Source organism: Artemia franciscana, unplaced genomic scaffold (genome assembly GCF_032884065.1).
Source record: "Artemia franciscana unplaced genomic scaffold, ASM3288406v1 PGA_scaffold_1213, whole genome shotgun sequence".
In the NCBI taxonomy this organism is placed as follows: domain Eukaryota; kingdom Metazoa; phylum Arthropoda; class Branchiopoda; order Anostraca; family Artemiidae; genus Artemia; species Artemia franciscana.
The window spans coordinates 100,930-173,018 of record NW_027062624.1 but is presented as its reverse complement, the minus strand read 5'-3'; the positions used below and the strand labels follow the sequence as shown (position 1 = coordinate 173,018).

General features: G+C 34.5%; 1 protein-coding gene across 1 annotated transcript; it reads right to left on the bottom strand.

Annotated features, from left to right (window-relative positions):
• Positions 1 to 27,519: 27,519 nt before the first annotated feature.
• On the bottom strand, positions 27,520 to 68,362 carry LOC136041279 (facilitated trehalose transporter Tret1-like). The gene is made up of 7 exons (XM_065725888.1): positions 68,245 to 68,362; positions 50,176 to 50,308; positions 46,835 to 47,049; positions 44,477 to 44,724; positions 41,005 to 41,185; positions 30,248 to 30,439; positions 27,520 to 28,919 (listed from the first exon to the last, which is right to left on the bottom strand). The coding sequence occupies exons 1-7, from the start codon at positions 68,290 to 68,292 to the stop codon at positions 28,479 to 28,481; spliced, it is 1,458 nt and encodes a 485-aa protein (XP_065581960.1). The 5' UTR covers positions 68,293 to 68,362; the 3' UTR covers positions 27,520 to 28,478.
• Between the last annotated feature and the right edge of the window lie 3,727 nt (positions 68,363 to 72,089).

Below are 72,089 nucleotides of genomic sequence, written 5' to 3'. Positions count from 1 at the left end.
TTCAATTTACATTTATATCTAATATTTATAATGTATTATAAATATTTAAATACCAAATGAAAGAGATTAATCTTTCATTTAAAATTTCTTTTCAATTTCTTAATTTTGTCTTAATTTTTAGATGTAATGTTAGCTCTAGATTGATTAGTATTTTTACTAAGATGTCAAATTTTCATACAAGACATATTGTAAATTCCCACAAGAGTTTCAGGAGAGACATAGGTCCAAGTTATTTAAAGCAACTACTTCTGCTCCTATAACTGCTGCTGCTTTTACTGCTGTTATCATTACAAACTCATTCGAGCGTTAAACCGTCAAGAGCTGAAGAACTGACGTGGCACTAATAGTCCATCCTACCATTTCTAAGGCTTCTGGTGTTATCACTCCAAAGTCCCCCCAACATGTTTTAAGTTAAGCTATATCCCCATATCAGCCCGATGTAGGATGTTCAGCTTTTCTCTTTTGACTTTATAGTTCATCCTGGTCTTGGTCCTTCCGGAGGGATTACCGAAGTGTTTCAAATTCTCGAATCTATGATTATTTCGAATCAGCTATCTGTGGGTAGGAGTGGTGTTTTCGTGTATGTCTGACCGGATTTCCAGGCGAAGGTAAGTGCATGACCATGCACACATGTCTTGACAAGGAACTAGGCCATATATATGTGAACACAACGTAAGAAAACCACGAGTATGACTATCAAACAGTTCGTGATAATGAACTGTAGTAAGGAGCGACCCGGCTCAATAGTAAACGAAACTCAAAAAAATGGAATTTTGATACCAATAGTTAAATGAAAAGAATTGCATTTTAATGCTGATTTTAAATATATAAGTTTCATCAAGATTAGTTTTACCCATCAAAAGTTACGAGCCTGAGAAAATTTGCCTCATTTTTGAAAATAGGGGAAACACCCCCTAAATGTCATACGTTTTTTTGGTTGGGGGAAGGGGAGAATTGAGGGGGGAGGTCATCCGGGAGAATCTTTCAATGGAGGAACTTCTCATAGGGGAAGAGACTTTCAATGGAGGGGGTGCAGGATTGTCTAGCATTATTTAAGAAAACAATGATCAAATAAATATGAAAAGTTTTTTCTACTGAAAGTGAGGAGTAGCATTAAAACTGAAAACGAACAGAAACTATTACGCATATGAGGGGTTTACCTCCTCGTAATACACCGCTCTTTACGCTAAAGTATTTTTAGTAATTTCAACTATTTATTCTACAGCCTTTGTGATTCAGGGGTCATTCTGAAAGAATTGGGACAAAATTTAAGGTTTAGTGTAAAGAGCGAGGTATCGAAGAGGGGTGAGCTTTTACGCAATAAAAACATACGAATATAGAAGTTCGCTACGTAAGTTAATTCGTAAGTTACGTATATTTTTACTTATGAAAACGTTCGTAAAAGATTAAAAGTTATCGTTGCCTTTTTAAGTAATCAAAAAATTGGAGGGCAACTAGGCCTCCTCCCTTGCTCCTTTCAGTCAGAAAGATGAATATGATTTTAGTAAATAGTTGGTTCTATTTGGGATGTCTCTTGGGTGATAGCTGTCCGGTTGAATCAGATGTGTTTTTCGGGCATTCTTCGGCGGTTGATAAATCATGATAGGTGTTTTCCAGTCTTTGATCATGACGTTCGTCGGCCTTTGTCAAGAGTATGCCAAATTCTGTAATAGAAAATTTCCATGTAGAATCATGTTGTCAACATATAAAATGATACTAGTGACACGATAACATGAAGCATTATTGTAACATAAAATTGCATAATAATAGCATATAATTGCATAACAGTAATATTATTTTAAAAATTCAAAGGGAAATTGAATGTAGAATTTCTTAAAAGAAATTTTAAGTTCTAATAATTTTTCAGGTACATTCGAAGTAACGTGAGGTATATGAGGTTCTATAGTAATTAAGAATATTTTTTGTTATTACACTATTACTATATTATTATGATTACATGTAAATATAAAACACTGAACTAAAGAGGGTGGTTAAATATAAGATTACATAGAGGTCTTAATTTATGCTGGATCATACTTTAATCAAAAAAAAATTTTGAACTTCCAATGCTTGATTAGTCGAAAAATGCTTGATTAGATATCTTGGGGGACTTTTATTGTTCTAGTCTTTACATCACAAATTTCCCCAATCTTCAACCTGGTAAGGTTGGGATAACTTAAAGTTCTTTTTTAATGGCATTATATTTCTTTTTCAATGTTTGTTAGTTATAAGCAAGTTAGTTAGTTAATTGGCGGTTACCTGATTGACACTGGTTTCTTCTAGAATTGCGTATGACGTGTTTATTAAGGGGATTGATTTTCCTTTTTCACAGCCAACCAAGTTTTCTTTTATTTTAATCAGTCCTTCTTTGTCTATAAATTAGAAAAATTATATAAAGGGTGTGGAAAATATCTTACTGAAATATTGTTTTAGGATCGTCAATGTCATAATTTTCCGTTATTCTCAAAATTGGTCCATTATTGGCCAGTAACTTACACTCTGATTTTAAAAGATAAGGGGTTATAAATGTTAATTGGAAGTCCTTGTCGCCTATTTCGGGACCATTTTCAATGCACATTAAATATTTCTTTAGGACAGCGGGTATTTGGAGGCTATGTATGGAGTAATGAATATCCCTTTTTCTTAGAATTTTCCGTATTTGCTTCCTGCATTGATCTTTTAGACTTAGTTTATTTGAGGCTGTGTGAATTATCTTGTAAGTCAATTGCTTACGGTAGCACAGCGGGCTAGCTATGTCCTGCAATTTTTCATACACAATAACGTCTTTATTTGGAAAAATTTTTGAACCAAAATTTTCATCATTTATGTAGAATTTAATTGTTACATTTTTTAATTCTATATACTGCTCATCATAAATATAATGGGTTGCATTGTTTACAATCATTTGGTCAAAATCTGCACTGTACCATAAATAATTTTCGTAAATTCCCAATAATATATTTTCATCTTCAACTATTTTGTAATCTAAATCTAATAGCAACTCCAGAAACTTCAAGGGCCAAACTATTTTTAAACCTGGGTCTTGTTCTTTGTGCCAAAAGTTTTCGCGTATCAAAGATGTTATTAAAGGATGCTTAGCGGGGGGTATTGCTCGGAGGTGTTCCTTCGGCTGCGAAGGTACACCTTCGGGCTGCGAAGGTGTATAAAGCATTTTCGTGCCTATAATTGTAATTTTTGCTCATTATATCTTGTGAAAAGGAGCCATATAATAGAATGTTCATTCCGTGTATGATGAAATCGTCTTTAAAAATAACGGGAACTTGCAATAGAGAACTTAAGGTATTATATTGTAAGTTATTGCATTAGTGCATAAGTTGCATTAGTTATTGCGGATTCAAAGATTATTTCACGTAATTCATAGTCTATTACAGAGAGGTTTGGTAAACTTTGGGTTTTATTTGAAATCCAAAATTCTGGTCTTGTAAATATCAGGTCTTGGTTGGGTCTTAAAGCATCGGTACTACTTAAGGTTCTTCGTCGCGCCATTTTTCCCCGGTTAGTACTAGTTACGCATATAAGCAGGCTAGTTAGCTAATCAGTAATTACCTTTTCAGCCTGGGGTCCTTCTGGTGTTTCGTCTAAAAAATTGTAGTTTTTCTTTATTGTTTGAATTTTTTTATTTTAATTTTTTTTATACGCGTCTTTTTTTCTTCTACTAATTTTTTTCGCTTCAAGAAAATGTTATTTCCTCTTACGGCATATTCTTGAGACATTGGGTCAAACATAAATTTGGCATAATTTCGGATTTCATCTAAGGGGTGATGTACTCCTTCGTACTTGATACAATTTTTATTCTCTTCGATTTTATAACAAATTTTAGGTGGTCTTCATTTATCAATTAAAAGTAGATCGGTTTGATTGGGGCACTTACAAAACCAATAGCTTATATTAAATCTTTGTTGTAATTTTCTTATTAATAGTTGAAGGCTTGTCAAATTCTTTCCTTTATTACTTTTATTCGAATATTTTAGTTTTACTTCTCCTCTCGCGGGTTGGTATTTAGGAGTATTTGCTAATTTTAAACCAAATCTGTATGTATGAGGTACAAATTTTGTTAAATCGTAGTTAAGGTACCATGTTTCAGCGTACACCTCTTTACCCTTCTCGTCTTGAACTGAGATCGCGGCCGTGTATATAATATTTTCTTTAGCGTGGATAATTGAAATAAATTCCGTATCTATAATTTCTTTGGACATATTTTGGTAGTAAATGGGGTGATCAATTCAATTTAGAAGGGTTTAACAACTTGGAAAAATCGTAAATGTTGAATAACAATCAGAGAAATACAGATTAAAAGGCTTTTAGTTGGTATAATATGGGCTGAAGCAATGAAGAAATAGTAATTGGGAGATTGGACAGACACAGCCTATGAACTGAGACGAAGTTCGTATGCAGTATCTGCACCAACTACCGACTATGGGCTTTTGGGGAATTTGGATTATAATTTAATTTCACTTGTTCTAAATAAATATAAATATAACAATTTAAATTGCTTATATAAGTAAACATAAGGGAGAGTTTATATAAGTGAAGAAACTAGAGGTCAAGAATTAGGAACAGTGTCACCAACCGATAAGATAAAACAATTGGTAGGCGACACAATTCCAAACTCTAGTCGCAAATTTTTATGGACACTTAAAATTTAATTTCACTTCTTCACTTTATCACTGGTTGTAACAATGAAGAAGTAGCTTTCAAGGAGTCCTCCCAAGTTGTATGCGGAAAAGCAAGCTGAAACACGCTAAGCCTTTCCACCACAACCCGCAAGGGCGCCCGTTTTCCTTATTCCAGGTTGCGTGTATAGTAAACTGCTTGTAATCTCGATTGCAATTTTAGTTTCTATCTAAATCTTCTGTCATGTATGCGTAAGCTATAGCAATATTAATAAGCTTTCTAATTAACGTTTCGTTATTGTTAAATTATTATTATAGTAGGATATGTAAACAAAGCGACGGATTATATTATTGGAGAAATTACAGTTCAAGAATTAGGAAGAGTCTCGCCTACTTATTGATAATCTTTAAGATTAAGGAATTATTTTGCGGTTAAGAAAAAATGTTAATGAAGCGGTTACACTCTTGTGATTATTCTTGTTAAAAATATGATTCGGAACTTACTTAGAATAATGAGAACGTTTTGACAAGATAGGCCAATTTTTCACTTGGAGTCTTTCAGACTTCCTGAAAAGTACTTTCTTTTAAGGATGTTTTATTATGGAGTGGTTCCTTGGCGAGGAGCAAAAAAAAATTAAATCATTTTTTTAATCATAAGTTGATTTTATCAATAAATAACTATTTTTATTATACCCTAGGATAATAGTTTGCCTATTAACAGTCTATTAATGAAATTCTGGTTTTTTGACAACTCGGCCTGACCTTGTTGTTACTTTCTCTTCAGTAGACTCGGTTTTTTCTTTGGATTCGCTAGCGATATTAAATCAAACTTTTTATATTGTTTTTTAAGAAATTTATTGACCTTTAATTTGTTCCTTTTTAGCCTGGGCAGTTGCACTCTGTGGTCTCATTCCTTCCACGTCTTTGAGCTTATCTGCGCCTGATTCACTGTCGGTATCTGAGGAACTAGTGGTTGCAGATTTAGTATCTGGTTCTCTTGAAGTAGAAGTTTGAGATCTAGGTGTAGTTTCAGCCTGACCTTCGTAAATTTCTTCTCCTCGCGAAGTAGAGTGTTTACTGATTGATTCACCTTGTTGGTTTCTTGTCTTGGGAGAATTGAAGGATTCTTGGGAGCTTTGGGAGGATTCAAATGTCTTCTTGGGGTGCCTCCATTGCTTGAAAGCCATATCTTCCGGGGGGTGGGGAACTGATTGTATTAAAGTTTCCTTCCAAGATACCCAGTCCTTTGGTTTTACTTTTGAAACGGTTATATCGTGATACTGGTGTTCATCAGTAACTGGATTAGTATTAAGTGTACTTTGTCTAGTTTTAATTGGGTAATTAATAAGAACCATGGCTTCTCGCAATGTTTGTCGTTGTGGCTGGTTGACCTTTTCTGACTCTATGTCACCAGGGGTCTGTATAGCCGTGTTTAATTCATCGTGTAACGAGAAAGGTCTGTCTATTGGTATGACAGGATGTACCAAATCGTCGGGGAAACGTTTTGCAGGAAAAGGTGTTGAAATTCGATCCGAGAAAAATTGTGTTTGTGGAGAAATCGTATAGTCCAATGCTTCTGACTCCTTACTTGAAGATGAGTCGCTTTTCTTCCGTCCCCGCGTGACGGGGGTATTTTTTAGGGGGGCAACCATATTTGTCATTGTTAGAAATTCATTAAATTTCTCCTCGTAACTACTATTCTCAAAATATCCTTGTTTGAAATTAAAAGGTTTAAGCTCATTTTGTCTAGAGCGAGGTCGCTCATATTCGTCTTCCGAGGCATTCGATGTTGAAGGTCGAGGGGTCCATGTTTCTGTTAATTTTGCCCTTTTTATACGACTAATATGCGTTTTATAGGTTTTACCCGTTTTTGGTTTTAATAGTTTGAAAGTAACTTCATTATCATACTTTTTAATTATTCTGTAAGGGCCAGTGTATCGATTAGAAAGCTTTTTACCTTCCGATTTGGTTTCATTTTTTAAGTAAACACAATCTCCTACTTGAAAATTGAGTTCACCTTTAACATTTAGAATACTTTTGGCCTCTTGTTGTCCTTTTGATTTCTCTATTTCTTGTTTTACAAGTTTATAAGTTTTTCTCATTCTATTGATAAACTCTTGTTTATTATCTTCAGAGTCATTATAGTATTGTCTTGACTCAATAATTTCATTATACGGGATTCTAAAGTCTCGTCCGAATAATATATAAAATGGGTTATCACGTATAACCTGAGAATAAGCTGTATTAATGACGTTAATTAAATAAGGTAAGGTTTCGTGCCAATCCCTGCGATTCTCCTTCGTATAAATGCTTAAAATATTAGAGAATAGTTTGTGTCTGTTCTCAATTTTTCTATTGGCCTGGTGATAGGGGGATGCTACCAATTTATTTACTTGAAGAAAAGACATTAAATCCTTTGTTACTTTTGATAAGAAATTAGGAACGTTATCGCTTAATACCGTATTGGGAATATCGAAATTAAGAAATACTTTAGCAAGGGCTTTTGAGGTCGTGTAAGCACTTTGGTTTTTTAAAGGTTTAGCAAAAGTGAAACCAGAAAAATGATCTATTATTGAAAGTACGCAGGTATGTCCCTTGTTGGACGTGGGTAGTCCTCCGCTAGTACCATATAAATCAAAAGAAACTATGTCAAATGGAAACCTGGTCGTAGGAGTCCTTCCAATAGTTGGATTAGGGTAAATTTGGGGATTTTTTCTTAAATTACATGTTTCACAAGTATTGACATAATTCTTCAACTTTGTTAAGGCTGAAGTGACAAAGAAGTATTGTTTTAATCTATGGAAAGTCATATCTAATCCTAAATGTCCTCCCACGTCAGAATGAAAAAATTCAAAAGCGGGTTTTTCCAAAATTTGGGGTAAAACTGGTATAATGGAAGTTTGTTTTCTGTTAATGCTATCTGTGATTATTCTAAATAATATTCCTTCATCCAAATCGTAATAATAATTACCAATTTCTTTTTTGAAAGATTTCATTTCATCAGGTAACTCTTTATCATATAAAAAATATTCTATTAGAGCAGCACAAGTATTGTCTTTCTTTTGATATATTTTTATATTACTTAAGGATAGTGGGCTATCTTTGTGTTTTTCCTCAACCGAATTATTAGTTTTCATTTTTAAACTTTTATTTTTTGGAGCAATTTTTGCTTTTATCGTGTTAACTTCTTCGTTTTCATTTTCTACTGGGGTGTTATCTGGAAATCTACTAAGGAAGTCGCATGGGGCGTTTTTTTTCCCTTAAGATATTCAAATTCATAATCCAAGTATTGGATTTTCAAAATCCATCTCGTGAGGATTCCCGTCGGCCTTTTGAAAGTTTGTAAGTATTGCAGGCTATTGTGGTCCGAACGCAGTTTAAATTTTATACCTACCAAATAGTGACTGAATTTGTCCAAATGGTGGATAATCGATAATAATTCAAGCTGTGTAGCAGAATAATTACTCTCTCCGGATGTCAGGGTACGAGAAGCGTACGCTATTACTCTTTCCTCCCCATTTATTATTTGAGAGAGGATCACTCCAATTCCCTTGGTTGAGGCATCCGTTGTAACAACGAATTGCCCTGTTTGGAATTCGGGTAATGATAAAATAGGTTCTGAAGTTAGAGCCTTTTTTAAATGATCTAATGAATCCTGAGCTATTGTAGACCAAAAAATTTTTTGTGGGTTGCCTCTCGTGAGGTCCGTTAGAGGTTTTTCTACTTGTGCGTAATTTCTTATAAATTTTCGGAAATAACTCATTAATCCTAAGATTCCTCGTAATTGTTTAATTGTTTGGGGGGGCTTTATATGTTAACAGATTTAATTTTTTCAGGGTCTGGAAAAATTTGGCCTTGCGTTACAACTACTCATAAAAATTTTAACTTGGTTTGAAAAAGATTTTATTTTTTCAGGTGTACATTTTAATTTACCTTCTCTGAATTTCTCAAATACTTTTCCTAGGGTTACTAAATGGTCTTCCGTATCCTTGTCCATAGCTATGACGTCGTCAACAAAATGAATTATGTTATTTAGACCTCTTAATAAATGAAGGAGGGGTCTACATAATGCAATTGAACTAGTTTTTAATCCAAACGGTACTCTTAAATATTCATAAGAGCCACATTTCGCTGTTGAAAACGCTGTTTTAAAAACATCGGCTTCTGCTGTTTTTACTTGATGATAATCTTGTGTTAAATCTAGGGAATTAAATATTTTATTTTTATTTGATATGGAATCTAGAAATTCGTCTATTCTAGGTAGGGGAAATTTTTCACTAACTACCTGTTTATTTAGGGCTCTATAATCTACTACAAGTCTAAGGTCATTATTTTTCTTAGGAACGAGTATATCGGGGGCAGAATAAGGGCTAATGCTTGGTCTTATGATTTCATTTTTTTCGAGTTTGTGTATTTTGTTTATTAGCCATTCCTTATGTTTATAAGGAATACGGTAGGGTTGTTTCGAAACTGGCAGCCCCGTAGTTTGTATTACGTGTTCATAAAATGGGATAAGTCCTATGTCATCTTCAGATGTCGAGAAAACATCTTTATATTGCCATAATAAGTCGCATAATTTTGGTTTCAACGGAATATCCGATATGTGATTTAGTTCGAATTTTTCAAGAAACTGAATCCTTGTCAGGGGGTATTCTTTGTCAACCTCAATGTTTATATTACTAACTAAGTTTTTTCTGACTTTTTCCAATTATTTATGTCGGTTTCCGACACCACCTGTATTTCTACTAAGCATGTTCCCTTGCTTAGGGTAATCGTGTCACTCGCGTGAGTGTTCGTTACCCAAATGTAACCTTCACCCTTTTCATAATTTATAATCTGTTCCTCACAGGTTATATATTTTGGGATATCCTCCGACGGCAAGGCTACCCAAATTTCATTTTTATCATTTATTGGTTCTAACATTTGTGATATTTGCACCCTCTGCATTGATTTAGGGGGATCTTAATTTTTCGTACTGCAAATCCATAATAGTTTTCGTTATTATTTTCTTCCATTGAATTTATAATATTCTCCTCTGGTTTTTTCCCGGGAGTTTTTATATTTTCTAGTTTTTTCCACAAATAAGAAGTTTCTTGCATTTGCTTATTCCTATACTCTTTCATGTTGCCTATGTTCCCCCTTACCTTGTTTGCTTGTATGTTATTTATTATTGATTTGGTTTCCGTCGGGTAGCTAAACTTTGAATTAGCTACATCTAGTAATATTTTATTTGCTTTTAAAAAACTAGCGCCTATGATGGCTTGGTATGGGCAATTCTTACAAATTATAAATCGAGTATAGAAATTTCTGTTATCTTTCCGTAAGGCTAGATACACAGTTCTCCTTACTTCTAGATTATGTCCGGTTACGCTTGATAAATTGGGACAGATGTTGCTCATTCTTCGTTTAATATAATTGGGTAATTTGTTAAATACGGAAGTATTTATCACATTTACTGTTGCCCCTGAATCTATAAGGACTGAGAAATAAATATTTCCTGCATTAAAATTTTCAAATATCGGTAACATATTATTATTATTTGCACTTTAAAATGGTATTATCACTGGTGGGGACCTATAAATTATTTTGCCACCAAATTTTGGTCCTACAAATTTTGGAGGCTTGCATCGTTTCCCTGGGATTCCCAGATGTTAGATGTAGAACTTTCATTTGTTCTATTTTGATTTCCTAGATTATTATTTGAGGTGGAGCTGTTATATGGCTGCCGTCGGCTGATATAATTACCTCTATTATTTCTGTTCTAACTATTACTAGGTCGATTTGTCCTACCACGATACCCTCTGCGATACTGATACGTATTGCGTTGTAAATTCTGATTTTGGGTGTGGTAATTACCTCTTGTTACAAAGGTGTTCCCTCGATTGCCTCTAGGGGTGTACCCACTGTAGTTTTTCCCCCTGGACAAACGGTTACTCGCTCTCCTAAATTTAGGGCGATAATTATTGTTTGCAAAACAATTTCTCGCAATATGTCCTAGCCGGTTACAGGTGTAGCACCTTAGTGGTTCATTATTAGTTTGTGTTCCCAATTGATTATTTGGGGCAAAACGTACTTGTCTTGGAGGTGTGGTGGTTCGAAATTGACTTCGAATAGGTTTCGGCGATGATTCTCGGGAAACAAATCACGGAGAGGAATCTCTTGACTTTACAGGGGCTTTGTTTTCTACAGCATTTATTGACAGTTTTTGATGCTGCAGGACAATCGAATCAATTTCTACGGCTCTTTCTATTTCCTGAACTGCTAGTTCTAGGTTATCAATATTTTTAGCTATTAGTAGTCGATATAATTTTGGGTCGAGTCCCTGTCTAAATGCATTTAGTATTGTTTTTTCATATAATTCCCATTATCCTGGACCGTATCGCGCTTCTGTTGCGATTCTAATTTTATGCAAGTTCTCACGAACGTTTTAGGTCTGTTCGAATGTAACTAGGCCATGTTTCAGTTTATTCAATGAACTTGTGTCAATAAATCTTTTCTGGAAGGCCTGTTTCAATAATTCTATTGAGTTAATTGTTGAGGTTGCTTCTGTGCCTATTGTATTTTCGATTTGTTTTAGAAACGTTAGCGCCTGTCCTTTCAGTCTTAAAAGTATTATACTTTTTAATACTTTTAGGTCAATTTTTGTCATTTCCACGAATTGTCCTAAATGGATGTTGAATTGATCAACGTCCGTATCTCCTTCATATTCTGGTAATGATTTTGCAATTTCTACCGAAGTTGCAATTATTTGTTGTGCTTTTAATATTTCATCTTGTTCCTGGTCCATATTTATTTTATTCTTTTTTTAAGAATGCGGTATAAAACAATCTCCAATTTGTTTTTTTAATTTTATGCCTGTTTTATTTTGATTCTTAAAGGTTCTGATTATTTTTGAATGGGGTATACCTATATATAAAAAAAATGCAAAAATAGAAATAAAATTGCACCGCACTTAAAAATTTAAAAATCGAAATAAAATTGCACTGCACTTAAAAATCAAAAAAAATAATACGTAAATAATCATACTTGTCCATGTTAGTAAGCATTCAATATGCAGGTATTTTCAGTTCCTTTTACTGTTTTCTATTTCCGACCGCGCCAAATGTTACGGGGGAGGGGGGGTTAGTAGCAATAAATGGGCTTGGTGGGGACTTTAGCATAAGGGGGGATTTTTACCATGAGGTGCTTGGGACTTTTCTAAGTCTTAAGGGCTTAATGTGGATATGAGATATGGGAGCTAAATTACTAACAGAATAAAAAGGCTTTTTATATAATCCCCAGTAACCTGGGAGACAGAACCATCTCGGTGATGTTCGAGATCTCCTGAAACAATATAGATTCCCTTGGGACCGTACCTGAACACTAGAGGAACTGTACCTGATGCCCTAGTACATAGACAGAAGATGATTAAGGACAATAAGGTTTATTTACTTACAAGATACAACTTTTGACAAACAATTCCAATAACTTATGAAAAGGTGCACATGAACACTGGAACTTGACTATTCTATAACTGTCCTGACACTGACTACCAACTGCCTGCGTTCAGCTGATATGCCCAACGCGATTTCTAAAACAAGAACTCCACGGACAGGCTTGGTGACCTGGGCGGTTGACCTCCGGTAAAAATGTTGCAATACTGCTGGTAGTCTCCAATCATGTGACTCGTCCCGCACCCAGAAGTTATTTTTTTAGCAAGGATTTCCCTTCTGGTTTTGAGTAAAAACACCCAGAGTCCAAATAAACCAGTTAGTTGGTTCTAAAAAGAACATTTTAACTTGTGTCTAAATGCACGTAGTCCACAAAGTATTGAATAACTGCTAAATTCTATGAGATTTTATTTTAAATCTTTTTTTAATTTGAAATTTACTAATGGGGTATGACTGAGAAATTTAGTCCTGAGCTTGAGAGTTTCTTGAAGTATGGATGAGAGATTTGGTCTTGTATTTGAAAATTTTATAGAGGGGGGGGGGCTGGTCTATATGTTTCAGAGGGGACAGTTCCCCCTCCCCGCCCTATTGAAAATTAACCCCTGCATAAAGCAATGGGTATCTTACGATGTGTATGTGACGGGTATCTTTATACCTGAAAACTTTATTCCTGACGGGTTTATTCATACCTGAAAACTACTATTTTCTAGTAATTTTTTTTTGGTTGTTGCAAGATCATTGGTGTAGGTCAAAATCAAATTTTTATCAATGTTGCCACGCTGAACCGTGATAACAGAAGAGGCAGACTAACTTTATAAATTTGGAAAATACTTTTTTTTTGGTAAAAATTCAAACATTCACGACTTAATGATTCTCAAAGACAGCTACCCGTTCTTAAACAGTATGGCCTCATACATTTTTTAGCTAATATTTCATCCATACTTCTTTCGTTTTTTAAATTTAGTGCCTGCAACTACCAAAAAAAGAACTGCAGACGTCGGTTATTTCCATTATAATTGCATTCCCAGTTTTTCCTAATTTTGTAAGATATAAATAGTCGTGTAAGCTACCACTTACCCAATTAAAAATTAACCAAAAATTAAAAATTGTTCGAAGAAAGAAGTGGAAACACTGCTTTTGATATTATTTTTATTTTTGGTTATGTTGTTGTTGAAATTACTACTACTACTACTACTAATAACTCACTGCAGCACCAAGCCGCCTGAGGCCAACACAGCTACGCACGCTCCTCCTCCAACCTAATCTATTTAAAGCATCCCTCTTTACACCCTCCCAGGAAGTTCCCATTTCCTTTAAATCCTTATTTATGACATCCTCCCAACCCAGACAAGGACGACCTGCTTTCCGTGTAGCCCCAGACGGTTGGCCAAAAAGGACAATCTTCGGTAATCTGTCATCCTTCATCCGTAGAACGTGGCCTAGCCATCTCAACCTTTCTTTCATTATAGCCCCAGAAAGCGGGATTGAACCACACTTTTCGTACAACCTACTGTTTGAAATACGGTCAGTCAGCCGGGTACCCAGAACAATCCGTAGGCAATTTCTCTGGAAAACATCTAGTAAATTTTCATCTGCTTTTCGGAGTGTCCATGCTTCAGAGCCATATTTGACCACTGTCATCACTGTAGCTTCCAATATTCTAATCTTGGTTTGTAGGCTTATCTTTCTATTCTTCCAAACTTTTTTTAACTGTGAAAAAACACCCTGAGCTTTAGATATTCTACTTTTAACATCTTCACTGCTCCCACCATCTTTACTAATAATACTACCAAGGTAACTGAAGCTCCCAACCTGATCAATCTTTTCGTTACCTAAGGTCACCTGTTCATCTTCACTTATTCCTAACCTTAGTGACTTAGTCTTCTTGAAATTATGATTTCATGATCTCGTTGAAATTATGACAAATAAAAACACACTGCATGAAATATAAGTTTTTTCAGTGAAGAGCAAAGTAAAGATTTAATAGTTCGACTATTAAATCGACGGATGGACTATTAAGCTTCACCCTCTAATCTTTTTGAACACTTAAAAAGAGAACTGGGACTTCTAGGACCATTGGTTCGATACAGTCACCCTAGGAAAAAACACGCACCTGTGATCCTTCTTCTCACAAAAAATGTAAAATTAATTTTCAATGCGTTTTGTGATTCGAGGCTTAACAGGATATTAATGATAGGAATATTTATTTGGTCTTCTTTATTAATTGATTTTTCAAGATGACTATCTATAATCAATGGATAACCTTATCAACTATCAAAATGTTATGTCTTCTGATCTTATGGTTGTACTGGATGCAGGTGATATAATTAATATAGGAGATATTTAGGGGACCTGATAAGTGTAAGGCATATGGATCAACTATCCATAAAAATTTTCTCAAAAATTAAGCCAGTATGTTACAAAGATAGGTACAGATATTGACTGCTACTGTTTTGTCAAATACAGGAAAATCTCATTAATGCAAATTTAAACCTGACGGATGTCACATATACGTGAAAGAATGCAACTACAGAGTATACTGTCCGCTTTTTTTCCGTCCCACCTAAAACAAAACAAAACAAAAAATTCTCAAGATAAAAAATCTTCGATCTCATAACATTCCGTTAAAGGCCCTTAATTCGTCACCCCAAAAAAGTAAATTCTTGCTTAACTCTATACATAAGGCAGCCCTTATCTAAGGCTGTATCCAGGGTTTGGGGGGTTTGAAAATCCCCTCTCCTTCCCCCCCCCCCCCAAAAAAAAGAAAATGTTTGTCCGACTAGTAAAACTTTAACAGAAGAGAATATAATTTTTAATGCGCCTTTTAAACTATTTTTTATCCGTCCCGAAAACATATTTATGAACCCCCCCCCCCCAAAAAAAAAAAAAAATTCCGGACATGGCTCTACCCCAATCTTCTTATATGGGTAGCTGGATATCTAAGAAATTGACAGATTCAGCAAAATCACTGAAAATATTTACCTCAATAAAAATTCCAAGAACAGTTAAACCATCCTTATTTCCCAGGGCTTCATCTAGATTTCGATATTTTCTGTTCCAGTGCACCAAGTGCAATTCTGCAGCGTAGCTAGGATGAAAAAACAACATGATTTTTGCAGGCCTTAAGGAAAAAATGGCTCGATAACAGTTTTTCAAAACAGTACCATCTAGGGATCCATAATTAGTAGGTTAAAGGGTAAGAAAGTTGAAAGATAAATAAAAGATAATTTGAAGGATAGAAAGCTAAAAACAATTGTTTATCAATCCTTGGAGCTCTAACTAATAATTTAATTAAACATTTGATTGATGACATATCTGAGAATTTTCGCAATTGATATTTTATTAATATAATATACGCAGTTCATTCCCGATTCAATCATTCTACTAATATTTTTCTCTTTACTTGCAGAAAACGACAGGAAAATATAAAGAGAGGGAGGGAGGGCAAGTTCAAAATATTTGCCTTTTGTAAAAATAAAACTTGCGCATTATTTTAAACTATGGTTCGTAGGTGCTATACTGTTTGGAGCTCTAAAAAAGGGAGTAAACTCTATTCTTCCCCAAAAACTTGTCGATTTTTTTTAATTAAGTCTTCGTTTTTTTCAAAAAAGTAAAAATAGTAATAATTGCATTGTTGCCTTAAGATTGAATATTTAGTGGATTTTGGGAAGAATTATATAAAAAAAACTAGTTTTTTAAACTGAAAGTAAGGAGCGACATTAAAACTTAAAACAAACAGAAATTACTCCGTATATGAAATGGGTTGTCCCCTCCAAAATCCCTCGCTCTTTACGCAAAAGCTTTTAATTGTTTTAAAAAGCAGAATTGTGGCAAAGAGTCAAACTTTAGCGTAAATAGGGAGGGATTGCGGAGGGGACAACCCATTTCATATACAGAGTAATTTCTGTTCATTTTAAGTTTTAATGTCACTCCTTACTTTCAGTTTAAAAAACTAGTTTTTTTATATAATTTCAGAACGTTTTTGAATTAATGCATGTTTGATTTTGGCTCTCCACACATAAATTATTAAAATGAAATTTACATATTAATTCCTTTTTTGGCTAAATGGTTTTCTCTTAGTTTTCATCAGACGATTTTGAGAAATAGGGGATGGGGAAGGAGGCCTAGTTGCCATGAAATTTTTCGGTTACATAAAAAGGCAACTATAAATTTTAATTTTTAATGAATGTTTTTATTAGTAAAAAATATAAGTAACTTTAGAATTAACTTACGAAAAAAACTTTTATATTCATTAATTTTTATTACGTATATGAAGGGGTTTGTACCCTCGTTAATACCTCGTTCTTTACACTAAATCGTAAGTTATGTCCTAATTCTTTAAGAATGACCCCTGAATCAGAAAGGCCGTAGAATAAATAGTTGAAATTACTTAAAATACTATAGGATAAAGAGCGAGGTATTATTTTCCTCCTAAATACCTCGCTCTTTATGCTAAAGTATTTTTAGAACCCCTAAAATGCGTAATAGTCTCTGTCCGTTTTAAGTTTCAATGCTGCTCTTTACTTTCAATTGAAAAAAGTTTCCATGTTTATTTTTTCATTTTTTTTTATAGTAATTTTAGAAAATCCTGCGCCCTTTTCATTGTATTTCTGTTCCCCCATGACATATTTCTCCAAGGAAAGATCCTCCCACATAGGCCCCTCTTCCCAACACCAGCCCCAAAACCAAAAAAAAATCCCCTGAAAACGACTGTACACTTCCCAATAACCATTACTATATGTAAACACTGGTCGAAGTTTGTAACTTGCAGCCCCTCCCCCAGCAACTCTGGGGGAGTAAGTCATTCCCAAAGACATAGTTATTATGGTTTTTGACTATATGGAACAAAATGGCTATCTCAAAATTTTGATCTGGTGACTTTGGATAAAAATGAGCATGGGAGGGGGCCTAGGTGCCCTCCAATTTTTTTGGTCACTTAAAAAGGGCACTAGAACTTTTCATTTCCGTTGGAATGAGCCCTCTTGCGGCATTCTAGGACCACTTGGTCGATACGATGACCCCTGGAGAAAAAAAAAACAAACAAACAAATAAACACGCACCCGTGATTTGTCTTCTGGCAAAAAATACGAAATTCCACATTTTTGTAGATAGAAACTTGAAAGTTTCGCTAAATGGTTCTCTGATACGCCGAATGCGTTGGTGTGATTTTCGTTAAGTTTCTGTGACTTTTAAGGGTTGTTTTCCCCTATTTTCTTAAATAAGGCAAATTTTTTCAGGCTCGTAACTTTTGATGACAAAGACCAAATTTGATGATACTTATATATTTAAAATCAGCATGAAAATTTCATTCTTTTGATGTATATTTAAGCATCAAAATTCCGTTTTTTAGAGTTTCGTTTACTATTGAGCCGGGTCGCTCCTTACTACAGTTCGTTACCACGAACTGTTTGATAAACGTGAGAGCTAAACGGGTCTGATGATTGAGACTATTCGCTAATCTAAGAGTGAAGGTTTTATCCATCCATCCTCTCTCACACCTTAAACAACACGCCTCTTCTCATGGCACTTCATGTGTAGTATATCTTAGTCTCAAAATTATCATCATGCTAAGTAATTATATTCCTCCAGAATCAAGCTAATGCCTGCCATTTCTACACTCAGTCTTATTCTCTTTCTTCCATAATGGTTTAATTAAAGTAATCCTGATATCGCAAACATATTTTCATTTTTTCAAACTCATACTCACCATCGTCAGTAATCTATATTCAACTTTGAAATCAACATAAATCAAAAGCTCACTTACCTGCTGTAGCATTTGAAACCTTATTATTTTTCGAAAGATTTTGTACTGTCTCTAACTCTTCCTCTCAAAATAAATTTTCTTTCATTTCCAAATTGTTAAAACAATTTAATTCTTTACTGTATCATTTTCTACAGGTTTATCACAGTTTAAGTGAATCTTACAAAGCTCTAGGCATCTCTCTTAAGCATATTATTATTATTATTATTACTAATTAAACCCCGACTTCCACCTTTGGATGGGACAAAACTAGGCTGACTACTTCTTTTCAATTTCTTACAACATTAAGTGTTACTATCAAGCGATCTCTCTTCAGATTCTGGATCCCAAGCAGTTTTATGCACGGTCTGTATTTCACATCTGCCTAATTCTCCTTTTGATTTCTTTTCTATTTTCCGAACTCTTCTTTTATTCTAGTAATATCAATCAGTCAGAAATTCCATATAAAAACCCTGTGTCTTTTCTGTCGAACTCGAACTACTCTTGCTACTAGTCCTAACTGTGTTTCTGAGTTTCTTCCCTAAAACCTATAAAGACAATATGAGGTATCAGGACGAAAAAGTGTGGGGCACAAACTGTAAAGGGGCTTTTCCTCCTTAACGCCCGCTCTTTACGCTAAAGTCTGACTCTTTCTCTTAACTCTACATTTTAAAAGAGTAAAAAACTCTAGCTTAAAGAGCGGGATGTTGAGGAGGAAAAGCCCCTTTCATATACGGAGTAAGTTCTTTTCGTTTTAAGTTTTAATGTCGCTACTTACTTTCATGTAAAAAAAATCATTTTTTTTTTTGTTTAATTTCTCGACGTTTATGAATTCATGCATGTTTTGATCTTGGCCTTCCGCACATATATAATTAAAACGAAATTTGCATATTAATTTTTTGGCTAAATGGCTTTTTCATATTTTTAATCAGAAGATTTTGAGAATAACACCGTAGACTAGAGAAGACGTAACATCCAGCCAGCGGGTACAACCACAACATACCCACGAAGACACCATGGATGATAACCTAATTCAATATGGAAACCTAATGTCAGCAAAGTCACAGACCTAGATGAAGATTTAGAACAGAACATACTAAATCCTAGCTTTTTTAACTTAGGAATCAACTACAAAGTAAGGTCTTAAATACTACCTCAGTCGATTGAATTAAAGACAATAAAGATAACGCTTAAAATACAGAAGAGAGCGGGAACGGGACGGAAGAGCCGTAGTATCGGCCGTATTTTTGTACTTAAACTGCTGGGAATAGGTGATTCCGGGTCCCGTGCTTCCCATTTTGTAAAAGCGTAAAAATAAGACAGTCTTTACAATTGCTAAATTTTTAAGCAACAAAAACACTTAAAGGTGATAAATTAGAAAATGACATTATATTTGTTCAATCAGTAAATAGGGCAATACACGAAAATTGTGATTGGTGTGAAATTAATATTCTAAAATAATAAGTGATGAACAATTAAAAGTGCCAAATAGTGAATTAATAAGTTAAATTAAATAAAAGTGCCGGTGGTAATCTTTTTATTTAATGTTATATATTTTTCACTTTATTGTTAAAATGCCTGGGACCAATTGACAATTAAATATAACAGTTAAAATTGTTTATAATTCAAATAAAAACAAAAACAATTGGAACCAGGTATTCATGTGTAATAACAGTTAATGTCAAGTGCTGTAGTTATGTAATTTTTTTAGTGCTAGGTGCAGGACATATATATATATATATATATATATATATATATATATATATATATATATATATATATATATATATATATATATATATATATATATATATATATATATATATATATATATATATATATATATATAAGGTGAAGGAAAATATTTCTTAAATCATCATTATAAGGATATGAAATTATAATAAAATTTTTTGTAGACAATAAGGATTAAATGCAATGTTTAAAGAAAGGGATTAGACTGATTGATGGGGACATCAATCTACAACGGGAAAGGGGATATGTAACATATAGACCAGCCCCCCCCCCTCTATAAAATTCTTAAATACAGGACAAAATCTCTCATCCATACTCTTCTAGAAACTCTCAAGTTCAGGACTAAATTTCTCAGTCATACCCCTTTAGTAAATTTCAAATTAAAAAAAGATTTAAAATAAAATATCATAGAATTTAGCAGTTATTCAATACTTTGTGGACTGAGTGCATTTAAACACAAGTTAAAATGTTCCTTTTAGAACCAACTAACTGGTTTATTTGACCTCTGGGTTTTTTTTACTCAAAACCAGAAGGGAAATCCTTGCTACGAAAATAACTTCTGGGTACGGTACGAGCCACATGATTGGAGACTACCAGCAGTATTGCAACATTTTTAGTGGAGGTCAACCGCCCAGGTCACCAAGCCTGTCCGCGGAGTTCTTGTTTTAGAAATCGTGTTGGGTATATCAGCTCAACGCAAGCAGTTGGTAGTCAGTTTCAGGATAGTTTTAGAATAGTCAAGTTCCAGTGTTCATGTGCACCTTTTCATAAGTTATTGGAATTGTTTGTCAAAAGTTGTATCTTGTAAGTAAATAAACCTTATTGTACTTAATCATCTTCTGTCTATGCACTCGGGCATCAGGTACAGTTCCTCTAGTCTTTAGGTACGGTCCCAAGGGAATCTATATTGTTTTAGGAGACCTCGAACATCACCAAGATGGTTCTGTCTCCCAGGTTACTGGGGATTATATACAAAGCCTTTTTATTCTGTTAGTAATTTAGCTCCCATATCTCATATCCACATTAAGCCCCTAAGACTTAGAAAAGTCCCAAGCACCTCATGGTAAAAATCCCCCCCCTTATATTAAAGTCCCCACCAAGCCCATTTATTGCTACTAAAACCCCCCCGTAACACCCTCCAGACCTAAGTTTGCTCCCACAGGCATCAGTTTCCTCTTCCCAGCTGAAATTTAGTTTCTGCACAAAATCATGTCAAAACTAAGATAAGTCTGAATAATTCAAATATCCAGAGAAATAGGTCTGTTTTCTTTTGTATATCTTTGCATTGATGGTAATATTTGGATCATTCTTCGGATTTCACTGTTATTTTCAATTGATTTGGGAGAGTTAGCTCAAATCCCTCCCCCCGGGATTTTGACTAAATAACGCGACTGGTTTTATAACACTAGGGTGATATGACAGTTTTTTACTTTGATATTTTTGGTACCTGTTCTCTGCTTCAGTGTTGGTTCAAGCTTGTAATTATTTCTGGCACCTTTGCGGACATTTTGAAAGTTATTAACTATTGTGATAAGAATTTAGTGGCCCTACCAAAGTTCGTAATATACAAACCAGATGAATTTCCTACAATTTTTGGTGATGCAAGCGCTACGCTATCCCGAAAGGTAAGCGATTTATGCCTCGAATTCAAGAGCTTTCTGTCTACAGCTAAAGCGCGGAGCCTATGCTGTCCCTTGATGGGTGGAGCCCAGGCCATCTTATGTCGTTGTTCTCAAAATACTAATATCTCTCAATAACCCCAATGCTGGTAAGCGGTTTTTAGACAGCGTTTGTCCCAACTCAGCGGAAATAAGTAATCTAAGAAAGTTGAAACAGGACTGGAAACTGTACGTCAAATCGAAATCATCTGCTGAGACAATTGTTGAGAAAATACAAAATGGCAAAGAAAAGAAGAACGAGGAAAATAAACAGCCAGTGAAAAAATTATGCAAATATTTCGGTCAAAACCTCCGCCTGACCGTCCTCAGTGCAGAATAAACTGATAAAAAAAAAACAAAAAAAAACAAACAAACCTTAAAACAATGTGGTTAGACAGTTTGGTCTTAGAAATTATTTATCTTGAGAAAATGAAAGCCAGTAAGCCTGAAGTTGTTGCCAGGCTCAAAGAGAAACTGTTTATTGTCGTCCTGAAGCAGGCCCCACCTAACATGACTCGTACTGATGTAGAATCCATTGATCCAGGTGCATCAAGACAATAGAAATCGATAACTTCGAGGGTTCCAAAATGTTTCAGCTGTATTTTGAGTCCGGGAAGGATCTTGAGGATTTTCTCGCGGTATCAGTTTGGCTCTGAGAAGGTTAGCTCATATGAGAAGCTGCCTGAGGAAGTTTAAAGCTCTCTTGAAAAGGTGTTTTTCCTGCCAAGGAGTTGGTCAAATACCTTCCGATTACGCACTGAGGCCTATTTGTGGTTGTTGTGGTGCTTCTGGCCACACCTCAACCAAGGACAATAGGTACACGAAAAATATGTTCTACATTTTGTGAAAAAGAAAGGCCATACATGCATTAAAAGACCATTACACCATACATAGTGTAAGGTTCCCTCCTAATGAGGTAATAAAATGTGCTAGGCCCCTATCAAAATGAGTTTAAATTCCACCCACTCAAAATGCGATGAAGTAATGAACCAAGGATCCTCAATCTCTTATGTAACTGTCTCATGGAATTTAAATGAAAATTTGCTAAATCAGTCTGTGTTTTTAAAGGACTTTTTATCTAAATATGATATATTGTGTATTCATGCGCATTTTGCAACTACTTTGAGCCTGAGCGTTTTGGAACTATCAACCAGCAAGTTATTTTTTATCAATTACAATCCAGAATTTTGTTGGGCTGAACATTTATCTGCCCGCAAACTATCGTGAGAAACGATCTGACAACGATCGCCCAAGTTCTATTTTCGGTCTGTTCAATGATGATTCTGTTCAATGTCTGTTCAATGTAGTTGCACCGAAGAGTGATAGTTTTACTTACATCCATCATTCGGGTAGTATATCTAACTTAGGTCATGTTTATCATACGTCATCTGTAATTGTTGCGGGAGATTCAAGTTTTACGTCAGATCATTTTCCTTTGGCTCTCAGATCGATGATTGTGGCCCTTCTTCTAACCAGCTTCTGAAAAATCAATCTGTATTTATGCTAATGATTGGGACATAGCGTCCCCAGATGTTTTACCGAATGCGTGCAATGATGTTCTCGCGAATATTTGTATACCGTTTGATTTGTTGATGCGGAGTTCAAGAAAGAATATGCTTGATTCTCGGAATTAGGCGGAACATTTATTGTAGTGAACTTACTGATGCCCAAGCTCTTGCAGAACAATTGGCAGTACCTATTACGCGAGTAAAAATTAGAACTGAAGAGCCAAGTTGCTCAAGTAATTATAATTTGCGAAACGCTTGCTTTTCTGCTAAATTTTGGCTTTCAGTTTGGATTGAAGCGGATAAACTGCGCGATGGGTGGCTGCGAAAACTGTATATATATGCAAACATGAGTTTGCAAAGCAGCTTTCTCTACATTGGAGTTCAATTATTTCGTCTTTTTCAGAAGACGTTTGGTCTAAACCAAATAGGTTGTGGTCAAGTCTTGTAAAAGATATGCCAAGTCAAATACCTTCTCGTATATGACTTTCCACATGGATAGAGCATATAATAAAGAATTATATAAGACCATTATTTAAAGCATATAATAATTAATTATATAAAGAATATAATAAAGAATTATATAATATAATAAAGAATTTTGCTCCAGATCCACGCCTGCAAAATAGTTGTAAAGTGAAACTCCGAGATTTTTTTGAGAATAGTTTAGTCCGGTACTGATTATTACAAAGAGCCTGATTATTTCTGCAATTGGTAATCTGGAGAAAAACAAAGTCTAGAAAAAAAAGATTTGATGGGATTTCTGCACAGCATTTGTCGTCGTGTGGTGAACACTTAGTCCTACTTTACCAAATGATTTTTAATCTGGGATTTGTCCCTGATTCTTTTTCAATTCGATGTTTGACTCTTATTCCCAAGATAAACAAACCTCCTTTCGAGTGTTCATATTTTCCCCCAATAGTAATTGCAACTTTATTTTGTAAAATTATTGAGAATTTTATAGCAGATGAGCTGTGAACTAAATATACAGTTTAGGCCCACCAGTTTGGTTTTCTAGTCTCTCCTTGAGTGTGGTCATGCCCTTTCGGCTATGGTATCTGCTTATGCAGAAAAACACGGTAAAAATATAGCTTTAGCTGCCCATGATGTAAGACGCGCATTTGATTCATTTCTGCACGAGGAGATTATATTTGACTTGGGTTTGCCCGCTGTTGACCCACTGTATCCTAACCCCGCTGGCTGATATGTATGAATATCTGAAAGCGGAACTTAGGCTAACTCTACTAGCTAATGAGTGTACTAATATCTTATATGATTTTGCTGTTCCTCTGCGTGGAAATCCCCTTGTTCGAGTAAAGTAGGGGGTAAGACAAGGTGGTATCTCGTCACAAACAGCATTTAATTACAGTATTGTAAGGCCACAATCAATTTCACTTATGACTTTGTTGTGCATGGTATTGATTTGTCTTTGATTGGTTATGCATATGATATACTGAACCTGATCCAGTCTCCGTATAGACTAGAAACTAATTTTATCAAGTTACAACAAGAATATGACCATATTGGAATCCAGTTTAATGCTGAAAACTCTAAAGAACTGCATTTTAACTCGAAATCTGACGCTGGTCGGAGCGTCACGCTTGGTGATTCTATTGTTGAGGTCCCGGATGTTATTGCATATCTGGGCCTCCCTGTTGGACAGTAAATAATGGGGACGTGGCGGTTACTGTTGAAAATGTGTCATTTTCAGAAGCGATGCTATTTTACACATAGCTGCATAGTGGCAAATAAGCAAAAATTTGATCGTCGTCTGTTAGAAAGGTGTCAGAAAGGTGACGTTAGACGATGATCTAACGTCGTCTGTTAGATCGTCGTCTATTAGAAAGGTACAGATAAACTGAAATTGCGTCCACTGTGCTACAAGTATACAAAGCTTTTGCTGCGTTTACTACTTTAAACAAGCAATAGGTATATTCCGCCCCAGTACAGTATTACCAATCCTGAAAAAGTGATTCTTTCGAAGATTGACCGATATAATCAGCCTGTCAAGATTCACCCGACCGATGTTTTACAGCAGTCGTCCCTATCTGTTTCTGATTATAGTGTTTTTGTTTTGTTTGCGTTAGATGAATTAGTGTCTTGTGCTTTTTCGTTTTGTTTTCTTTTTGTTTTCCATTATTGTTTTTCCATTAATATGTATTAAATACATTCATTCATTAATATTACTATTCAGGTAGATAAGAATATTCAGCTGACTGAATTTTTATTTATCTAGAACCTCCTCCTCACCCTGATTTATTCTTAGTCTAAAAGACTTAGTCTTTTCAGCTTTGATTTTCAAACATCCCAAACAACCCAAATACCCAAAAAGTCCGACAATTAATTTCGATGATATTCTTATCTAGAAAATTCAAATCACCTGCAACATCAAAGTGTAGGAGAGTCTTAACCTCCTGTTTTTAATCATGTTCTCCTAGAGCCTTTTTTTGCTCCTTCGGACAAAGTCAATAAAAAAAACCACACAAAACTGGGATAGGACAAAACCCTGCTTAAACCCTGATTCCACCCCAAATCCACTATTATCCTCATTACATGCCTTAACCCCAGAATGATTCTTGCAAACAATACCAATGAATTTAATATACTTACCTCGCTTACCATTTAAGGATAGAACCCGAACTGAAGCTTCTTATCAGCTGAATCAAATGCCTATTCATAATATATAAACGTGAGAGCTAAACGGGTCTGATGATTGAGAATAATCGCTAATCTAAGAGTGAAGGTTTTGTCCATCCATCCTCTCTTACACCTTAAACAACAAGCCTCTTCTCATGGCACTTCATGTGTAGTATATTTTTGTCTCAAAATTATCTTCATGCTGAGTAATTATATTCCTCAAGAATCAAGCTAATGCCTGCTTTTTCTACACTCAGTCTTCCATAACAATCTATTCCCTTTCTTCCATAATGGTTTAATTAAAATAATCCTAAAATCAGTAAAATATTTTCATTTTTTCAAAGTTATACTCACCATCGTCAGTAATCTATATTCAACTTCGAAATCAACATATATCAAAAGCTCATTTACCATGCTGTAGCATTTGAAACCTTATTATTTTTGAAAGATTTTGTATTGTCTCTAACTCTTCCTCTCAAAATAAATTTTCTTTCATTTTCAAATTGTTCAAACAATTTAATTCTTTACTTTATCATTTTCTACAGGTCTATCACAGTTTAAGAGAATCTTACAACGCTCTAGGCATCTCTCTTAAGCATTTAATTATTATTATTACTAATTGAACTTCGACTTCCACCTTTGGATGGGACAAAACAAGGCTGACTACTTCTTTTCAATTTCTTACAACATTAAGTCTTACTATCAAGCGGTTTCTCTTCAGATTCTTGATCCCAAGCAGTTTTATGCACGGTCTGTATTTCACATCTGCCTAATTCTCCTTTTGATTTCTTTTCTATTTTCCTAACTCTTCTTTTATTCTAGTAATTCAATGAGTCAGAAACTCCATATAAAAACCCTTTGTCTTTTCTGTCGGACTCGAACTACTCTTGCTACTAGTCCTAACTGTGTTTCTGAGTTTCTTCCCTAAAACATATAAAGACAATATGAGGTATCAGGACGAAATAGTGTGGAGCACAAACTGTAAAGCAGATACGGTAGCGCACATAAGGGACTTTACGATTTGCGTCGCACAAAAATCAAACAGTTTGTGGTAACGAACTGTAGTAAGGAGCGACCCGGCTAAATAGTAACCAAAACTCTAAAAAATGCAATTTTAATATCAATAGTTACATCAAGAGAAACGGATTTTTATGCTGATTTTAAATATATCAGTTTTACCAAGTTTTAGTCTTACCAATCAAAAGTTACGAACCTAAGAAAATTTGACTTATTTTAGAAAATAGGGGAAACACCCACTAAAAGTCAAAAAATATTAACGAAATTCACACTATCAGATTTCAGTGTATAAGAGAACCATAATATCGAAATTTCATGCTCCTATCTATAAAAATGTGGAATTTTGTATTTTCTGCCAGAAAACAGATCACGGATGCGTGTTTATTTGTTTCTTTCCCAGGGGTGATCGTATTGACCTATTGGTCCTAGAATGTTGCAGGAGGACTCATTCTAAAGGAAGTTAAAAGTTCTAGTGACCTCTTTAAATGACCAAAAAAATTGGAGGACTCCCACGCTCACTTTTTCCCAGAGTCATTGGATCAAAATTTTGAGATAGCCATTTTGTTCAACATAGTCGAAAAACCGCATAATTATGTCTTTTGGGACGACGTAACCCCCCACAGTCCCCATGGGAGGGGCTCCAAATTGCAAACTTCGACTCTTGTTTACATATAGTAATGGTCATTGGGAAGAGTAGAGACGTTTTCAGGGGGGATTTTTCGCGTTGAGAGGAGGAGGGTCATGGGGAGGGGGATACATGGGAGAATCATTCAATTGAAGACTCCATCACGAAGGAAGAAAATTTATATGAATGGGCCCCTGGATTTTCTAGCATTAAAAAAAAATACTGAGAAAATAAATTCAAAAAAAAACAATTTTCAACTGGAAGTAAAGAGCAGCATTAAAACGAATAGAAATTATTACGTATACAAGGTGGTTCTTCCCCTCTACAATACCTCGCTCTTTATGCTAGAGTATTTTTAGTAATTTCAACTATTTACTCTCCAGCCTTTGTGATTTAGGGGTCATTCTTAAAGAATTGAGTCAAAATTCAAGCTTTAGTGTAAAGAGCAAGGTATTGACGAGGGGAAGAACTCCCTCATATACGTAATAAAAATATACAAATATAGAAGTTCACTACGTAAGTTAAGCTGTAAGTTACGTATATTTATTAATAATAAAAACGTTCGTAAAAAAAATAAAAGCTTTAGTTGACTTTTTAAGTAAAAAAAAATTGAGGGCAACAAGGTCTCTTCCCCCACTACTTTTCTATAAAAATCCTCCAATCAAAACTATTAGAAAGCCATTTAGCTAAAAATAATAAATATGCAAATTTTGTTTTAATTATTCATGTGCAGTGAGCCAAAATCAAAACATGAATTTATTCAAAAACGTCCAGAAACAAAATTAAAAATATATGTTTTTCAACTGCAAGTAGGGAGCGACATTAAAACTTAAAACGAACAGAAATTATTCCGTATATGAAAGGGGTTTTCTCCTCTTCAACCCCCCGCTCTTTACGCTAAAATTTTTTATTCTTTTAAAACTAGAGTTTGGAGAAAGAGTCAAATTTTAGCGTAAAGAGCGAGGGGCTGAAGAAGGGAAAACTCCTTTCATATGCGGAATAATTCTGTTCATTTTAAGTTTTGATTTCACTCTTTACTTGCAATTAAAAATAACTTGTTTTTTTTTATTTAATAGCTGATAAAAGACCACTAACATAAGCACAAATTGTTTTCCTGACTAATAGTGGATCTTGTTTAAGTTGAATTTCACATTATAGTAGAAAACCAATGACAAATAAAAAGTGTTAAATAGACAGTTTAAATAGTGTAAATAAAACTTGTAAACAAAAAAAAAACATTGTAAATAAACAACGATAAACAGCAAAAAAAATAACAGAGATATGCAAATTCCAGAATGTAGTAAATAATAAAAAAAATACACTGCACCAAAGAAAATGTTACAGGGAGATTTGCGGATTACAGGACATTAAAATCCTAAGTTTTGGAATTGTTTTATGGAGCGCAGTTTATTGTATGTAAGACTCTCCAACTGATTAAATCAAAATCCTCCTACAAAATTATAGTTGCTGCTTATTTTTTCTAATTGTCCGTGCTGAATACATTTAGACACACAGGGTTGTCAATACCTTTTTTGTCTACTGAATCCAGTTCAAGTTCCTGGTCAGGGCTCTTTTTAAAGAAATATTCAATATCCTCCAAGGTTTTTCCTTTTGTTTCAGGAACAAACACAATGACAAAAACTGCTCCAACCGCAAGAATACAGGCATATAGCCAAAACGCACCATAATCTCCAATGCTCTTTTGGAGCTCTGGAAATGTCCTAACAACAACGAAGATAAGTAAATTGCTAGAAAAGTAGCCGATTGACCCCATGATATCTCTATACCGGACTGGTGATAATTCTGCAAGCATAATATAGGGAACAGAAGAATATCCCCCAGCGTAGGAAGTATAAAAAACTACCAGGGATGCGAAAGGTAGCCAAGAAATATGTTCAACTGCTTCAGGTCCGTATGTATCCTGAAAGAAAATATCAAAATCAAGAATTAGGCGTTTTAAGTGATACATATGAATAATTGTTTATTTTATTAAGAAGTCAAGCCTTTCTATAGTAAGAATTTTAAAATTGTTCGTTTACTGCAGAGTCATTTTGTCTGGTTTCACTTAAGAATCCAGAATCACTTAAGAATCACTAAGTGATTCTTAAGAATCCCTCAAGTAATGTTCCTGTTACTTTGTGCACAAAACCACGGTATTGACTTTAAATAAACTTGGCTTAAGTTAAAATCTACTAAAATTCAAGAACTCTTTTGAAACATATAGATGGCTTTTGAGCCACATAGTGTTTGGTATTTCTCGACATTTTTTCAAGTTTCGTAATCGCTTTTCTTTCAGAAACTGAGATACAACACTTATTACTATACTAATTTTAATAATTACACCAGTTAAATTAATCTTTCCTTCTTTTAATACCGAAGATCTTACCAAATAATGTCTAACGCTAGATGACATTGAGAAGTTTTTGTCGACACAAGCGACAGTTCCTACTCTTAAATTGCCTATATTCTTTGGGTCATTGCAAAGGTTAAAATATACTATTTGTACATCAGAAGCACTTTACCTTTCTTGGCCAAATAAAATGCTACGGAAGATTTTTCCCTGTAAATATATATTTTCCTCCGTTTCAAAACCTCTTGAAAAAACGCTTTCTAAGTTGTAGGAAATCTTGCGTAAGAGGCTATTCAACAAGTGTCGAAGAGAGAGGGAAATCAATGGTAAAATGTAAGCTATTTATTAAAACTATTTTCTCAAAAAACTTTAATATCTTCTGCCCATATTTATTATTTGTTCTGAAATTAAACATAAATTAATAAGGATTCTTTTAATCGAATATTTCTAATTCTGGGCCTAGTGTTTTTTTTATTTCTTTTCCCTGCCAAACAATTTATACATAATGCTGCTTAACAATCCTCACAGCATCAGGCCGCCTAGGACAAATTCAGGTATATATGCTCGTCCCCCACCCCATTGCATTCAAAGGTTCATGAAGTTCTTGCTTCTCTTAAAACCCTATTCAGGCTTCTTTGCACCTCACTCGAGTATGCTTGACAATATTATTCCCTTGGCTTCAAATGTCTTAACTGCAATTCTAAGATTTATCTTCTTATTCCTCCAGACTCTTTTCAACATATTATTTATTACTGTTAATTCTGGTTGTAGTGACTTCTTAACAATAGTCTTGAACTTACTCTGAAACATCGTACTCTCAAAGCCTTGAAAAATTAATCAGTTTCATTAGCATCTTTTGCCTGGGATGAAAAGAATAAGTTTCAATAAGAAAAAATTACCCGTAAGTAGAAGTATGTGCCAAGTGCTAGTAGTGATATCTTTATGATAAGACCCGAAGTGAGCATTAGTGCTTTTCTGCCCAGACTGTCAATGAAGATTGAGACTATCAACACTGCCACTACCAAACATACTGCAAGTATTATTGTAGCAATCCCCACATCTATTGGGCTGTTTCCTTCAAGAATAGTAACCTAAAAAAAAACCTTAAGGTGCATTTTATCATTTGAAAATTGCTCTTTGAGCAACTTGAAATATGTGAGCAAAAACGGTAAAAACTTTTGCGAGACATTTTAATATAAAAAGTAAGTTTGAAACCTATTTTTCAGTTCTGATCCTGAGATTCTACAGATATTAAACTTTGAAATTAAACTCTAATATAATTTAACATAAAAAACATCATAAATAATATCGAGTTTAAAGGTTTAAAGAGCTCTTGAGGGGTCTCAAAATACGTCAAATACAGAATAAGTTGAAAGATTAATATTTTATCAAGTTGTTTTATTTACATGACCGGGACTAAAAAAAAATACGAGACAAGAAATAATTATAAAATTTATAGTCTAAGACAAAGCATGAGCAGTAAATGAAAAGTATGTATATGACCGTAAGTGTGTAAATGATAATAGCGATGATAAAAAGAAAACTTTGATCAAAACCTGAAACGTAATCAGGACTGGCTTTTTAGAAAGGTGAAAAGTAGTTGCGATCTTTTTTTAGTTGACTGTATGCACCTTTTTATAATAAGGCTGGGGAAACTTCTTACAGAGATGGAGCCTGATAAATCCCAAAACTATTGGTTCCATTCTCTATATAAGTTATCATGCGACTCATTGAATTAGAAAGAGGGCCAACATGTATCTTCTGAAATCTAGGGGGGCAATTTTGTTCTTGTTTTCAATTTGTCAATAAAATTACCAAAAAATAGGGTTTTCAAAACCTAGGGCGAGCAATTATATTGTAGGGTATGTTCCCTCAAATTCAGAGCACTAATATTACTTGTTCAGCATAAAAATATAGTTCTTTTAACGATTCTTACTCTTACAAAGTAACTGAGTCATAAAGTAATGGAAATTTTGTGCTGCACTGAACCTCAACAATTCTGGAGCTGTTAAGCCTTCCTTAGCTCGACAGGACCTCTTGTTTTACAGATCACCTGGAATGAAACGAGTTAATTGCTTATGCGTTCACTAGTATCCATTTAGCCTTTGTAGTTAGTAGCAGCCCCAAATATTTACGTAGGTCAATTAAGATAGGACAACTTATCAGTAGTAAAGAAAGAGGTTAACTTTTGCTACTCAACTTTGAAAGCTTTCCCTGTGGAGAGCTCAAGAGTCATGTTTATCAGGAGACCATCAAAGCAGGTGCTTCAATACCTTAAAATCATATTCTGCTTCAACCTTCGCTGTAAGAAGCCTATTAAAGCATAGGGAAACGCTCACACACATTCAATGGTATCAGACAGTTCGTGGTAAAGGACTGTAGCAAGGAGCAACCCGGCTCAATAGTAACCGAAACTCAAAAAAATGGAATTTTGATACCAACAGATACATCAAAAGAATTGTGTTTTAATGCTGATTTTGAATATATAAGTTTCATCAAGATTAGTCTTACCCATCAAAAGTTAAGAGCCTGAGAAAATTTGCATCATTTTAAAAAATAGGGGGAAACACCCCCTAAAAGTCATACAATCTTAAAGAAAATCAAACCGTCATATTCAGTTTATCAGAGAACTTTATTGTAGAAGTTTCAAGCTCCTATCTACAGAAATGTGGAATTTTGCATTTTTGCCAGAAGACTGATCACGGATGCGGGTTTATTTGTTTTTTTGTTGTTGTTTTTTCCCTAGGGGTGATCATATCGACTCAGTGGTCCTACCATGTCGCAAGAGGGCTCATTCTAACGGAAATTAAAAGTTCTAGTGCCCTTTTTAAGTAACCGAAAAAATTGGAGGACACCTAGGCCCCTCCCACGCTCATTTTTCCACAAAGTCACCGGATCCAAATTCTGATATAGCTGTTTTATTCACCATAGTTGAAAAACCTAATAACTATGTCTTTGGGGACGACTTACTCCCCTGCAGTCCCCGTGAGAGGGGCTGCAAGTTAAAAACTTTGACCTGTGTTTACATATAGTAATGGTTACTGGGAAGTGTACAGACGTTTTCAGGGGGATTTTTTTGATTTAGGGGGGGGGGGGGATTTGAGGTGGGGGTTACGTGGGAGGATATTTCTATGCAGGAACTTCTCATGGGGGAAGAGAATTTCAATGAAGGAGGCGCATGATTTTTTAGCATTATTTGAAAATATAATGAAAAAAAAATATGAAAAGTTTTTTTCTACTGAAAGTAAGGAGCAGCATTAAAACTCAAAACGAACAAAAATTATTACGCATATGAGGGGTTTACCTCCTCGTAATAACTCACTTTTTATGTTAAAGTATTTTTAGTAATTTCAACTATCAAACAGTTCGTGGTAAAGAACTGTAGTAAGGAGCGACCCGACTCAATGGTAACCAAAACTCTAAAAAATGGAATTTTTATACCGTTAGCTACATCAAAAATTTTATTTTAATGCTGATTTTAAATATATAAGTTTCATTAAGTTTAATCTTACCTATCAAAAGTTACGACCCTGAGAAATTTTGCCTCATTTTAGAAAATAGGGGGAAACACCCCCTAAAAGTCATACAATCTTAAAGAAAATCACACCGTCATATTCAGTTTATCAGAGAACTTTACTGTAGAAGTTTCAAGCTCCTATCTACAAAAATGTGGAATTTTGAATTTTTTGCCAGAAGACTGATCACGGATGCGGGTTTATTTATTTTTTTGTTGTTGTTTTTTCCCTAGGGGTGATCATATCGACTCAGTGGTCCTAGCATGTCGCAAGAGGGCTCATTCTAACGGAAATTAAATGTTCTAGTGCCCTTTTTAAGTAGCTGAAAAAATTGGAGGGCACCTAGGCCCCTCCCACGCTCATTTTTCTCCAAAGTCACCGAATCAAAATTCTGAGATAGCCATTTTATTCACCATAGTCGAAAAACCTAATAACTATGTCTTTGGGGACGACTTACTCCCCCGCAGTCCCCGTGAGAGGGGTTGCAAGTTAAAAACTTTGAACTGTGTTTACATATAGTAATGGTTACTGGGAAGTGTACAGACGTTTTCAGGGGGATTTTTTTTATTTAGGGGGGGGGATTTGAGGCGGGGGTTACGTGGGAGGATATTTCTATGCAGGAACTTCTCATGGGGGAAGAGAATTTCAATGAAGGAGGCGCATGATTTTTTAGCATTATTTAAAAAAATAATGAAAAAAAATATGAAAAGTTTTTTTCTACTGAAAGTAAGGAGCAGCATTAAAACTCAAAACGAACAAAAAATATTACGCATATGAGGGGTTTACCTCCTCGTAATAACTCACTTTTTATGTTAAGGTATTTTTAGTAATTTCAACTATCAAACAGTTCGTGGTAACGAACTGTAGCAAGGAGCGACCCGACTCAATGGTAACCAAAACTCTAAAAAATGGAATTTTTATACCGTTAGCTACATCAAAAATTGTATTTTAATGCTGATTTTAAATATATAAGTTTCATTAAGTTTAATCTTACCTATCAAAAGTTACGACCCTGAGAAATTTTGCCTCATTTAGAAAATAGGGGGAAACACCCCCTAAAAGTCATAGAATCTTAACGAAAATCACACCATCAGATTCAGCGTATCAGAGAACTATATTGTAGAAGTTTCAAGCTCCTATCTACAAAAATGTAGAATTTTGTATTTTTTGCCAGAAGGCAGTTCACGGATGCGTGTTTATTTGTTTTTTTTTTTTTGTTTTTTTTTTCCCAGGGGTAAACGTATCGATCCTGTGGTCCTAGAATGTTGCGAGAGGGCTCTTTCTAACGGAAATGGAAATATTGCCCTTTTTAAGTGACCAAAAAAATTGGAGGGCACCTAGGCCCCCTCCCACGCTAATTATTTTCCCAAAGTCAACGGATCAAAATTCTGAGATCATTTTATTCAGCATAGTCAAAAAACCTAATAACTATGTCTTTGGGGACGACTTACTCCCCCACAGTCCCCGTGGGAGGGGCTACAAGTTACAAACGTTGACCAGTGCTTACATATAGTAATGGTTATTGGGAAGTGTACAGACGTTTTCAGGGGGATTTTTGGTTGGGGGAGGGGTTGAGAAGAAGGGGATATGTTGGGGGAACTTTCCATCGAGGAATTTGTCATGGGAGAAGAAAATTTCCATGATGGGAGTGCAGGATTTTCTAGCATTATTTAAAAAAAAACAGTGAAAAAATAATTATGAAAAAGTTTTTTCAACTGGAAGTAAGGAGCATCATTAAAACTTTAAACGAACAAAAATTATTACGCATATGAGGGGCTCACCTCCTCCAAATACCTCGCTCTTTATGCTAAAGTATTTTTAGTAATTTTAACAGTAACAGTAACAGTTAATTTTAACAGTAATTTAGTAAATTTAACATTAAAACTTAAAACGAACAGAAATTACTTCGTATATGAAAAGGGCTGTTTCCTCATCAACGCCCTGCTCTTTACGCTAAAGTTTTTTACTGTTTTAAAAAGAAGAGTTGAGAGAAAGAGTCAAACCTTAGCGTAAAGAGCGGGGCGTTGATGAGGAAGCAGCCCCTTTCACATACGAAGTAATTTCTGTTCGTTTTAAGTTTTAATGTCGCTCCTTACTTTCAGTTAAAAAACTTGTTTTTTTTTTATTTAATTTATTCTATAGCCTTTGTGATTCACAGGTAATTCTTAAGGAATTGGGACAAAATTTAAGCATTAGTGTAAAGAGCAAGGTACTGAGGAGGGGGTGAACCCCCTCATATATGTAATAAAAACGTACGAATATAGAAGTTCGTTACGTAAGTTAATTCGTAAGTCACATATATTTTTACTAATGAAAACGTTTGTAAAAAATTAAAAGTTCTAGTTGCCTTTTTAAGTAATCAAAAAATTGGAGGGCAACTAGTCCTCCTCCCTTGCTCCTCTTTTCTCAAAATCTTCCGATTAAAACTATGAGAAAGCCATTTAGCCAAAAAAAATTTATATGCAAATTTCGTTTTAATCATTTATGTGCGGAGAGCCAAGATCAAAATAGGCATTAATTCAATAACGTCCAGAAATTAAATAAAAAACAAGTTTTTTTTAAATAAAAGTAAGGAGCAAAAATAAAATTTAAAACGAACAGAAATTACTCCGTATATGAAAGGGGCTTTTCCTCCTCAACGCCCCGCTCTTTACGCTAATGTTTTTTGCGGTTTTAAAAAGTAGAGTTAAGAGAAAGAGTCAAACTTTAACGTAAAGAGCGAGGCGTTGAGGAGGAAAAGCCCCTTTCATATACGGAGTAATTTCTGTTCGTTTTAAGTTTTAAAGTTGCTAGTTACTTTCATTTTAAAAAAAAACTTTTTTTTATTTAATTTCTAAGAACAATAAAGGCGAAGTCAAAATTTGCAGGGAAGTTTTCAGTTTGAGTTGATGATCAAATTCTGAATTTTTGAAAAAAAAATCAAAAAGTTTCCAAAACAAAGACAATAAATAGTACAAGACTGAATAATCGAAAGACTGCATTGTGGGTTACTGCAAGTTTGCTTCGGTTTTTATTTGATATAGGAATCATAGGCATCGGAATAGCACTGCCTAAGTAAAGAACGATGTTGGCACGCTGTATTTTTTTTAAACCAGGACACTTTGTATCGAAGGAGCTATCGTGGAAACTTCGAAAAGGGCTGATTCAATTGGAAATTGAAAGGGATGTGCCCTTTTTAATAGTCAAAATAACCATAGGGCAACTAGCCCCCCTCCCATGCCCACTATTTCCAAAAATACATCCAATCAAAATTTTTAGATAGCCATTTTGTTCAATGCAGTTGAAAGGTCGGGAAATTATGTATTTGAGGATGAGAACTCCTCCATAATTCCTTAGGGCAAGGGTTGTAATTATGCCCTTGGGGTATATAAGGTTTATATAGGAAGATCGATCTTTTAAACTACGGAAGAGGCTCGTTGGATTTATAATCAGAAGTTCAAGTGCACTTTTTCGGATCGGAGATTTAATTGCAATGGCAAGTTAGGACGTTGCCTATTAATTTATTGGTATTTATACATGCAATTTAACAGCTAGAAATCGGCGGCTTGGAAATGGGGCCGGTAGCCCACTTTCTATCTTGGTTAGCCCTGGGTATCATTTGAAAAACCGTCAAAAGACTAACTTAAAACTATTTTGTCAACTGAAAGTAAGGAACCACATTAAAATTTAAAACAAAAAAGAAATTACTGCGTTAAAAAAAAATTAGCTACTAAACAGATTCAGAGTAATGCGACGGACACACATGTTGTAATGTCTCGAAATGCATCCCATTGAAATTTTAATACAGCAATTTTATTCAAAATACTCCGAAGATCATAAAACAAGTCTTTTGGGGTTGAAACAAACTTTAGAGGAGTCATTTGGTTGAAAATTGGAAGTTCACCAAACGCATCCCCAAATGCATCAGACTGCAAGTGTGAGATAGCGATTTTGTACAAAATAGTCCAAAGAACACATAACAATGCCTCTAAGGTTGATGAAACCTCCTTCCCCCAGAACATTGGGGCAAGGGTTGTACCTTAGCCCTGGGGGTATAAAAGGTTTTTTTATGGAATGCCTGTTTTTATAAACTTCAGCAGGGGCTCATTTGATTTGAAACCGGAAGTTATAGTGTCCTGTTTAAGAGACAAAAAAGATTTGAGAGCAACTCCCCTCCTCCAAACGCCCATCATTTCTCCCAAGACATCCAATCAAATTTTGTAGATAACAATTTTGTTCAGCGTAGTTGAAGGGTCCAGACATTATGTCTTTGAGGATGACAACCACCCGTTAGCCCTCAGGGCAAGGCATATATGTCATGCCCTGGGGACATATAAGACTTTTATAGAAAGGGTGGTGGTATATGCTTCAGAGGGGCCTTAGTGAAAAGATAATCAGAAGTTTTAGTGCTCTTTTTAAGAGTCAAAGTGGTCATAGGGCAGCTATTCCCCCTACAAATCGTCTCTTTCCGATATGCAGTCCATTGAAATTTTGAGATAGGCATTTTATTCAAAATAGTCCAAAAATCATATAACAAGGATTTTTGGGCTGTTAAAAACAACCAGAGCCGGGGGGCAAGGGTTGTAAGTTATGCACTGGGGGCATTTTAGGTTTTTAAGGAAGGGATGGTTTTATAAGCTTTGGAAGTGGCTCATTTGTTTGAAAATAAGAATTTCTGATTGCCCTTTATGAGTCAAAAGGGATGGAGGTCAACTAGCTCCCTCCTAACTACCCCTCTTTCTTGAAACGCATCTGATTGAAATTTGGGATATCCATTCTAAAAGAAAATAAGACAAAGAACATATAACAAAACCTTAGGAGTTGACGTAACTCCCAGAACCCTGGGCCAAGAACTATAAGTTATGCCCTGGGGGAATATAAGGATCTTATGGATTGGGTTGTTGCATTAACTTCAAATGGGGCTCATTTGATTTGAAATTGGAAGTTATAGTGACCTTTTCAGAGTCAAAAGTGATTAAATTTTTGAGACATCTATTTTTTCAGCATTGCTGAAAGGTTCAGTAATTATGTGTTTGGGGAGGTCAACCCAGCCACCCCCAGGCATCGGGACAAGGGTCGTAAATTAGGCAATTTGTTCATTCTTACACATAGTAAGTGTTATTGAGAAAAGGTATACAGTTTTGACTACTACGTTTCCAAAATACGAAGGGTATTAAGGTGAGCCTTTCAAGGAATGCTGAATTCAATCAAGACATGTTATGTATACATGAGTTTTCAAAAGGGTGTAACTCAGGAATGACAGAGTGTATTAATTTGGAACTTTCGGGAAATGATAAGGGAGATGATCAATTGACCAATACGGGAATATTTGCTCGCTACTACTATTACAACTAACACTGCGTGTATTGCTACCACAAGTATTATTACTGCTACCAATACTATCACTAAAACTACTACCTCTATAGCCGGTACTACTAGGGCTGAGGATATTGAATTAGACATCTGAAGAAACACTCAGGGAAAATTTTTAACAAAATTAATGCATATTATGTGCAAACAGATTGATAATACTGGCGTGTCAGCAATTTTTAGAACGGATTATCGTATCAAGAGGAAAGTTTAGGGGTGTCATGAGTGGGATATTAAGTTGACCAAAAGGCAAAATAAACCTGCTAGTATAATACTGCTCCTACGACTGTTACTACTACTAATAATAATATATTATTACTCCTGCTACTGTTTCTACTACTACAACTACTACTACGAAACTAGTACTATTAAGGCTGAGCGTATAAAGTTGAGAATATGGCAGAATATTGAAGGGGAGTTTGAACTAAATCAAAACATACTATGTGCATGCAGATTGTCAAAAGGGCGTATCTTAAGAATGGATTTGGGTAGTAAGCTGGAACTTTCAGAGAATTCTTTAAAGGGGAAGATCAATTGACAAAAAGGTTGCATATGCATGTCACTACTAACACTACTACCTCTGCTACTTTTAATGTAAGCAGCTGTGCTACAAGAGCACTGCTACAATGCTGTAAGCCTTACAACTTGTAAGACATTATTAACATGAAAAGGGCGTCAAAAGGGAGTCAACACCGCAAATAAGCAATGTCTTTAGAACGGGTTACCATACCAAGGCAAAATGAAATGCATTATCATTATCATGTGGAATGCATGTTCAACTGATCAAATGGCAAGATGTATATGCCACTACCACTATAAATACTGCTGCTACTGCTGTTACTACTGCTGCTAATGCAACACTAACAGTACAACTACCTCTCTTAATACCACCACAGCTACTATGATACTAAAAAAAGACATTAAAAAAATAGAAATAAAAAAAGAAGACAAATTTGAACTAAAAAAAGACGCTATATGCACTTAGACTGTCGAAAGAACGTATTTTAAAGTATTGACTTGTGTATTAAGTTGTAGCATCGGATGTTGAAGGAGATGTTGAAAAAAACAAAGATGATGTGTGCATACTGGCACTAATGCTACTACTTCCACTACAACTATTTCTACTACACAAGCTAAGGGTATTAAACTGAAGCTTCCAAGGAATATCTAGGCCGATGTTGAAGTAAATCAAAATGAACTATAATCATGTAGATTGTCAATAGGGTGACAGAGTAATATCATAATAATGGCTTACATTATTAAGCTAGACCTTTCCGGGTAAGTTGTGGCAAAATTTGAGCTAGCCACAAAACACTATGTATACTTTTAATGCTACTTCTACGCATACTGTAACAAATGACATTAAGGGCAATAAGTTGAAACTCTTAGGGAACGCTTAGGGGGAGTTTCAATTAAACAAGAAACTATATGCATATCTCTATTAAAAAGAAATTTAAAAATTATCATATGCAACCCTATTCTATCAAAACTAGTAATATCATTGGTATTTTATAGGAGGCAATTTGATTATAAATTAAAAGTTCTAGTGCCCTGAGAGTCCATATTGATTGGAAGGCAATCAGCTTTCCAAGACAGTTTCCCTGAAAAAGACTATGTCAATATAAAACGAACAGACAATAATTAAAAAAAAAAACTTTTTCCACAAAATAAGACTTTCAAGAAAAAGCATAGAACTCCATTAAACCAAAAATGAAAAAAAAAAAATCAAATAATGTACCAAGCGTAAAACTATATCAAATCAATATATAAAAATCAGCATCAACAAATAAATAAAACCTAAAACGAACAGAAATTACATTAAATAACCGAGTAAAAATCAAAACAAGCAGAAATTAACATGATTAGGGCTCACAACCCCTTATGCCTTCTCATGACCAGAACACAATTTGCACTTTATTGAAAAGAATGTAAATATTTTCACTTTTTCACATGACTATATTATTTCACATGGCTAAGATTTTAAAGAATAAATATGAGCATATGTATATTAAACTGACAATGCACATTTATTTGTATATATATTTTTTTTGAATTAAATTCGGGCAGCAACTTACTAATTTTGTTACAATTCTTAAAGATGTTTTTAAGAAACTCATACAGAAATTCTTAATAAAGAAATTCTAAAAAACTATCTAAAATTAGGTATGCTGATTGCTAATTTATGTGTCAAGGAAAATCAGTAACATTATTTTGGCAGCATGGGAATTCATCAGACGGTCAGGTATGGGGTAATTTCTTGCAAAAACTATTTCACAGGAATAACTTGAGTGAGTAAAATAAATCCAAGGAAACAGGTAAGAAATATTCGTTTATATAATAACTCTATTACCCTCTCCCCTCAAGGGCCAGAAATAAAAAGCCAGAAAAATAGAGCACACTTGTAGCACTGCATTTGTAGCACAATATGTGTGTGCTAAAATGTATGTGCGATTGTTCTAAGGAAAAAATTAAGGAAAATGTTTCACCAAACCCCCGACACACAACTCAAAAATTGTTTGAATTAACATCCAAATTATTGCAAATATCTTAGGGTACTTGTTTTAATCAGTCATCTTGGTTATGAAAGTGAAGTGCAGGGCATTCATGATCCGGTCCATAATTTTTTCAATTATTCTAATTAGTAGGAAAATTTTTCTTATAGTTTTTTCTTTTTAAATGAAAAACTTAACAAGCATAAATTGTTTTTAGAAAATTTCTACCTCAGTGTTTAGTTCAGTACAACATCACATTGCCTAGCATTCGTTAAAACAACAATAAGATTCACAAGTTACCGAGTTGTAGACCACTGCTCCGTATCCAGAAAACATTTGAAGAAATACCAAAGGCACCAAAAGCAGCACAGGGTGGAAAAAAAGTGGCACAAGTATCTCTCGAATATGAAATTTTGGCTTCGCAGCTTCTCTGTCACAATTCTCTTTTATTCGGAACAGCTCTTCTGATATATCAGTATCCCTGTCAATAAGAAAATATAATGGGAATTTTATAGAGATTTTTTGGAGAAAGAAACACGTCCAGAGAGAAAAGATACTGTACCAAGACAGTTTTCAGTCTTGTTGCGCTGGCCTAAGTTAAAAATGCATGTGACATTTCATAGAACTCAGTCAAAATAATGTTTTATAAAAATATTAAGATAATTCAGCAATGGCATAAAAATATTTCCACCTTGGCCTTACCATGCTTATTCTTATATTAAATAAAAAAAAATTTTTAGCTGCAAGTAAGGAGTTGTAAACGCAATTAAAACTTAAAACGAACAGAAATTATTCCATATATGAAAGGGGTTTTCCCGTCCTCAACGCCCTGCTCTTTACGCTAAAGTTTGACTCTTTGTCACAACTCCACTTTTAAAAGCTGTAAAAACACTTTAGCGTAAAGAGTGACCCGTTAAGGAGGGGACAACCCCTTTCATATACGGACTAATTTTTGTTAGTTTTAAGTTTTAATGTCGCTCCTTACTTGCAGTTAAAAATAATTGTTTTTTTTTTTAATTTCGGAAAGTTTTTGAATTAATGCATGTTTTGATTTTGGCTCAACGCACATGAGTATACAAAGCGAAATTTAAATTTCGTCAATACCTCGCTCTTAATACTAAAGCTTGAATTTTGCCCCGAATCTTTAAGAATGACCCCCGAATCACAAAGGTCGTAGAATAAATCATTGAAATTACTAAAAATACTTTAGCGTAAAGAGCAAGGTATTGTGGAGGAAGCGAATCCCCTTATATACGTAATATTTATGTTCGTTTTAAGTTTTAATGCTGCTCATTCCAGTTGAAAAAAATGTGTTTATTTTCTCATTGTTTTTTTAAATAATAATAGAAAATCCTGCACCCCCTTCATGGAAATTCTCTTCCCTCATGATAAATTCCTTCATGGAAAGATCCTCCCACGTAAACCACTCCCCTCGACATACCCCTACCCAACGCGTAAAAGTCCACCCTGAAAACGTCTGTACGCTTCATAATAACCATTACTATATGCGAACAATGGTCAAAGTTTGTAACTTGCAGCCGCTTCCCAAGGGACTGTGGAGGATTAAGTCGTCCGCAAAGACATGGTTTTTAGGTGTTCGACTAATTTGAACTGAATGGCTATCTCAAAATTTCGGTCTGGTAACTTTGGGGAAAAAATGTGTGTGGGAGGTGGCCTAGGTGCCCTCAAATTTTTTTGTCACTGAAAAAGGGCACTAGAACTTTTAATTTACGTTAGAAAGAGCCATCTCGCGACATTCTAGGATCACTGGGTCGATAAGATCATCCCTGGTAAAAAAAAAAAAAAAAAAAAACATACAAACAAATAAACACGCATCTGTCTTCTGGCAAAAAATACAAAATTCCATATTTTGTAGATAGGAGCTTGAAATTTCTTAGGTAGGGTTCTTTGACACGTTGAATCTGATGGTGTTATTTTGACTAAGATTCTATGACATTTAGGGGGTGTTTCACCCTATTTTCTAAAATAAGGCAAATTTTCTCAGGCTCGTAATTTTTGAAGGGTAAAACTAAACTTGATGAAACTTATATATTTAAAATCAGCATTAAAATGTGATTGTTTTGATGTAACTGTTGGCATCAAAATTCTGTTTCTTAGAGCTTTGGTTACTATTGAGCCGGGTCGCTCCTTACTACAGTTCGTTACCACGAACTGTTGACTTAAAATACTGAGTTTTGTTTCCCTTCAAGCTTGGTAGGGATCAACCAACCCCTTAGGTAGATGTATAAATAGCATCATCGTCACTAATTTTACCTTTTCTTTTGCATTACATACATTTTTTAGACTCTTCAAGACAAAAGAAAGGTAGTCGATTTTTTGTCTAGTCTGATGTAACTGTTGGCATCAAAATTCTGTTTCTTAGAGCTTTGGTTACTATTGAGCCGGGTCGCTCCTTACTACAGTTCGTTACCACGAACTGTTGACTTAAAATACTGAGTTTTATTGACTTAAAATACTGAGTAAAATACTGAGTTTAAATTCGACTCAAATTTGTAAGTTTTGTTTATAGCACTAATGAAGAAATTTATTTAATTTATGTAGGTTTCATCAACCGAATACTTTTGGGAGGTATAAGCGGGTAAATTTACCGACATGCTAGCTATTTATTTACTATTTAGTCTTTTTTTGTGGTAACAGATTCGCTGATATCACGCGTCAGGTAAATGGTATTTTAGGATGATCATATTATTTGATTAATTGTTGAATTTTGCTTATGCTATTTAAATGTTTGAACACTCCGTCAGGATAATGAAACCTCTTCGCTGTGATGTTACACATAGCTTTTTTTTCAAGACGAACTTGATGAGAGGGTAACTCCATCCAATAGTGTCGGCTTGGGCTCTTTCTTTCATTTAATTATGTATGCTGATAAAAGTAACCACATTTGTAACATTTAGATTGAAATATTTAAGAAATTAAACAAAATAACAAAGTAATAAAAGAGTCGGGTAGATTTTGTTAAGTTCAACCATGGTGTCAGCTGCACTTTTATTCATATGGTGTTTCGAGAAAAAAACGAATGTAATTGATGTTCTTTATCATCTTTGTGTTTCTGCCAACTTTGCATTTCAGCCCTCTGTATCTGCATTAATATGCATATCTTCTCTCCCATTAAACTTTATTCAAAGCATCAATATTAACTTATCAGGGTCCCGACTATTTTGAACCTATTTTAATCACTTCTTCCAACCTCGATCGAAGACATTCATATTTTTTACTCGAAATCTGTACTATCATAAATTTCAAAATATAAAATTATTTTTTTCATCATGTGATTTTGCAAACCTGCACATACTCCTCCTCCACCTCTACTCTATTCAAATTCTCATAGTCTGATGAAAGAAGAATGTAGTTAAAGGTTCTTTTTATTTTAGGTTTCATTTTTGTTTGTTTTTGTTTTTCTTGCTTTGTTTTTTCAATGTTTTTCCCAAGACTGAAAAGTTTAACAGCAAAAAAATCATTATAGAAAACACAGTGCTAGAAAAAGAGGGCTAATCTTTTTAATTTCTTACGCCGAATTACCTTTAATTGTATTATAATTAATCTTTTTAACTCCTCAAGATTGAGTCTAAGGACACGGAGCTAGGAAAAACTGGTTTCTTTTTCTTTATCAATATTATTATTGTTTTTATCATTGATTCCAGATAAACAAACTCACTCATGTAATTTTTGATAATTTGTGCTGTTTTGTGGTAATATTTTAGTCTTTAGAGCACAAAAAATTACACAAATATAAAAATTCAAAACCTACTGTCCACGGAGCCTTTTCAGTGCTTTTTGGGCATCATCCACCCTCCCTTTCTTCAAAAGCCAAACAGGAGATTCAGGATGAAACCACATTGACAAATATGCAATTGGAAATGCAAGCTGACAAAGTGTTAGAACCCTCCAGTCCACAAATGCCCCAATGACGTAGCAGACAAGGATTCCGAGTGCAAGAGCGACAGAAGGAAGGCTTGAAACAGCTCCTCGCAGTTCTGGTGTAGCAATTTCACTTGTCTAAAATAAGAAAACATTTTTCTTGTATTTGTGTTTCTTTATTATTATTATTATTATTATTAGTTTTTTTATGGTGCAACATGACTAATGCAACATCGTTTTTTATGGTGCAACATGGTGCAACCATGTTTAAGTTGACAGTATTTGTCAACTAATTTGACAGTAATTTTATCAAGACAATTTTTGACAAGAAAAATTTTTTGACAGTAATTTTTTTGACAAGAAAATATTCATAGTAGGGGCGGTAAATAAAAAAATCTAGATGGGTTATGCAAGAAATTTTGCAAACCGAGAAAAATATAGGAGACATTTTATGGCCAAATTATACTCTACTGTTGGGAGTTATTTAGCCGCTTCCGATGTAATTTTGTATTCTGAAACCTTTTATTCCCATAGCCATGGTCTTCTCTGGTTTATTTTTGATTATATTTTTTCTCTTGTGCTTTGTTATTATCGTTACCCCCCTCCCTCTTATATGACTACATGTGTGGATATAAATAAAATAAATTAATAAATAAATTAATTAATTGGGAGGAGTAAAAGAAAATGAAAGAAAAAAAAATGTAATGTCAAATAAAAAAAGAATAAAACTTCATTCTTTAATATTTAGATTTTACTACAATATTTTTAAATTGATTGAAAAATTCCACATTCTAAAAAAATAAAGTTTGAAAATTGCCACCAAAGGCTTTAAACATAAATAAAAAAATTTTTAACACTCACATTTTATCGTTTATATCAGTATTTACTATGGTAGATATATTTTTTGAAAACTGAGACATCCTTCTTTAACGTTTGGATATATCAAAAATATATTACCTCTTTTAAATTTTTAGTTATACCCAGTTAAAACGATTTACTTCTACATAGGCTATGGGGGAATCTTTTTAATTTTTTTCATACAAAGGTGGGTTGAAACCGGGTTTGAATTAGTTTTAAAAGTTTGCTTTAAAACATTCTCAAACGTGTTCTTTAATTACAGTGTTTTAAGGGTACATTTTATAAATCAAACTTGCATAATTGGAGTAGTATGTTGACTCTAAGCGTGACATATTTTAAGCCACAAAAGCTAATAGTTGAAATGCTATGAAAAACACTACGGAAACGAAAATCTGGTATATATAACTTTATTTGCCAACAGGTAAATAAATTTAACTTATTGTTCGGATCAAAAACTATAATAAATGGATGGATACATATGAATTTTTTTAAGATAAGTTTTAGAATGTAATTAGTAAGTTTTCTATAATAAACAATTTTTGTGTACTCTTTTGTTAGTTCTTGTATTCTAACCATTTGGGTTTGTCCCTTTTTAGGAAAATAAATTTTAATTGTCTAAGACTGTTTCATAATACAACTTTGTGAACGGAAAAGCCAAATCAGTTAGCACTTATCATTTATTTTTATTTTTTTTTTTTATGTTTTTCCCAGAACCAAGAAATTTTTACAGCCAAAAAAAATTCATTATAGAAACACATGGTGCTAGAAAAAGAGGGTTATATGTTTAATTTCTAATATTCATAATACCTTTCTAATATTCTTTCTAATATTCATTACTTTATAATACCTCTCTAATATTCATAATTACCTTTAATTTTATTATAAATAATCTTTTTAACTCCTCGAGATCGAGCCTATAAATATAGAGCTAAAAAAAATACTGGTTAAATTCTTTTTAATTTGTACAAAACTTCGTTTGAAAACTTCTCCGAGAAGTGGAATTTTTCTAAAATTTAGAATATATAAGTTTTAAAATTTATAATTTGACATCCTAATTCATGCCAAGGCACACAATTACACTTATGTTTTAAAAACAATTACGCAAAATTGTTGGTATTAAAAATTTTGATTTCACTTTATAATTAAGCAAAACAATAGAAAAATATAAGCGGTAATAAAAATTAAAGGTAAAAATAGTAAAAATCAAAACAGAGCAAACTTTAAGAAATTAATACGCAGAAATTGATGGCCATGATAGCTTTCTAAGCGCATTCTCAAATTTGTAGTAAAAAGCTATATTAGGCCCATTTGAGTATCAAAAAAACTTTCAGGAGCCAAAAAACTCTGCTACCCAGGGTTAAAAAAATCGAAGGAGATTTAAGTAACCTACATAAATTTGAGATGCCATTGTGGTTGAAATGTCAACCATACCCGTGAGAATTCTACCAATGAATATTTGAGTTGGGTTAGTTGTTAGAACTGTCAAAAGGTGAGCCAAAATGTAAAATGGAGAAATGAGAAGCATAGTTCCTCGTCGTCCAACATAATTCGTTGAAACGAAAGCCAATACTGCGCCAATTGTTGACCCAATGGGTATACCACTAACTGAAAACAATTAAAAATAAGTAATTAAGGCTTATCATCTTGAACCAAATAATCGCAACTTCGCTGCAATAAGCTTAGTTTGATTGCGTAATTTCAACATGTTTAAAAGAAAATCAATTGTCCCCAAAAATCTATTAAACTATGATTGTCACGCCTAAAGGAGCAATTAAATATAAGAAAAAAAACTAGTTTTTTCAACTGAAAGTAGGGAGCGACATTAAAACTTAAAAAGGAACAGAAATTATTCCGTATACAAAAGGGGTTGTCCCCTCCTTAACGTCCCGCTCTTTACGCAAGTTTGACTCTTACTGACAGTTCTACTTTCTAAAACAATAAAAAACTTCAGCGTAAAGAACGGGATTTTAAGGAGGGGACAGCCCCTTTTTTGGCTAAATGGCTTTCTCATAGTTTTGATCAGATTTTGATTAAAAAAGTGGTGGAGACTAGAACTTTTTTACGAAGGTTTTATTAGTAATAAATATACGTAATTTACGAATTAACTTACGTAACAAACTTCTATATTTGTACATTTTTATTACGTATATAAGGGGGTGTGCCACCTCATCAACACCTCGTTCTTTACACTAATACATTGAATTTTGTCACAATCCTATTTGAATCACCCCTGAATCACAAAGGCCGTAGAATAAATAGTTGAAATAACTAAAAACACTTTAGCGTAAAGAGGGAGGTATTGGGGGGGGGGAAGAGACGAACGCCATTATATACGTAATAATTTCTGTTCGTTTTAAGATTTAATGCTGCTCCTTACCCCCAGTTGAAAAAACTTTTTTGTATTTATTTTCTCATTGTTTTTTAAATAACCCTAGAAAATTTTGCGCCCCCTTCATGAAAATTTTCTTCTCTCATGATAAATTCTTCTATGTAGAGATCCTCCCACGTAATCACCTCCCCTCCCCCCGACCCACCCAACCTCCAATGCAGAAAAGTCCCCCTGAAAACGTCTGTACGCTTCCCAATAACCATTACTATGTCTAAGTTGGGTTTATGCTCAAAGTTTGTAACTTCCAGCCCCTCCCCCGGGGACTTTTGGGGATTAAGTCGTCCCCTAAGGCATAGTTATTATTTTTTTCGCTATGCTGAACAAAATGGCAATCTCAAAATTTTCATCCGGTGACTTTGGGAAAAAGTGATCGTGGGTCGAGTGGGTTGAGTGATCAAATTTTTTGGTCACTTAAAAAGGGCACTATAACTTTATATTCCCGTTAGAATGAGCCCTCTCGCGACATTCTAGGACCAATGTGTCCATAAAATCATCCCTGGGGAAAAAATAAATAAAAAATAAACACGCATCCGTGATCTGTCTTCTGGCAAAAACATAAAATTCTTCATTTTTGTAGATAGGAGCTTGAAACTTCTACGCTAGGGTTTTCTGATGCGTTGAACCTAATAGCGCTCGTTTCTTTTCTATGACTTTTAGGGGGTGTTTCCCCTATTTTCTAAAATAAGGCAAATTGTCGAGGGCTCGTGACTTTTTATGGGTAAGACTAAACTTGATGAAACTTATATATTTAAAATCAGCATAAAAATACCATTCTTTTGATGTAACTATTGGCATCAAAATTCTGTATTTTAGAGTTTCGGTCACTATTGAGCCAGGTCGTTTCTTACCACGAACTGTTACCACGAACTGTTTGATAAACTTCTTGATTGCACAAAGGGGCTGAAATTTATGTTTCTATGAGATTTTATTCCAGCAATTTTTCACTCTAGCTAGTTTTTGTGGAAAATATTTCTCTAATCTTTTCTACCTTTTGATTAAATAAGAAGAACATCTAAAACATTGACGCTACAACAGCAACCCATACCGCAATGAACTGGATTTTGTTGCTTCATTTACAGGGTAATATCAGGGTAAAAATCGTATAATACACGATTTTTTCACATGAACTGGCTAAATATTTCTATGGTTCATTCATTTTGTTAATTACAAAAACAAATGACTGAATATATTGCCAACCACGACTCTCGAAAATTCATACTGGTTGAATTAGTTTAAAGATCTATATTCTTGTAAGTTTTGCTGTGGATGGCCCTTAGATATAGAGCCAAAATATTCATTTTCTTTTAAATTATTTTTTTATTTAACTATAACATCTCCGTGACTTGTATTAAAACTATTCATACCAAAAAACTTTTATTTTCCAATATTTTTTTTTCCATTTTATAATTCTCCATTATAGGGCAGCATTTCCTTTTCGCAGTGTTGCTACATTGAACCGTGAAAATAAATAAAAAGGAATTTGTGATTTTACTTCTCGAAAAAAAGAGCCAAAATTCCACGTTGGGTTTGAGCAAGTTTTACGGTCTTAGAAATTCTCATTGCTTTACCTATTGTTTGTTTTCTACGATGAAAGGGCAGTGTGGTCTTCATCATATTTTAGATCGAACTTAATTTTTGAAGGTATTACTCCTTACTAGATTTCTTTTCAGTGTCACTATGAACATTGACTCTGCTGCCAAAAAAATATGGGGTTTTGGGAAAATTGTATCTTACTTTAAGCAAGTAGTTTTCAACTCTTAAAATGGGAACTAGAACTGTCAGTTTCCAATGGAAAGAGCCCCCTCTCAAGTTTCTACCGCTCCCCTTTCTATACAAAACAGCAAGTTGAAGAAATAATACATGAAAGCCATATCGTATGTTACTAGGTGCTACAATATGGAGGAACATGATAACATTGAATATCATCCTTGTTAAAAATATCAGGTTTGTTATTTATGAAAACGTAATTGAAGTGGTATTTTCTACTCATCCTCTTTTTTTTCGTATCTTATAAAGAAATATTCACTTCATTTGTTCAGTACTGTTATATTTTCTTTTCTTAGCTGTTGCTTGGCACCATGCCCTCGCAAGCTTATCTTTTCTTCTACTGCTGATTACTCTTCTGTATTTTGATCTACAATAGATTATTGCAGACCTAATAATGCTATTTCCAATACTCGGATATCCTTTTTAAATTCTTAGAGGAAAAAGTTCTTGTATGAAGCTAAAAGAATTTTTTCTCACTTTGTTGTAAAACTATGAAAATGGCATATATTTTAGTTAATTTTGAGCAGGAAGATATAGCTTTATTTGTCATACTGATATAATTTATGCTGCCTCACCTATCCAGTCTAGATCAGTTGCTGTTGCGTTTACGCTTAAATCGTCCCTAATGCTGGGGCCTGCTGGAGATCCCCAACCGTCGTCATATCCCAGGGCAAAAGAGCCAACTGAAGCACAAGCTGCGACGAAAAACTGGAATTATAATAGAATTGATTAATATGGATGAAATGATACTAATTTTTGCAGCGACTCTGCGTGGCAGCCAGAAGATAAGTCTGCTGGCGAAATGAATAAATGAATGAATGACTGTATTTAAAGCCATTTTCCAGGCCGATAAACATACATATATAACAACAAACAAACTAAATTATGTAACCATCGACTTTCGAATAACAAGACCCTTCCGGACAAAATTTGCCACTACTACTATATTTATTGTCGACGTCGACTTCAAAGTTCCAAGAAGGGGCTCACGACCACCCACCCCAAGAAAACTTCCTCTTAGCTCATTTAGCCCCTGACACCTGAAAAGAAAATGGTCTAGCCCATCAAAATCACCGCAAATTGGGCAAGTATACCGCATTTCTGGGTAACACCTATTTTTCCAAATACTGTAAAGAGGGAGACAGTTTGCTCGCATCTGCATCCAAGACCTCAGGGATTCTTTTGGAATCCCTAATTTAAAATATAACTCTTCACCATAATTTTCTTTCACCTTATAGTAAGAACTTAAGCTTTCCGACTGGCTAAGGTCGTTCTTATCATTTCTGAATTTCTTGGTCTTCCAGCCTTGTTTGGATCTCTGACAGAAAGGCTTTTTGATCTGAGATTGGGCCATCTCCTCCATTCCATGCATACGATAGACCTGTGCTGTCCAGTAGTTTTTTGACATGGGAATAATTGAACCGAAAACCTCCGATTTTTTTTTTCGGGGGATTTGAAAGTCATTAGCTTATTGGAGCAATGCAAAAAATATTGATGAATCTAAACGCTCAACGAAAAGATACGTTATTTGACGTAATAATTAAATTTAAAGTAATCTCTATAGTGGGAATTTGGCTTTCCCTTGCGTACATAACATTGGGGATGGTCTGAAATTTTTTAATTTTCTTCGTTTGGTTAGAGGATGAAACTTTCTTTTTGATGTGTGATTTGGCTAGTCGTAACATTTGTGACTTTCACTTTATTATGTGTTTGTTTACGTACACCATGGGATTCGAAACATTTTGATTTCTAATCGTTTTCGCAAGAAGAGCGATTAATCCACTCGTAGACTATTTGGGTAGTTGACATATTAAGGAAGCGAGGTTAGGTTATATCAAATCACCCAAAAATCCGGAAACATAATCGAAAAATATTCACCTTTTATGGTAAATTTCTTTACAATTTTTTTTTTTAATTTGAAATTTTAAGCGCATTCCGACAGTCCAACCTGATAACTGTTCCTAGGAGCAAAGTTGTCAACGTCGACTACCACGACTACCTTCGACTTCACAATTTGATTTTCATTGACGATCAGACAGTAACAACTAAAGTTTCAATGAAAATATTACTTTAAAAGTGTTATTGCCAATTTTATAATCATGCTCATTAGAAACAGATTATACTATTGACATCAAAATTTTTTTGAAATTTTGTTTGAATTCTGCAAAACTAGAAATATTATTATCTTATTGTTTAAAATAAACATAATTTTACAGATAGTTCACTCCTCATAAACAATCACAAATTAATGATTTATTTGCATGGTTTATGGCTGTGTGTTCTGTGCTAAAGCTAGATAGGAACGATGTTTGACTTCCAGTTTTTGGAACTGCAATAGTATAAACAAGTGTCTCTAATTTAAACAGTGAAAAATGCTCAATTTCAAGTTTTACCTCTTTTTTCCTTCAAACTTGGAGAAGGGTCATTTTATCATGCATAAGTTTAGGGTATAACCTGGTATGCTAATTGGACTTCCGTTGGTTATATGAAAAGTTTTATGCAACGATAGAATTATAATTGTTACAGTATATCATGTATAAGTTTGATCGAACACATTTTCCGTTTTAAACATCTCTAGAACCTATAAAAAGATGCTTCAATAACATCGATGTTATATTTGAACCCACGTGTTTGTAAATATTCGATATGTTCTTGTCATGTTGTGCGTGATGTTTTTTTTCGAGCCTATAACTACCTTTTTCCAATTTTTCGAATAATCGTCTGAGTGCAAATTGGTACGGCCTTCATAGACAATAGGTACGGTCTATAATTACATTTCTCCCATTTTTCAAACATAGACAAAACACACCCCTTGGAAAACAAATTTATTTCAAAGCACAACATTTGAATAAACATCCAGACTGCATTGATTCGCGACATCTGTGAAATTGCTGGATGTCTTTCATTGAAAATAAATTGATACCAGATTCTGCAAAATTAACGTCAAGATTTGTCCAGTAACCAAGAGTCTCGCTGTATGCTTATACTGGAGTTTGCCTTACATAAGAATGGAATAAATGAGACCAACTATCAAGAATCTTGGCCTCTTTTCCCTTTTTTTATCTCTCACGGTTCCATCTGTTGTGCTTTATTAGCTGAACATCGTTAGGGATCTCTTTGAATCGAAAGACGAGGCTTCATTGCCTTGCTAATTTTGCTACCCACGGAATTTAAAGGTGTGTAGAAACAAGAGTGTGGATTGCTAATTTCTGTGCTTCGGAAATCCAGTAAAGTGATACAGATAATATGATAGTGCCTCTATGCATATAGAGTACCAGTAAAAAAAAACAGTTGCTAAAATCACTATGCTAGGAAAATAGAAGGCAATGGTAAATACAGAAGGAAATGGAAGACAAGTATTTCTTGATAAATTACCTCCATTTCCCACCAAGAGCCAAAATGTACAGTCGCAAGATATTAGACATTCAAAAAGTATCAATTGTTGTTCTACGTATATTGGGAGATACTATTTTGTCATCTATTTTATTTTTTAGTTTTCAGAGGGTAATGGCAGTAGCAAGTGGCTATTCTGATTTTAGATGCCTTTATGTACCAAAATTAGCAGGCTGTTGCCCGAGCTTAGATCCAAAGGAGTACCTCGCTACCTTATATAGCGAGGGCCCAATTTTAGTGAGAACCTCACAATTCTTTCTGGTTTCTGTTTCAAGTCCCGATTTGTGACTATAGAATATACTTTCGGCAATGTCTGTCTGAATAAAAAAAAGTCTGGAGTTCATCTTAAGATTCTTGGAGTGGGTAGATATGCCTGTATCGGAATTTATTTTGGAGGGAACTTTATATTTGAAGGCGAGAGGGGTGAGCTCATCAAAATCTCCAGGGATTGGAAGCATCATCAAAACATAAACATTTAATAGGGATAGCAGGCTATGGATCAATAATCCCTCTTTTCAAACCTTGCAGTCGCACCGATCCGAAGGCAGGGGTCACGTCCCCTAGATTCTGAAAATATCTTGTTATTTCCATTTATTAGCTTTCCTGTATTTAAGCTATGCGCTATATCGGACCAGTGAGAAAAGCTTATTGGTGCCTTATACTGATAATCCTTACGATTTGTTTTTTTATAGCTATCAAATGGTGTTGTTACTTTTAATGAGCTAGTTATGAGTCGTTCTTTCAGTCCCATTCTTCTTCAAGCAGGGAAATCGCCACTATCCCCTGTTCTAGGTATGTATGCTCAAGTTTGTTCTCCTTTGTCAAATATCTTCACTGCGATAAAAAGAAGAATGTTTGTATCCCCCTTCCACCCATCGCCATATATTTATCAGTTGGCACCGATGATGCTGGGGAAATATAGGCATCACTGGATAAATAAAGATTATCAAAAAAGTGACCGATCCCAAGCCAGGTATATGTGATAAGTATGCCCTCAAAATAACAGTACACTAAGATTACTTAATTTTCCTTAAACTACCATATTAACATGATCCTGTACGCTTTTGGGACCCTTGGGCAAGCGCCCATTGACCTCATGCATTGACACCGGTTCTGTCCTCTAATACTCTCTATTTTCCTGTGTAGTTGAAAAGTTCCTAACATCCAATACAGTTTATAAAAACAATGTTCTCTCCGAATCACGGCAAAACGAAAACTGCCTTCAATGCTCTCCCGGATTATTGATTTGCGGTGATGAGTATCGGCATCAGGAAAAGTTAACCAAGTGAGAATAGTTCAATATTCATCCTAGTCGTATGAAACTTCAACACAATTATGAAGGAAGATAAAGCAAAAAAGAAAGTCACTGGTCTTCAACTCTCATTGTATAATAATACAAATATTTAATTTAAAATGGAATTAAATATGTAAGAGAATAAAAGGCATAAGTCCAGGGCCCTACGAGAAGCCGTATTGGGGTTTTAGCCCTTGGCCCCCCCTTATTGTCGGATCTGACAAAAAACCCGATATTTAAAGCAAGAATACATAGTGATTTTTAGCAAGAAAAAATGGAAATTTCTTCTTATTTTTAACTTTGCTGATCCTGATAATAAGTTGAAATTCACTTAATACAAAGATGTTTTTAAGGACGATAAAAATGTGTGCAAATATGCAGCTTTATGCACACACAAAAACAAGGGTTTATGGCACTGATTTTTAATGTTTATGTTTTCTGTATGTTCTATTTTATTAGTTTTCTGTATGTTCTATGTTTCACGTATCCATAGGTGTTTTTTTTATTTTATTTCACATGCTATATAGCCTTATAATAAATCCTATAAAAATGTGCCGTTAAAAATTAAACATGGGTTGATTTTAGTTTACAGTAGCATAGTTTTTTATGTGCTGCCTCCGTTATAAAAGAAATGGCCAAGTCGTATCTTTAAGAAAATGCCTTAATTTCTGCATTTTAATGAAATTCCTTAAAAAAAAATATTACTGTTGTCTTTTTCCCAGGGGCAATTGTGTCGAACCAATTGGTCTAGAAAATCAAGAGGGCTCATTCAAATGGTTGTTAAAACTTGTAATGCCCATTTAAAGTGACCTTAAAATATTAGAGGGCAACTGGTCCCGTAAAAATTCTGAGATAACCATTAGGTTCGATATACGGTCCAATAAATTTGCCTTCGGGGATGATATACCTCCCTCCTCCATAGTCCCTTGGGACAGGGCTGTTTTTCCACAATTTGTCCATGGTTCACATATAGTATTTGCTATTGAGAAATATACTATTTTTCTTTGGGGGGGGGATTTATCTGGGTAGAAGGGAGAGGATTTTCAAACGAGAGAAATTTACCTAGGGAGGAAATTCTCGGGGGCCTTTAGGGGAAATTATTCACAGGAGAAGGAAGGGGATTTCCTGGCATGACTTGAAAAATGACCAGAAAGTAAATTAAAAAAGCAGTTTTTTCATCCTTAAGTAAGGAGCAACATTAAAACTGAAAAAGAACAGAAATTATTCCGTAAATGAGGGGGCTGCTTCTTCCTCGGCCCTGGCTCTGTATGTTAAAATTTGGGTCTTCGTCAAAATTCTTTAAAGAGGACAGCTAAAACACAAGGGCCGTTGAATTTGAACGAGAAGTATTTTTAAAGAGCTTCAAGACTTTAGTGTTAAGAATAATGGCTGAGGAAGTGGCAGCCCCCCCCCCCCATATACGGAATAGTTTCTGTTCGTTTTAAGTTTTAACCTTGCTCTCACTTTCATTAGAAAAAAACTTGTTTTATACAGTTTAATAAAGTCCCAAAAGGAAAGAAAATGCTAATGAATTTCAGACTTTTGCCACTTTATTCTCGTCCATAATAAGGTTCATTGATAAAACCCAGGATCTTCAAATCTTTAGTCTCTTATGATGAAATACAAATTAAACAAGTACATAAGTGATCCGCTATGTAAGTACACAAGGTAAGAAAAGTAATTAAAACAAGTATTTAACACAAATTCAAACTTCCATTAAACTCCATTTGCTTCTGGAACTGTTTCCCTTCTTATGAAAAAAGGATTAAAAAGAATCCGGTTTAATTGTTTTAGATTTTTTGAATTTTATTTTTTAGTTTCTCTTTGGACAAAAAAATGGGTTCTTATTACTAAATTTCTTCTTCCTGATATTACAATAAAATTGGAAGTACTACACAGAAAGGTTTCAAATACTGCTTGTAACCGTATTCCTCCGCATCATCGCCTTATCGGTTTTTTTAGTCGTAAGTTACTTTTTCTTTTTTTCGTTTCTTTGTTTCTTTTTTCCTTTTGTTTTTTTTTCTTTCTTTTGTTATTCCTCGTTTTTTAGTATTGTAAAGAGTGAGTAAAAACTAAATAGTAATAACAATAAAGATAGCTTGCGTCCATATTTCTCTATGTTACTGCTTTATTAGATTCTGCAAGTTGTGAGTTTTTTCTTCTCTCTTCTCCCCTTTTATGTTTTTCTCGTTTGTTTTATCGTCTTTTGGTTTTTATGTGGTACTCTGCAATTAGTTTCCATATGATTTTTATTTTGATTTGTGTTATATTGTTATGTGTTTTTCTCCGTGTTACTCCACATTTTATACATTTGTATAGCGTGAGTCAAATATCTAACTATATAAAAATAAGTTGTTTGTTTGTGTGTCTGTCTGTCGACTGACGTCATTATAAGGATTGAGCTGTATGTCATCATGAAGTTAGTTGTCGTCATGTTTGTTATGACGATGCTTAGTATATGACGTCATTATAAGTATTTAAGAAGATCGTTCAAAGAGAAATTTTTATTTGTGAGAAGATGGTTCAAAGAGAAATTTTTAATTGTAAAATGACTGAAGAACCTACAATGGCAACAGCTGAGGAAGCTGCTCAAAGAGTTTATGCCAAAAGACTTGCGGCTGATAGAGAAAGTAAGAAAAGAAAGCGTGCCGAGGGATCACAAGAACATCATGAAAACAGGCTTGCGGCTAATAGAGAAAGTATGAAAAGAAAGCGTGCCGAGAAACCACAACAACAGTGCGAAAACAGGCTTGCGTCTCAAAGAGAAATCACCAAAAGAAAGCGTGCCGAGGAATCTCAACAACAGCGTGAAATTAGGCTTGCGTCTCCAAGAGAAATCACCAAAAGAAAGCGTGCCGAGGAATCACAAGAGCAACCTGAAAATTTTCGCCAGGCATTCAGGTACAGCCCAGTCGATGATTATAGCTTGAGTAGATGGGTTCAAATCGGGACTATGTCTAAAATTTGTCCCCATTGCAAGGCCTTGAAATTCAATGGTGAAACAATGGGAATGTGTTGCGCCTCAGAAAAAGTTAAACTTCCTCTACTGGCTGCACCACTAGAGCCATTGAAAACTTTGCTTACTGGAACTACGTCAGAATCTAAGCGTTTTTTTTTATCACAGATCAGAAAATATAACTCATGTTTCCAAATGACGTCGTTTGGTGCACAAATCGAAAATCCAGATCAATTTATGCCTACTTTCAAAGTAAAAGGGCAAATTTATCACAGAGCAGGGTCCCTTCTACCATTCTCAGGCGAGAGTCATAAATTTTTACAACTGTACTTCATCAGTGATAGAAAATCTGAATTGAATGCACGTTGTGAAATTTCTCCCGACGTTGAAAGGAATATCGTTTCCCAATTGCAACATCTTTTCCACAAAAATAATAATTTAGTGCGTCTGTTCAAAACAGCCATCGATTTGATGCCTACTGATACGCATAAAATTATTATTTCCGCTGACAAAACGCCTCCTGGCCAACATGTGCGTAGATACAATGCTCCAACTATCGACGAAGTGGCAATCGTTATGGTCAGTGATCAGTTTTTACCTCGAGATATTATTCTTCATAAGCGAAACGCTCAGTTGGTAAGAATTACTGAAACTCATCGATGCTACGATGCCCTATAATATCCTATCATTTTTAGGGATGGAGCCGAAGGCTATCACTTTAATATTAAATTGATAAATCCAGCCACTAACAAAGAAATGAATAAGAAATGCAGCGCAATGCATTATTATTCCTATAGACTAATGATTCGGCAGGATGAAGACAATTATATTTTAAATGCCGCCAATTGTTTCACCAATACATCGTTAATATGTATGCGAAAATTGAATCAGAACGTTTGCTATTTATCCGTCTGAATCAGACCAAGCTCCGCTCTGAACAATACATTCATTTGCGAGATGCAGGTGTAAATGACGGTAATACCACAAACGTTGGAAGATTAACGATTTTACCTTCGTCATATGCTGGCAGTCCCCGTCATATACATTAATATGCTCAAGATGCTATTGCGTATGTTCGTCTCTATGATCGTCCAGATTTATTTATTACATTTACATGTAACCAATCTTGGTACGAGATACAGCAGCTTTTACTTCAAGGACAATCGGCGGTTCATAGACATGACATTACGGCCCGTGTCTTCCGGCAAAAATTGAAATCACTGATAAACTACATAGTAAAATTTAAAGCGTTTGGGTCAGTGCGATGCTGGATGTACTCAGTGGAATGGCAAAAACGAGGACTGCCACACGCACATATACTAATCTGGCTACAATATACAATTACTTCTAGTGAAATTGATGATGTGACTTCCGCTGAAATACCTGATGAAAATGTCGATAAGGGCTTTTATGGTATTGTGGTAAAAATATGATACATGGACCTTGCGGTGCACTGAACGAAAAATCATCATGCATGGCCAAAGGAAGGTGCACAAAGAAATATCCTCGACTTTTAGTACCTAACACAATTACTGGCAATGATGGTTACCCACAATATAGAAGAAGATTTACTGAAGATGGCGGTAAAACAGCAATAATAAAGAAGCGTAACGAGATACCATGTGAATAATTAAATAAAATTGTATCCCAAACTTTTACTCGACTTGAGTTGCAAGTAATAACAACTTCTGGCAACTATTTTTCCTTTTAATATTTTCATATTAATTTGCTAAAAAGAAGCGTAACGGTACCACCATCGAAGTAGATAACCAGTGGGTTGTTCCATATTCCCCTTTATTATCAAAAACATTTAATGCGGACATAAACGTTGAATACTGTAACTCCGTAAAGGCAATCAAATACATATGTAAATACGTCAACAGAGGCAGTGACATGGCAGTTTTTGGCTTGCAGTCCGAAATCAGTGATATCGACGAAATCGTACAGTAATGAAACTGTTTGGCGAATTCTTTCATTTCCGATACATGAACGAAGTCCAGCTGTTGTTCCCTTAGCGGTACATTTACAGAATGGTCAACGTGTTTATTTTTCAGAATCCAAAGTGCAACAAACAGCCCTGAATCCACCGGATACGCCCCCTCCAACTAGGACTGGGGGGGCGCGAAGCGCCACCCCAACAGCTAGTAAATAATAATAATAACATTCTTACATGCCGAATTATGTTGCTGAATATCCCCTGTTATCTTAGTATTATCTTTTTCGACGTAGAAAAAGCATGTAGGTATAAAAATTAGCTGTCACTGAGCCCTTAAACATCTCTCTATGATGTTTCAGTGTTTCTTTCTTTCTTTTTCCGTTTCAGCTTCTTTATCCGGGGACGGAAAAAGAAGCTGAAACAGAAGCTGAAGCGGAAAAAGAAAAATAAGAAGGAGGCACACCACTGCTTCCCATGCAAAAAGTGATTTTTGTTGTTGCTGTTAATCTCCTGAAAGAGACTGTTAATCTTCTGAATAGAGTTTTCATATATTTGGGTTCAAATAATGAAGTTTTTCGTTTTGGCTCGATACAAATTCTTTAGCTGTCAAGCTACTTTTTAAAATGTTCATAAATTTGTCTTAGCAATAAACTTTTACCATTAATATTCGTCAAAATAATAGTTACTATTCCCGAATAAGCTTTAAATGGCGATTTTTCCTCACTTGACACATTTTTTTCAAAATGTGTTTTAAAATTAAAAGTACTATTAGCTACCGGTTGTTCTTTACTCGGTTACGGCGGATACCGCAACCATGATTGACTTTAGGATTTTGATTTTTGCTAAATTGGCCTGGCTTCTTATCTATTAAGATGTAAATGTAAATAATGATGAAGACTATAGTTCCTTTTTTGGAAAAATTTTTGCAATTTTTTTTGGAAAATTTTGCAAAATATAAGATGATAATGAGGAATTTTACGAAGACAATGATCAAAACACATCCTAAGCAAATCTCGACTATATGACTAATTTCCACGTTCGACAAAATACAATACTAATGCTAAAATACAGAAACAAGTTAAAATAAAACTTACTCAAAAAATAAAATAACTAATAGAGAAATATAAAACTTTTATGAGGAAATGAAGCTTAGGGTCTTTCCCAATTTTATATTTTCGTATGTTTTTTTACTATTGAGTTTTTGAGTTTCAATCAGTAAGAAGTAAATGAGAATAAATCCACACATCATAATTGTTTGGAATCTTAAGATACAATTATATTATATCGTATATTATAAACAAAAAACTTCACTGATCTTAACGGCGTATCTAAACACGTCACAGAAACAAAAAATTGTAGCGTTTTTCAGCAGTCTTAGCTATTACTACGGAAATAAAAATAGTTTATATTTTAAAATTTTATGTTAGAAAAATATCAGTTTTCTGCACAGTATATTTGTTATGTGATGTTGCAACTTCTTCAATGTTCTTTTATCAGCACATTGTATAGCAACTGTCCGATTACGCCGCTTATTTACAGCCCGTAATAAAGCTCTTTGGAAATATTTATATAAATATAATTAAAACATAAAAATGGAGGAGATAAAACAAATTTGTGTTTGGAAAACATAAATTTTTTATATTTCTGGTTACATGCAGGGGCCCTATAACTGGTAACCAAAATATCATATTATTGTTCCAATTATTAGGTTAGCCAACAAGATCTTGCTTTGCGTTAGAAAATAGGGTATCAATGGTATCAGTCCAAAAATGGCGTCTGTTTCTTCATATTAATTCTACTTATTCCATATTAATTTTCTTTTTTCAGTATGTCAAGCCTTTTTCTTACTATTTTATTTTACGGAATGATTAAATCCTATACTATTATCAGAATGATATATCACTTTCACCATCTAACGTCTTATTTACTGTTATAGCTCATTATATGCATATATTTATATTATTACCTAAAGGGTTTCTTTTTTTTAGTATCACAACTTTTGTTGCTGCTACTCCATGATAACAAAGATTCTAGTAGAAATAGATGCCCTAGGCTCAAAAATTCAGCCTTAACAAGATTAGCATCTCTGCAGATTAATTGTGTTGCGAGAGCAACACTTTGGTTTTGTCCCGTTTTTTTTTGTTTTTTTTTTTGTTTTTTCCTATGCCGCCGATCTCAGCTTATTCCTGGAAACTGGTAAGGGTCTAACCTGTGCGGTATTTACAGATAGTGTAGAACTCAGGCCAGATAGATAAATATGACATTACATTTTGGAAAGCTCAATAGAACTCTTGCCTGAGGCCAAAAAGGATGGTTTTTGCTTGTCCTCGAGCCAGAGCCTATGGTGTGCGAAGTGAAGTGGAGTTATATAGCCTATGTCAGAGAGGAGTATCTGAAGTTGTGCAGCCAAGCTTTCGTTTCATCAAACCATGTTTCTGCTTTCGAGTGGAAAGCTCCGTTCTAGCAGGCAGGCACCAGTTTCAAATTCAAGATGGACTAAAATCTATAAGTGTTAAATATATGCGGTAGTTCCCCGGCCCCACAGCCAATATATCTTCTTTGAGTGATAAATAGAAAAATTTACAGAAATAAAAAAGTGCGATTTTCCCACGGGTCCGAAAGTGCTGCCATCTATTGTTTCTAGCCATTTCTGTTCGTGATTTCAGCTGACTTTACCATTCTTTTTTTTCTACTTGGGATTGCAATAGAGAAATGGTATCAGATATACCTCTTAAACTTTAAAAGTTCTCTCATTGTTAAAGAAATTAGAGCTTATCCTTTGCTCCTTTCTAAGTGGTGGTGTTAGAAAGTTGGCCTCCGGCAAAAAAGTCAACTTTTGAACTAAGACAGATAGAATTTTTTTTCCAATGACAATCGATAGACCTTGATGAGCTGATCAAAGTATATGACATCCATTTTTTGTTACAAAAATTCCTTCATGACATACACCAGTTTGAAAGTTTCAAGGGGTTGACAACTTCAGTGGTAAGGTACACACTTGAACCAAAAATAGGCTGATACCGATTGTGAGATATGTAGGGGACTTCCAAGCAACAGTCGATTATTAGCTTATAATCATCTTTGGCAATGAGGGGTTCGCAACTTTTGCTGATTGGTGTACCTATTATCTGTTTCTGGTGTAATTGATGGTAAGAACAACTTGGTTCCCGATTGTAAGACATGTAGGGGAGTTGTAAGTAATAATCGGCTGTTAGGCTACAATGAATTCAGCGACAAGGGGTTTGGAACTTTTGCTAGTTGGTGTACCCATTATTTGTTTCCGGTGAACTTGGATGTATATCCCGGGAGAGGGACTTGTAAGTAAGAATCGGTTGCTAGAGGAGGCTCACGAGGGGCTACAAATTTGTGCAAATTGTTACACATCTATGGAATCAGGGACCCATAAATTTCCTGTAATGACTCGCCATCCAATAATAAGCGATCCTGGATGGCGAGTCATTACAGGAAATTTATGGGTCCCTGATGGTATTTTGATCCTGAAAAGTTACAGATAGCTTTATAATACCAACTAGATTACATAAGATAATGTTCCAAGTTTCCATCCGTCACGATGTCTACGATTGAAAAGGATAAAGTTCAACTGGCTGCAAAGTCAATTTAGTCCCTTCTTCCAATATTTTTTTTTTTCAACCCTGAGGAATAGCCTTTGATCATCTGATTACTGATTGTGTTATTCTTTGTCTCTCATGGAAGAGGGACTTGTAAGCAAGAATGGGTTGCTAGAGGAGGTTCATGAGGGGCTACAAATTTGTGCAAAATTGGTGCACATCTATGGTATTTGATCCTGAAAAGTTACGGATAGCTTTATAATACCAACTAGATTATATAAGATAATGTTCCAAGTTTCCATCCGTCACGATGTCTACGATTGAAAAGGATAAAGTTCAACTGGCTGCAAACTCAATTTAGTCCCTTTTTCCGATATTCTTTTGCTGTTGTTTTTTCAACGCTGAAGAATTTGATCATGTGATTACTGATTGTGTTCTTCTTTGAATATGCCGTTTTGAAAGCTTTGATAGTTTTGACAACTTCAGCATTTAACCGATAGCGAAGAAACAAAACCAAAGTGTTGCTCTCGCAACACATTAATCGGCAAAGCCGGACAAAGGTTGCCGCAACACTTCACGTTGCCCAGGCAACGTAGGTCTAGTATTAATTAGTCTTCCGGAAAACCTTTTCGGAAAACTATTGCTCCATTGCTCAAGCATCAAAACAATTTTTGAATGTTTAAAAATTTCATTAATTTTAAATATTTAAACATTTTAAATATTGGAGCATCAAACACCATTTACGAAAAGAAGTAACAAGAATATTCCTCAACATGACATTTGCTTACTATATGACATGAATTCTGGCTCAAGAATCGAAATTTGATTTCTCCGTTCCAATCTTTTCAAAGTGTCTTCTTTTGCACCCTCCCAATAAGTTCCTATTTCTCTCAAATTTTTCCTTATGGCATCCTCCCACCTCATTTGGAGACGACCTGCTTTTTGTGTGGCCCTAGATGGTTGGCGAAAAAGGGCGATCTTTGGCAATGTGTCATTCTTCATCCGGAGAACGTGTTCTATCCATATCAACCTTTCCCTCCTTATAACCCTAAAAAGATGTATGGAACATCGATTTTTCTACAGCATTATGTTTGAAATACACTCAGTCAGACGGGTACCCAAGAATCTGGATGCAGTAAAAGGGATTGATGTGAGAAAAGAACTTTGTGGAAACAAATACAAGTTTAATCATTTTAGTACAGAAAAGCAACTTTTAAGTCTCATTGTACCTAATCTCGGCCAAAATTTGAATTTCGCTTCGGCAGCTGGATTTTATGTCACCAGATGAAAAACCTGTCTGCATTTTCGCAATATTCAGTTCATCTCTATTTCAGATCTTTGTAGAAAAATACACCCCTTTCGCTGGAAACTTTGTTCCCCCTTGCGAATTTGTAATCCTTGTCAACTGAATTTTAGTAGTCACTAAATTTCTAGATAATGGAATTTTGAAATCAATATATGGCTTTTTTTCAATGAAATCCCGGAGAGGATCAAAATCAGGGAATTTTTTTAAGTTGGGTGAATGAAACTTTTAGGAATGGGTCTACATTGCCAATTTGGTCACACCAGCATATCTTAACCAGACGTGCATCAACAGAATGAAATTCTAAAACTGATTTCAAGTAATAAAAGTATTCAATTCTATATTTACTCGTTAAAAATTTATGCTTGGTGGTGTTATCATATTCATTTTTTGTCATTTTTTGTAATTTTTCAATGAAATCCCAGAGATGGTCAAAATCTGGGAAATTTCTTAAGCTGGATGAATGGAACTTTTATCGCATTGCCCATTTGGTCAAACCTAACCTATCTTAACCAGACCTGCAACAACAGAATCAAATTCCAAAACTGATTTCAATTTTATAAAAATAATTAATTTTAAATTTACTCGTCAAAAAGTTACGCTTGGTAGAGTTATCACATTCATTTTTTTTTGTCACCTACTGGGATTTTATAAAAGATGGAGGCAATTAATGAAATGATTGGTTAAATAATCTTGCTGCAGCGTATCAAATTGTTCACAATAATGAGCTGTGAGCAAGGATTGACCCGTGGCAATAGTAAGCGAAGCTCTAAAAAAAGAATTTTGATTACAATATACACATCAAAAGAATCGATTTTTTATGGTGATTCCAAATATGAAAAACCCATTAAGTTGAAAGTTATCCCCATAAAACGTACTAATCTAATCTAAGGAAGTTTGTCTATTTTTGGAAAAAGGGAGAAACATCTTGATGAAAATTAAAGCATTCTATTAAGTGCAGATATTAAGCAGATATTAAGTCCCTATCTAGAAAAAAAAGATTATGAAACTTTTTATTTTAATTAGTTTTTTAATTTTTTTTCCCCTGGGACGTTTACATGGACTCAATGGTCCTAGAACATCAAGAGAAGGCTCATTAGAAAGGATATTTAAAATTCTTGTGCTCTTTTTCAGAAGCAAAAAATATTGTCATGGCGCAAAACAATAATTTTGGACGAGAGTACCAAAAAGCTATCTAGTCAAAATTTTGTGACAGGCGATCGACTTAAAATTATCGAAAACAAAAATGTATTTTGAGCTTCTCAGTTTCGGAGGCGGTAATGCCACCCAGTGGCGCATTTGTTCCTAAAGATGAACGTAGATCTCACAAAACAAATAGTTAAGACATGTATTTATTTTAGAGCTTAATTTAGTTAAGCTAATTCATTTGAGGCTTGATAAAATCATGTAGTGCATAACTGCACAGTCACCATTATTTAAGAGGGCCGTTGGATCTTTGAATAGGTGGGGGAAGTGTACCTGAAGCCTAAAAAAGTGCGTCTTTATGCCCAAACATTTTAATATTCCGTAACCCTTTAGATAAATAAACAAGGAGGCTTAGGGGGTGGGGGTGTTGGAAATTAATATTATTTTCACTCATCTCTAATCTATTCATTCCCGAGAATATATTTGGACTAATCCTGTAACATGGTTGCTAAAAGGGATATCTCCCGCTTACTGTGGAAATTTTTTTCCTGCGTAACATAAAAGACCGCATTCACATGCTTATTGCGAGAAAAGATAGCCAGGTGGGGAGGGATCATTATAAGCGTCACACGGGAATTTTTCAGGGGGAGGAAGCGCAAGGGCTACCAGAAGCTTTGCTTTCACCAAGACTTAAATGGAATTATTTCTCATTTTCCTATTCAGATATGCTCTTTTGTCTTTTTTTTGTCCTCTCCCAGCTCCACTGGAGCTGGAATAGCTCTCCTGACCCCAGGGAATTGGTCTCCTCCTTCCAGTTCCACTACCAGAATTAATAGCGTATATCCCTGTAAAATAATATTTGCTCAAAGAACTCTTCTTAAAAACCTTGGAAATAATGATTGGTGATTATTTTTTGGTATGCCCCCCCCCCCATTTTAAATATTTGGGGAGATGAAAATTTTAAGGGATATTTATCATTATCGACACCATGTTATACGAAAAATATGCATGAATGTGAAAAAAGGAGGGAGTTGTAACTCGACTACTTATTTACGAGAAGCTTGGATCAAACAGTTCGCAATGAGAGGCTGTTAGTAAAGAGTTATCCTTGTTAATTGAAACTGAACTCCAAAGAAATAAAAATGTTTTGATTTAAATATATACATATGCAACAACAAAATCTATTATTTATGCTGATTCTAAATATGCAAAATATTTTTTTTAATATAAAGTTGTTCATCATAGCTCTTAACAAAGACAAAATTTAGATAATTTAGAAACAAGAATTAAAGTACCCCAAAAATGGGCATTATTTTAATGGAAATTATGCAAAGAAATTCAACATGCATGAGAAGCCTTAAGCCATTATTCAAAAAATGTCGAGACGTTTTTATTTCTCCCATGAATTGAATGACTATTCAGATGATTTTACGCATGGATGAATATTGGTGAAGCATGCAGCACTAGTGCTGATAGGGGGAAAGCTAACCTTTTATTGTAGTGACAACAGTTTGTTCTGAATAACTATACTTTATTTCAGGGGTGACTAAAACAATAGCTCTTAATGTGATTTTAAGAAATAACAGAAATTAAGTAAAAAACAACTTTTTTAGAATGAAATTAAAGAGTGACACTAAATCTTAAACAAACAAAAATATTCTCTATGTGAGGGGGCTGATCTTCCTCAATCCTAGCTCTTTCTCCCAAAGTTGACCCAGTGGTGAATCCAGGGGAGGCACGGTTAACCCTCCCCCCTGACGTAGTGGTGGATTTGTGTCTGGGACCGCTTGGTCTGGTTTGGGACGAAAGTTTTTTTTTGTAATTGAGTTTTTAATTATTAGGACTGTTTCTTTTTGCAAACAAACTTTGAGACAAGGTTTCAGTTACTTTGTGCGGTCTCTGTTAGATTTTACTAATAACGCATAGCGCCAAAAGGTATTTGATTAAATAAATCCTGGAACCACCCATGAGTTGACCTTGGAATATAATAAGAAGTATTTGAAAAGCAATATAAAGCTTAACTGTAAAAAGCAGAGAATTAAGGAAGGCATCACCCACATATATGAAATAATTTCTTTTTTGTACCCTTTGCCTTCATTAGGAATTTTTTTTTTTTGCATTTAATTCTACAAAAAAAAAAATTTACTTGTTTGACAGTTCCATGTAATTCTTGTTTAAAGTTACCCGCCAAATTCAATAGCATTTCTAAATATCTTAGAAATGTGCAGAATTCTAAAATGGGAGAAACGCCCTAGAAGGTATTGTGGTCTTGACAAGAACTATCCTGTTAAATCTGGTATTTCTGAGAATTCAGTAGCAAAGGGGTTCCCATAGCCTATTTATCGGCAAAAATCGAAACTTTCGTTGTTCCCTTGAAAATCTTATTCAGGTACAAATGCAAAAGAAAGGTCGGCCCTATCTTCGAGGTTCTTTCATTTTTACAATTTTTCCTATAACGTTATGTATTATACCAACCCATTCTGTGTTTTTAAGCAGCTAACGAGACCAAAACGTAAGCACATATAGGGGTTGAAGATTTATAATTGGTCGGAACAACACGATAGCAGTTTTAATGAAAAAGTAGCCAAAATCTAGAGGAAATACAAAACTTTCTGGGTCTTATACACCCATAAAGTGAAGCATAATAACTAAAAGTAATTTAATGATTATAAAGAAGTAATTTAGTTGGAATGTCTTAGTTGGAACGTCTGTTTTTCGTCAATTCCGTTTTTTGGCCAATAAAACTGAATATAATTACTGGCATTATTGAATAATAACTATCATACACTCTAAAGATGAGCTATGTTGTCATATCTTCCTATTCACGAGGATCAGCGACATCAGTGATCTATAGTCTGTATCGGATAGCTTCCAAAATTAATCTAGATCAATCCTCGTAACGCGAACGCGGAGAAAGGGTATAGGGGTAAATTTGTAAACTAATCATCGGGTTCCGCGAACGCAGGGAGGATTTGGCAGTCTTTGGTGCTTCTACATTTCATTCTCAAGTATGGTAATGAAATGTTATTAGTAAAAAAAATTCTTACTTGCCAAAACACGTTCTTGAATTTCATTGGGCTTGAGGACTTAGACATTTTCTTATAAGTCCTTATTCTATCTTCACGTATAAGAAATAAATGAAAAACTATGCAACGTGTCAGGGCATTATAATTGTATTTCAATGTTCACTGATATCAACGGCAAGCCTAATTACTTCTCGGAAGTAAATATTATAATCATATTTGTACAATTGCAAAATTTATTGTAGATATCAAAATATTTAATTCTTGTAATTTTTTTTTATAGTAGACAATAAAATTTTCTTTTAAAAAGATTTTGTTATCGTAAATTTATTGTACTTATTTTATTGCATACTGTCAATATGATGCTAGCTTATTTACAGCCTACACTTAAGCTCTCTGGAAATAGAAGATAGTAGGTTTTATGTGTATAAAAACGGGGGACGAGGAAAACAAATTATTTTCCACACTGTAGTTCATGCACAAGCGAATTGTGCATGAAAGTCTCGTCAGAATTTCAGGAAAAAAGCTTAAAGCTATTTCCGATTTCTGAAACCAATTTCTTCTCTTTTTTATTTTTTCCAGGCATATCTTGATCAAGATGTAATTCAGAACCCCCCCCCCCCCAAAAAAAAAGAAAAATGTGGCCAGCATGTAAAATGAGAGTAGTTATAGAACAATTTCATTTGAGAGCGAGGGCTCAAATTAAGGGGACTTAAGGGGACAAACAAGTAAAGAGTAGCCCAAGTCAGAATTAATCGAAAATTTAAAAAAAGATGTTTTTGTGACCATATATGTAACAATAAAAACTATTTACGCTGATTCTGAATATGCCAACCATATTAATTATAAAGTTTTTCATTATTGCTATTAAAGCATGAAAATGTATAATTTGAAATAGGAATTAAACTCCCCAAAAACAGATACTATTTTAATGGAAATTATGCGATGATATTCAGCACGTTTGACAACCCTGGTCAAAACGTTTGACAACGAAGTCAAAATCCAAAAAGTAAAGAAATTTCTTATTTTTCTTATGAATTCAATGAATGTTCGGATGATATCGGATTTAATCTCGATTATGTTGGTTCTTTAATCCTCTAAGTGCTGAGTTAAGATGAGTACTCAATATTCGGATGATCTCGGATTTAACTTCTAATTTTCTAATCCTCTAATCCTCTAACTGTTGGGTTAAGGTGATTGCCTTGTTTCTGTCCTCTTATTGCAGAGACGATAGCTAATTCTGGATAATTATACTTTACTTCGAAAAGCTAATAAACTAATTGAGCTCTTTTTCTCCAAGCATTGTTGAGTCAAAGTTGAGAGGGTGATAGCCCTCCTTACATTAAGGGTAACCGTTGACATAGTACTAACGACTAACAAAAATTAAGTTATAAAAAGCAAGTTTTTCTATGACTAACATAAAAATATTTGAATGACTCGAAGTTATTTTGTATATGAGGGGGCTGTTCCTCCTCTTTCCCTCGCTCCTTACACTAGATCTATTCAAAAAGCTAATAAACTAATTCAGTTTTTTTTTTCTCCAAGCATTGTTAAGCCAAGTTTGAGAGGGTGATAGCCCTCCTTACATTTAGGGTAACCGTTGACATAGTACTATTGACTAACAAAAAAAAAGTAATAAAAAATAAGTTTTCGTGTGACTAGCATAAAAAATTCAAGCGAATCGAAATTATTTGTATATAAGGGGGCTTTTCCTCCTCATTCCCTCGCTCTTTACACTAAGTTTTGCTTTTTCGCCCAATGCTTTAAAAAAAACTTCCCAAACACAAGGACTGTTGGAATGGGATAAGCACTTTTTAAAGTGCTTTAAAACTTTAGCATAAAGAGAGGGATATTTTAGAGGGGCTGTCCCGCTCATGTGTTGGGTAATCTATGTTTTTGCATAGATTATTAGAGGGGCCCCTTAATTAGATAGGTTATTTTTAGAAGGGCCCTGTCCTCATTTGAAAAAAACATAGTTTTTTAATTTTACATAAAAAGGATTCAATTTTATGTTGATTCCAAAAAGGCTCATTTTGAAGTTACCTGTTGCAAGTTAGTAGCACAAATATTTTAAAGATCTGCAAACTGTTAAATAAAGGGAACCTGATTTGAAAGTTGTCTGATCTTGGTAGAAACTGCGCAGGTAAATTTTACCCGTGGCGAAGGGGTTCCCATAGCTTTTTGTCATCGACAAAATTAGATATTTTTTGTATTTCCCTTAAATATTTCAATCAGCCATAAACGCAAAGGATACTGTCTATAGGGCAAATCTTTTTTCGAAGTGCTGTCCTCTTGGCAATTATTTCTAAAATCTAATATATTACATTAGCTCTTTTTGTATTTTCTAAGCACATCAGGACAAGAGCACAAGGACACTAGTAAACAAAATGTTATGGAAAAAAAAACTGTCTGGAACTTTTGCATACACATAGTGTAGCATAATACCTAAAAGCAGGTTTCTAATTATAAAGAAGTAATTATTTCAGAAGCAATATATATATATATATATATATATATATATATATATATATATATATATATATATATATATATATATATATATATATATATATACTAGCTGTTGGGGTGGCGCTTCGCGCCACCCCAACACCTAGTTTGTGGGGGCGCTTCGCCCCCCCGCGCGCATAAGTCGTTACGCACCATATTAGTTACGCGCCATTGTAGTTGTGTCCCTGTGTCCCACCTGTGAATATATATATATATATATATATATATATATATATATATATATATATATATATATATATATATATATATATATATATATATATATATATATATATATATATGTTTTTAACTACGTAAAACTTGCGAATATACAACATTCTTCGCTGTCCCATTGTCTGTGCATATAAATAGATTGTCAGGTTTACAAACTCTTGAACATGCAACATATAATTGTCCATGGGAAAAACAATCCGTATTCAGATCTATTCAGATCGTATTCAGATTGTTGATGGTGATTGCTAATCGAACATTCCCTGTGTCACCGTCGTCATTTATATATCCCCCTGTGCTCCTCGGCGTCCCCGTTGTAGTTGTGTCCCTGTGTCCCGGTCGTCATTTATATTCCCTGTGTCCCGGTCGTCATTTGTGTCCCAGTGTCCCAGCCTGTAATTTCTCTTTGAGTGTCCCGGTCGTAATTTATATTCCCTCTGTCCCGGTCGTCATTTGTGTCCTGGTGTCCCGGTCTGTATATATATTCGTTTTTAAATTGGTCTTTTTTTTAGTTTTTAGTTTTTTACCTTTTTTAGTTTTTTTAATTATACCTCATGATTCTAATGATTGCCCTTGAGCTTTGTTGATGGTGATTGCTAATCAAACGTTCCCTGAGTCCCCGTCGTCATTTATATATCCCCCTGTGCCCCCCGGCGTCCCCGTTGTAGTTGTGTCCCTGTGTCCCGGTCGTCACTTATATTCCCTCTGTCCCGGTCGTCATTTGTGTCCTGGTGTCCCGGTCTGTATATACATTCGTTTTTGAATTGGTATATGATGAAATAAATTTTTGTGTTTTTCCCCTTTTTTTCTTTTTAGTTTTTTTTTTACCTTTTTTTTAGTTTTTTTTGTTTTTTTTCTTTTTTCTTTTTAGTTTTTTTTTTGTGCAGCAGCTTCCTTTTTGGAAGTTTTTTTTTGAGCAGCTTTTTTTTGTCCTCGGCTGTTGCCATTGTAGGTTCTTCAGTCATTTTACAATTAAACATTTTTCCGTCCACGATCTTCTTACAATTAAAAATTTGTCTTTTAACGATTTTCTTAAATACCTTTAATTTTCTAAGCACATCAGGACAAGAGCACAAGGAGACGAGTAAACAAAATGTTATGGAAAAAAAAACTGTCTGGAACTTTTGCAT

Coding starts and splice junctions, on each gene's coding strand:
- LOC136041279 (XM_065725888.1), bottom strand. CDS start 68,292: ATGTCTAAGTCCTCAAGCCCAATGAAATTCAAGAACGTGTTTTGGCAA. Junction 47,050..50,175: donor AACTGATCTAGACTGGATAG/GTGAGGCAGCAT, acceptor AATTGTTTTCAG/TTAGTGGTATACCCATTGGG. Junction 28,920..30,247: donor GCACATACTTCTACTTACGG/GTAATTTTTTCT, acceptor ATTTTCTTTCAG/GATACATACGGACCTGAAGC.